Source organism: Natrix helvetica (genome assembly GCF_964273705.1).
Source record: "Natrix helvetica genome assembly, chromosome: 2".
In the NCBI taxonomy this organism is placed as follows: domain Eukaryota; kingdom Metazoa; phylum Chordata; class Lepidosauria; order Squamata; family Natricidae; genus Natrix; species Natrix helvetica.
Genome location: NC_138552.1, coordinates 56856244 through 56928332, shown reverse-complemented (window position 1 = coordinate 56928332; position 72089 = coordinate 56856244). Strand labels below are relative to the sequence as shown.

Sequence of the window (72089 nt, the reverse complement as noted above, 5' to 3'; positions counted from 1 at the left end):
TTAATATATAAATGGTGCATAAGTTGGGCATAAAAATGACAATACTAGAATACTAAAAATAAGTGTGTGGCACCAATCATCTTAATTTAATGTTTGCATAAACTTTAATACTAACTAAATTTAATTGAAAAGAAAGGATAAATTACATTTAAATATTATAATGGAGGCATTACTGGATAAAGATATCTAATGTGGAGTCCTTTTCCTTCTGTGTAAATATTAATTATCTGCATGTAAAAATACTGCAAAGATAACGGTTAACTTTATTTTTTATTATGAAAACACTAGCAAAAATCGGAATATAGCTTTTAAGCCTTACCAGTTGGCAGTCTTTGTGACCTTAGATCATAAAAGTGACATTCATTTTGAAGTGTGTTTGATTTCATTTTCTATTCAATATCTCAGTGTTCTCAAACCAGATGCTTTTTAAATACACCAGAACTAGTGAAAATTTCCAACCAGAGTAAGGAGAAAATATGTGGCCTGGGATTTCTAGATTTACAATTCCAAAATGCCTATGAGAAATCTGGTTAAGAGAATCTGAGATTTGGGCCATCACACCTGGGCTGCAAAAATCCAGGTGACAAAGGCCAGTAAAAATATATTGCTAACCAGGTTTTTTCAGCTTAATGTAATAGCCATAAACAACAATAACATAATTAATAGAAAATGGTGGACACACTTCCACCAGACTATTGTTGATCTATAAAATGACAATAGGACTGCAGAATGCAAACAAACAAGCAAGCTATCTGCATATATGCAGAACTAGAAGATGACTTAAGACCTTAATTTTAATTTATTTTGCATATTTCACTAAGTCCATTTAAAAAAAGTAAACATTTCATAAAGAGAAGGATCTTGACTTTATGAGAGTAACACAAATATTTTTTATCAGATACATTGTTAAAACCAGACTAATAGTGTATGAATCTACCTCCATATTTAACCCCTTACTTAATCTAATAGGAAATTTGGAAATTGCAGTTGCCTATTGTTTTGTTTTTAAGCAAACAACATATAACAACGTTCTTAAAAGCTATTTTTTATTATAATCATTGGAATTATAATATATAGACAGTATCACTGGGCTTCAGAGTATTTGCCTAATAGAACTGAATACTGCGATATTTAAAATTTGGGAAAATATGATTTTCCTTGTTGGCTTGTTGGCCCAAATTATTATTAAGATGTTGATTCCTGGTATAATAAGTTAAAGTAACTTTGACTATTAATTTACTAACAGACATTACCATAGCATGGATGAATTCAGTCATTATGACTTACTTGAAGCAAGCTCACACAGTAGAGTAGCTGAAGGACACAAAGCAAGCTTTTGTCTTGAAGACACATCTTGTGACTATGGATACTATAGGCGATTTGCGTGTACAGCCCATACACAGGTAATGTATAATCATTAATACTACAATTTTTTAGATATAATTTAGATTAGTATCAGGTATCAATTTCTACTCACTATGAAACTTCGCATTACAAAGAACTATATCATGGACAGTTTAATACCTTTTGAGTTAGTTTTAAAGTGCTTAATCTACCAGAAAATAGTTAAGAAATAGAATGAATGAAAACTGATGTTTCTTTTAGAAATGGTGAGTAACATCTTTCTAATCTATTGCCAGGTAGAATAGTGTAAAATAGAATAATCCTCACTTTGTGACTAGTACTTTTATGACTGAAATTATGGCAGCCAAGAAATTTGTGCTTGATGGGCTGTAAATCACCCCGGCCGTCATGAATGGTTGCGCTGTTGCCCCCAGGATCACATGAGTATATGTTGGGTGGGTCAGCTTTATGATTGGCCACAACATTCTGCAGTCACATAACTGGGATTCACAACATTATTTGCTGGTTTCTGACGGTTTCCAGCAAAAATCTCCTATTAAGATGAATGAGTTAACAATTGGCTACCAGGTACATTTGCTTTATGACCACTGTATTTGCTGAACAATGTCCACAAAAAAGGCTGGGAAACTATTTCTACTCATGAGTGCCCCAACGTATGACTACAATGATTTACGACCATCATTCCAGGCTTAATTATAGTAATACAGTAAGTCAGGGACTACCAGTATCCTTAATAGAATAGTACAAAGAATGCTATCCATGAAGAGTTGCTCTGGGAATCTTAGTGTAAGTTTTCTTAAAAATGAGCAACAGTTCCGGATAATCTTCCCTCAGAATAAAGAATGAAAATAAAAATCATAGGACTGCATAATTACTTAGCTGAGTGGTTTTCAACATCGGCAACTTAAGATGGGTGAACTTCAACTCCCAGAAGTCCCCAACCAGCATCAAAGTTCCTGAAATTCAGAAACACTGACTTAGCTGGTAGACAGAGATAGTTGATGATGGATGAAAGAAGTTCATTCAGAGGTGGGTTGCTCCCAGTTCAGCCGATCTCTTAGGCCGTTGACGGCATGTTTCTGCACACACGCAGAACAATATTTAGTCGACTGTGCATGCACCAGCAACGCACGGCCGGCACGCACGTACAGTGAACCAATACCGAGCGGTATGGGAACCCACCCCCGAGTGCATTGTACTCTGCACAAGAGCAGCTTTCTTTGTTTTTGCAATTTGTTTTAAGCAGCTCAATTTTTTGAAACTTCCACATAAGCCTGAAAAAAAGATGTGGATGTTAAGAATTGCTTTAATTTTAATGAGTAGAATTGCTAATATGAACTTCAAGTTTGTAATAGTTTGCTCACTTCCCTTGGTGCATTGACTTAAAGAAAATATCAACATTATCATCAGCTTAGGCTTGTATCCTTCTTCCCTTAGTATTATGAGTTATTTACTTACAGTATATACTCAATACTATCTTGCAATGTTTCATGAACAGTATTTTTATTAAGTATTAATTTAAATAATCAAATAATAATATATAACATACTACAAATATTATAGGACCAGTTTGGTGTAGAGATGAAAGCATTACGCTAGATACCAGGAGACAATGAATTCTCGTTCTGCCTTAGGCACAAAGCCAGTCATAAACTGATCTTGGGCCAGTCACTTAATCTCAGTCCTAGGAGGTAAGCAATGGCAAACCACTTCTAAAATCTTGCCAAGAAAACTGTTAAGGGGCTGAATGGAAGAAACAGCAAAGACCATCTTCTTATATCATTTACATAAAACCAGATCTATATTTGCAAAAATCTAACTTAAAAGTAACAACATTAATAGTGAAGGTAATAGACCATAGTTGAAATCTTGATTCAGATTTCTTATGTTAGGGTCCTTTTCAGGTGAAAATTACTTACATTCTCTCTTCTTTTATTTTGACTTGCTATAGACTTATCTTCCTGTTCCTACATACATTTTTCAGCAGCATTACTTCAGTGTTCTCATAGCTGATAGAACTGTATTGCATCATAATAAATTGCAACAATATCCTTGACTATCTTTTGATTGACACTGCTTACAAGCATATTACATCTGAATGCAACCAACAATATTTAGTCTCTACAGCATGTATCTCACAATTACAACTAAGTGAACCAATTGTATCAAGCCTTAAATATAGTACCATACTTGGAATTTTTAAAAAGAATTTATCTTCATCTTATTTTAAGATGATCATTTTAATAGCTTCATTTTATGAAGCATTTTCCTCAGCAATTCCTGAAGACTGCAGTCTGATTCCAAATCTAAAAAATATATTCAGCTGCCAGCATTCAATATACCCATGACCTTCCTTTCCGTAGCCAAGACTGTTCTTGCCAAGTGACACAAAGTCTGTGACTAAACATTATACTTTCCCTAGAACCAGTCAAGATATCACTTAGAATAATTTCATGGTAGAGAAAGGGATGGACCTTGTAAATTGGAAATTGTGAAGACCATATAGGTAGCTTAAACGGAGCTATCCATTCCGGGTATTCAAGCAGGATAGCAGTTAGAGGACAGCACATAAACATCTGTTTTACTAGCTTATTCCAATGGATGTCACTGTTTGCTTTTAGACCAGCTATGGGGAAGTATTAGACTTTAAATACTTCAAGAAGAAAAATCTGCCAGTATTTGAAGACTGTTAAAGGCTCCAGATATTGCAAAAATAGACCAATAATCTTTACAGATAAAAGTGACTATTTCTTTATGCTATGAGTAATATATGCTTATTATACTGTATTTTTAAATGGTTATCTCAATTTTTTAAAAAATCAGCATTACATTTCTAGGGGCTGAGTCCTGGTTGTTACGATACCTACAACGCTGATATAGACTGCCAGTGGATTGATATTACAGATGTTAAACCTGGAAATTACATTTTAAAGGTAATCACATTTCATTAATTAGAAAACCCAAACATATTTAGTATTATATGAAACCTGTAAAGTGTGTATTTCTTTTGTAGGTTAGCGTCAACCCTAGTTACTTGGTACCGGAATCAGACTATTCCAACAACATTGTACGTTGTGATATCCGTTACACAGGCAATCATGCATATGCCTCTGGGTGTTCAATTTCCCCGTAAGTTCCTTTTTGTTTCTCTCTAGTATTTTGCAGTAGTGCTAGCAAAATGTAGCATGACGTAGAAGTGCGTTGTAATGACAGGAAGTATGTAAAGTACTTTTTTAATGAAATTGTCAGATACAATGTTCAACTAAAGTTATGTGCTTTACTTCTATAACAGATTTATGTACTTTTTCCTTCCATTCTATGGCTACTCTTTTAAGTAGAATTCTACATTGAACTTAATATAAATTTTCACACAACCAGGAGCCTAATATTTTTGAGCTAGCTATGGTTCAAATTATCCTTCCTTAACAATTGCTTTAGAAAATACTTTGCAATAAAAAATTATTACTCGGAAAAAAATAGAAAATACTTTGCAAATTAAATTGTCATGTAGTTCTGGGGGATGCCAGGTTGGAAACAACAACTTTCTAGCCAAAGCCTCCCCTCGTCCACAAAAGTTCGTATGATTGGAAACTACACTCATTTTAAAAGTAAAATGTTTATTGTCCCCAATAAGGTAGAAGTTGTTTTAGGAAGGGGCTTAAAGGCATGGCGTATTGAGGTTATACAGCATTGTGAGATAACTTATGAAGGAAACGTATCTGCTTTAAGGGATATGACTTGGATTGAACCTGGTGAACTAGATGTTACTTTCTGGGCCCCTACATGTTTTGGAGTATTATGCGGTGTTATTGTGATTTCACACATCTGGAACTGGGCCTATGTCTGCCTGTATTTTATACTTGTTTTGGTTTCATGTTAGATCCATTCCATTATAAAAATGAAATTGCCAAACTTTCATTTGTTTTTTCATAAATTTGTCTTAATTGAGTGGCCTAGAATGAACCTAGAGTAATGCCAGACTCGATTTTGTTTGCCAAAGCATAATACTCAAATTGGATTGTTTGTGAAATGTAGAAATCCTGTTTTGAATCTTTAAAGGGATTGGTACTTTCCTACTGCTGCATGAATTTTACAAACAGCTGCTTTTATTTCTAGCTCCCACTGACAAATCCCTTAAGAGTAGCATATCTATTAAAAAATATAGATCATTGTCCCAATTATGACCTGCTTTAACTTCCCCACTCAAAATCATGTAATTATACATCTTATAGAACACCCATGTAGTTTAGTATTTTCCATTTTCCAATATGCCTACATCTAAAAACTTAGTATTGTTTCTGTGTGAATATTTAAGTAGCTGCCTAAGCATGGCATTTGCACTTCTCATATTTACTATTAATCTTTCAGTAACTAAGATGATTTATAATAATGTAACTTTTGCTTTAATATCTCCAGAGCTAATTTCTATATTGCTTCCCTTTAATCTTTAATTTGCATTCAATAATTTAGCATTTGGCACCTGTCAATATTGCTGCTACATGCTATTTATCAAATAACAAATTGAAAAAAAAATATCACTATTTGTTTGAAGGCAGTGGTTGGTTTACAGAACCAATGGAGGGACCATCCTTTTTTTGCAGCAGCCCCCGTTAATGCCTGTAAATGTCACCAGTTCTATTAGCATAACTGAGAATTTGACATTTTTGAAATCTCAAAATTTAAGTTTAAATGCTGTAAATTATTTTAAAAGAAGCTAAATTTCTTTTAGAATCAGATTTTTTTTAAAAATGGAAAGAGCAAATGACTTCTCAGACTACTTAGATTAGTTACCAAAGATTTACATAAATGGATATTAAATATGGGAAAAGCATTCAAAAGTGCTTGGTGAAGCACATTAGCACAAACTTAGAAGTGTTTAAATAGCTGCATTCTTTAGGTTTGTTTCAATTTCAAAGGCTGCCCGTCTGCTGTTGTTCCAAGCAGAATGTACAGGTAGCCCTCTTCAAAGTTACAACAGGTCTGAAAAAGTGACTTATGACCATTTTTCACACTTATGGCCATTGCAGCATCCTCACGGTGAAGCGATCAAAATTCTGATGCTTAGCAACTGACTCATAGCCAGATTCACTCAACAACTGTGATACTAATTTAACAAGTGCAGTCATTCACTTAACAACTGTGGCAAGCAAGGTTGTAAAATGGGGAAAAACTCATTTAATGTCTTACTTAGCAACAGAAATGTTGGGCTCAATTGTGATTGTAAGTTGAGGACTATCTGTATATGGATCCACAGATGAGCAAGGATAGCCTTTAAAGCAGCTCTGAAAGGCTCCTAAAAGATGCTACTACATTACTACTCCTTGCTTTTAGGAAGGACGTTTCATTTGTGCCAATGCAAATAGTGAACCATCTGTTTAGTGCTTCTGTCTGCAGTGTTCATAAAAACAATTTAAGCAAAAGACAATTATCTAACAAGGGTAGGCAAATTAACTGAAATCCAATTCAGATTAATAATCCAGTTTGAATTTTTGAGTTAACTCATCAGTTTTAATTGGAATAATGTGTACATAATCAGAATCATTTGAACCTTCAGATTGAATTGTCTTGATTAAAGAAATTCTGATGACTCAATCAAATCTCATTCAAATTGAATTTCTATACTGGAATTTACCACATTCCTAATAGCTAAAAATAGTTATTGCATTTTTAAAATTGTTATTTGTAATTTTCTGTGCAGCATTCTGTTCCTAATAATAAACTTTTTTTTCCCCCTGTAGATACTAGGATGAAAGAAAATTGGTTTACTGATACCCAAGGTTTGGAGATGCAATTATTTTATAAACAGAATAGGATGTAAACACTTTTGAAAAATGAGAAGAAGGACCAGAATATATACAAAGAATTTTAATCTGACTCTGAAGCATTGAGAACTTCTTCAAAATGAAACACTTGTTTGATTCAGCTATTCAGCTTTTGAAGCCAGTGAGACAATGGTACTCTATAGAAAGAATAATGAATTCTAAAGGAAGTTAACTTACTTCTATAAATATCTTTTCCATTGACTACTGGAAATCAGTATAATATTTGAAAGTGCTTTTTAGAAATATAAAGGGTGCTAGCATAGGCAGATATCCAAAGAGCTGCTTTCAATTCCATTGCATGGTTGAGGCACGTCTAATGAGAGTTTACAGTTTAAACTGTAGGCCCATTGCTTCCTAGTATCATGAAAGTCTTCTAACATCTTTTTGCAATATTTTTTGTTACCAACAGTCAATGATACTAGTGTCCAAATCCTCTGGGATTATAGAGTAATTTTATAGTTCTTTGATATGCAGTCGTGTAATACTGATTGTGAGGAGTATAGAAAAGAACTCTAGTTGTGGAACAAATTGGTAGGGAAGATGAAGTTTCCATAAATACCAAAGCTTCATTTTTTTGTCTAATAGATACAAAAGTAGTAGGCTTCATTAAAGGACAGATATATGCTTAAAATCCAATTGCATATAAAATGATTCTATTTTTAAAACATTCGCAGGCAAATAACTTTAAACCAAAAAGTATATCAGTATTTTAATACATTACTTAGAATATTAAAACACAGATTTCCCTATTTCCAGTGCTGCCTGCAGACTGCTTTGCATTTTCTCCCTTCCCCCCTTCCCTCAACTGGAAAGAGTTTCAATTACAGATGTTGGAAATATTTTGAATTACAGATGTTTAGAAACCACTTCCCATGAATTGGACGTGGATACAAGATTGAAAATGATATATGCTCACCAGAAAAAAAAAGGCTGAGCTCATAAGCTTGATGCTTTATGTTGTGTTCCATTATAAAATCTACTGTTTCTAGCTACATGGGGTGGAAAAAAATATTCAGGTGAAATCATAAAATGAGCCTTACCCAGATTTGTCTCTGTACCTCATGAACATACAAGAAAACATTCTTTTAAATGTTCATTTAGGAAATCAAAATGAATTATTTTATACATACACAAAAGCACAGATGTGCTCATATGAACATATACTCAATCACTTGCATCAGCAGGTATTATACAAACTTGGAAATAAAGTTGTAGTTCAAATTTCTACTTGGGATATTACATGGACCAAACCAAATTTGAACCAAAGTTAATTTTACTAAGGAATAGTAGTTCAACATACTGTTAAGATTGAATTTTTCCTCAAAATAGATATATAAATCCTCGTTCATTGAATCATCTTGACATAGAATTCTTAAATTATGATATACATGCTATTATTTGACATGTAACATTTGGAATATATGAAATAATTTTTTGTGGAAAGTTTTTATAGTCTGAATCTGAAATATTTGGGTGCTTTTTAAGTTTCATTTTCCAGTTGTCTGTGATGAGGTTCCCTTTCATTCTAGAGCAAATTTCCCAAAATCTGTTCTGGAACACCTATGACTGCATTGTAAAAAAAATAGCAATTTACTATCATCCAATGAGCACTATAATTTGTTCCATCCATTTAGATTAAACATTTATTCTATCATTCAAGCAATGTGCCCACAAATCTGTGGACAAAATCGCAGGACTGGACCCTTCCTATCCACTTGTCCAGGCCTCCTTATCTTTTTGATGGATGTTGAACTGCCAGTCCTGATCATATTCTCAATCATACATTAACATATGTTGCACTATTATGTCAACCACTTGAAATGTTTATACCTAAGCTCCAATTAAAAGAAAAACCCAGACTTTTGTAGCAAGGAACTGTAACTGGTATTGTGACACCAGTAACTACTTAGAGGACACTCCCTCAGGAAAGTTGCTGATCTTTTTTCTCTAGTAATGTAAGAGATAGTTGGCCTGACAATTGAGTAACTTTACAATATAGGATCACAATGTATAAGATGCATTTTTCTTATGATAAAACCATATTTTTGTGTCTAAACATAAGAATACCTATTTATTTTGTGAACAGAAGGTCTGTGTTGTATCCAGAAAAAGGCCTGAATAGAAAAGGATACTATTTTGTGAAGGATGCTGGGATTTAAGAATTTTTGTTCACCCTAAAATATGAAGTAGAATTCCTAAATCATAAGGAATATCTCTTTATCAACTTGGCCACTCAACTGGAAGAAACGTTGAATGTGGCAAAGCTCACAGGAGTGTTACACAATGTGAAGTTGACACATCTATGTGACTTTTACTTTTTTTAAAAAAAAACTTTGCTATGCCAAATACATCATGGTGCACTACATTAAAATATTTTTTAACAACGAGCTAATAATGGAAATTTCTATACATTCCTATCATTTCAAGCTGGATATAACTGAGGTAATATGCTCATTTCATCAAAAGTGGTCTATCCTGTGCTTTTCAACACCACAGATATTCACATTCTACAAATTACAAAGGTGCTTATATATTTAACTTGAACTGAACAAAGTAAAATTCCCAAGAATTTTAAAATCTAAACATCTTTCTATGTAGTAATTTATAATTAATCATACACTAACATTGTATTCTTCACAGAACTTCCATATTCTTGTACTGTTTGCAAATTTATGTGAAAATGACAAATAAAAATGTTTCAAATGCTCAGTCTCCTCTAGGTTCAACCAAAATGTAGTCTAGACCTTTAATAAATTAAATCTTTATGTCTTTGATCTGGCATTACTTTATGAAGAGTCATCTCAAATCTCATCCAGAAGTTTCATGTAGATATTACAGAATAGGGAAAGTATATTGAACTGTGAGGAATTCCACAAAGAAGAGTCTCTGGGATAAATTTTCCATTGCCATAAATTCTGGTTGGGACCATTCTTAATCACCTGATACCATAATACTGAAAGCCACTGAGAGGTCAAAAATAATATGGATGGACACAACTTCCCCATCCTTCTACCAGAGGTTATTTACAATTGTGAGCAATTCTGTCTCAGTCCTATACCTAAGCCTGCAACCTGTGATAGCGGTTCAGATAATTTGCAGCACAACTACCTTCTCAATAGGAGAGAGGATGAAGGTTACCCAATATAGTCAGGTCTAGCAAGGTTATTTTGGGGAGCGAGAGGACCACCTCATTTTTCAGTGCTTGTGGGACCACCCCCTAGATCCAACTACATGTCTATTAACCCATAATGATCTCTAGAGCCCAACTTGAGAGGCAGGATGCAGTGGAGACAGTGCCTCTGAAAGCCACCAGAGTATTCGAGATAACCATAGCTATTTTACTACCAATTCTAGAATTCTTCATTTATACCACACCAATTTAGTATTGTGTAGCAGCAGCAGCCGCCAAAATCCCAAGCCTCTAAAAACAAGGCTGGGAATTGGGGTAGAAAACAGGGCTCCAGAATGTGGAATAGAAAACAAAACCATGTTCCCCAAAATATATTCTGTAGCAGCATGTTCCATGTTCCCCAATCTGGTATTCTGTAGCAGCAGCTGCCACCAAAATCCAAAGCCTCTAATAATAAGTCTGAGAATTGGGTAGAATGCAGGGCTCTAGAATGCGGAATAGAAAACAAAACCATGTTCTCCAAAAGAACGCTTCATAACGGTGGTAAAATAGCTATAGCTCTAAATGGAGATTGCCTTGCAGAAACAAACTAAACCAGCAATATAGGCCCAGCTCACCTCAACTTCTAGGAAACCATAAGGGTTGGCTGTGAAAGCATCCAGCATCCCAAGGTGCCCTCAGGGATATCTGTTGCTACCTAATCTTCCATAGCCACCTCCACCAGCAAAGGCACATCATGGACTTCTCCAGTGGTGTAAACAACTTGTTGCATTACGCTGCCTGCTGCCAAGCAGCTCATTAGTACAAAATAAAGGCAGAGACCCAATTCTACAGCATTAGTCCCAATTTATAGCAGGAGGCCTACAACCAAGCATTTTCCGCTTCTGTTCACTAGTCGCTGAAAGGCCAACATAGGGCAATGCCTGTGTTTGCTCAATTGAGGCACAGTTCTCTTTCTGTTCTGTTCCTCAATCTGTTCCTGCTCACTGCAATCCTTTTTCAACATATTAAGGCCTTCAAAAATTTAGGCCCAGGCGACAAAACATGTTGAGCTATTAGGCACCTTAAAAAGCAACACCAACAAGTTTAATCACCAATTACATAAAAAGCGCAACACCTTAATAATCTGCAAATTATACATAGCATGCAGCATTTTCAAATTTGTTTCACATAAAAAATTAAAAAAATATATTCGGATAGCTGATTTCCATTTAAGTTTTTATTTAATATAAAAGTAAACTTAGTATAAAAGATAACTGAATGTATAATACCCAATTTAAGAAAATAAAAGAGAATAAAGGTTAGAATTATAGTAACCAGCTACTGGAAGCAAACTAGTTATTATATACAGGAAGACTTTCTAAATATATTTCAAATAATGTAAACCGGTGGCCTAACATTTAGGATTACTTCCTTACTCCCTTAATAGTTGTGTAATAAGTATTCTTTTATACCTGTTTCCCTAAAAACAAAATCTATTCTGAAAATTAGCCCTAGCATATTTTTACGCATGTGGCTAATATAAGCCCTACCCACAAAAGAAGCCATACTTAAGAGTCTGTGCAGCCGTCCAGTCGGCTATTTCATCTGGCTGCTTGCGGTGCCATGGACACAAAGCGAGGGGGGGTTGAGCTACCCCACGTGCCCCACACCGGTTTCCTCAGGACTCCCACATCCAGACCATCCATGCCCTGACACCTGCCTCATGGCCGCAGCACCAGCAGCCATGTGCAGCAAGAGCCCATGTGGCCGCTGGCCACAACAGATCAGGAGGCCAAGCGGTTTGTTGGTGCTGTGGTCATAAGGTGAGGCAAGTGTCATAGTGTGAATGGCTTGGCTGCGGGAGCCCTGAGGTAAGCCGGTGTGGGATGTTTGTGGCAGCTCCTCTGCCACCTCACCTTGTGGCTGCGGCACCAGTGTGGTATTTGGCCTCCTGCTTAGTTGCAGCCACAAGCAAGCAGAAGTAGTGAGCCAGCAGCCACGCATGGTCCTGCTGGATGGGCTGCTGGAGCCACTGCTGCAAGGCAAGGCAGATGTCAGGGTGTGACTTCAGAGGCCCTGAGGTAAACTATGTGGGGCACGTGGGACAGCTCCACTCTCCCTGCCTTGTGACAGTGGCACTAGTGCGCCACGCAGCCTCCTACCCTGCCGCGAGCAAGCAGAAGTGGGTCTTTCATATATGAAAAAAAGAGCCCCCCCCCCCAAAAAAAAATAAGCCCTAGTGCTTCTTTTGAGGTCCAAAAGAAAATAAGACTCAGACTTATTTTGGGGGAAATATGGGTAGTTGCAAAAAATGTAAGGAACAACTAAAATCTACAATTCCGTAATCAACGTTAGAAAAGTAGAGGTAATATGGGAGGCGGAGCCAACGTCATGACGATACGAACATGCGGTATCGATGCTCTGAGACTGCAGCCGATACTTTTGCTGCTGGGTGGTCCAATCGGACCTAAACCGTCCCGCAGAGACAGTGAACAGGAAGAATACGCCTTGCTGATCTCAGGGACATTGCAAAGTCCCTGATCGATCCAAGAGTAGTTCTTAAAGCCGGCGACAAAAAATCCAGCCATTAGGCTGATGAAGTCGGGGCGGCTCCAAAACGGAAGGATACGGAAAGAGAAAGTGTTTCCAGCTGGTGAGGAATTTTTGCCGTTTTAAAAGAGACTGCCTATAAAAAACTTAAAATTAATTTAAATTGGAGAACAGAAGAAATAAACAGCAGAATTAAGTTTGGAATGGTTTTGGACAGGGGGTTATCTTACTTTTTAAATGCTATCTTCATGGATGGAATTTATGCAAGCCTTTTAAAATGAATGGATTAAGTTTTCTATTTTTTTTTTTTTATTATTCTTTGTAACCTATGGACTAAAATTCTCTTTCATTACTGTGGGTGTTCTTCTAACACATACATCCCTGCGGTCAATCCGCTCTCACAGGGAGGGCCTTCTCCAAGTACCGTCCACTAGACAATGCCAGCGGGCGGCGCCAAGGAGTAGAGCCTTCTCTGTGATGGGCCCAACCCTCTGGAATGACCTCCCCCCCGACATTAGAACCACCTCGGACTTCTGCTCCTTCCGACAAAAATTGAAGACTCACCTGTTCCGATTAGCTGGCCTGGCATGATTATAAATGTTACATCTATGAACTCCTGGTAGTATATTCTCATCTGGTTATTTTAAGGGTAATGTTTTAGTTTTAATTGTTTTTAGGGCTTTTAGCCTCATATTTATTCTTTTGTACAGTACTCTTAATTTTAACCTCCTCCACATACATACATATATTTATAGTTCTATTTATATTTGTATTTTATCTGTTATTTATTGTGGACTGTACACCGCCCCTAGTCCCTTTTTGGGAGAGGGGGCGGTTTAGAAATGTGAATAAATAATAATAAAATAATAAATAATACAGTTAAGTCTTGATTATTAGGGGGAAAATGTTATGATACGGGATATAGTTAAATAAAGGAAGTATAATGATAACAATGCATATATAGGTATGGATACTACATAAGGAAATGAGATGTAAATTGTAAACTGATTTGGAAAGGAGGATTAAAAAATTTTGTTATTAAATATTATGAACGTTTAGCTAGAATAGGATATAAGGATTCAATGTTATTGGAGGATTTTAGAAACAGTAAATGAAATGCTAGTATGTGGTTATGTATTAAATCTTGGTATATTTTATGATGAAGGATGTTTAAACAATTATCAAATGAAAATGTAGGTATGATGATGGTAACATGTATAAATATCTGAGTTAAAATACTTGAGTTAATATGAATTATGTTTGTTGACTGTGAAAGATGTATGAAAGCCTTTTTGTAACCAACTGATACAGTATGTAAAGAAGGATGTGTTTGTTTTGAAAATAAAAAATAAAAATATATAAAAAAGAAAAAGAAAAGTAGAGGTAATATTTTAAAATGCAAATACTTTTATATTCTCAAAATATTGAAAGGCCAAATAAAAGCACTTAGCCATTGTCATGTTCCATTTCAATTTTTATTTGGAATTCTACCACCATCATGGTTTTATATCAACTATATTTGTTTAGACAAATCCTTTTCTGAATATTCCACAAATATTCGTTCAAGCACACTCTAGTTTTAATGTTTATGGTGCTTAATCAGGCTATCACATTTATTCTTTCAGCTTGTTCAGGAAATAGAAAGTAAACAGAAAGGCTACATTTCATGCCATAAATAAAGCAATGTGGTATTTTAAATTATAGATTTATTATAACATAATCTTTCAAAGGCACTAGTATACTTTCATTAGATTCATCAGAGTTATTCTGCAGACTGCATTCATGTTTCTGTTTCATATTCATAATCACAGGAAAGAAGCAGTTGAGTAGGGGCTAAATGGCAAAAGCAAACAAACAAATAACCATAAAATCAATGTTGCAATCAAAATCAACCTTCAATATTCAAAATATTGTCCATGAAGGATTTCTACACGTGTCGACAGACCAGAATCAATCCATTGACCTTTTTATGCAAGATCTCTATAAAGTAATCAAAAAAATATGATTGACAAAATGTACCAATGTCAAAATAAAACGTCGTGCAGTGAAAAATTATTTTTCCTCAATGTAAATTTTTTAGCTTATACCGCTTCACACACTTTCTGCAGGACTGTCAATGTGTAACACTGCAAAAAATAATAAAAAATAAAAAAAATCAGCGATTCTATCTTAAAAAAAAAATCTAATCTTCAAATTTAATTTTCTTTCCTTGGAATGCTGTAATTTGAGATATTTGCTCTCGCATTTTTCTGCTTGCTTCCCATGATGGATGAAGGGGTTGCTGTGGTGGCTTCCTCTCAATAGTACGTTTCACTGCCGAACTTTTAGACATCCGCTTCTGTGGGAGATTTTTTTCAAAAACTGTCCAAAAATTAACAAACAATAAAGTGTAAGAAACTCAATCAGTTATTTAATCAATCAGTTATGCACTCAACCTTAGTTGCGTAACAATTTCAAAATTTAGAAGGGTTTTACCCTTGGAGAAATTCAATGTCGTTTCCAACAGGCTTTATTGAAGGGAGATTCTGAAAGTTCTCCTTTGAATAGAGACTGTCAATGTGGTGGAGAAATAATTGAGACAATGAAATACATTATTTTAGACTGTTCTACCTGTACAGATACCCCTCAACTATTATCATCTCCATTCTTTACTTAATACCCTGGCTGTTCAGATTTCTTTTATCTTAATTTGTTATTGTCAGACAAATCAGATTTTATTTCCTTGATTATGGCTAACTACCATTACACAGTTTGCACAGTAAGCCATATTTTTCTGAGTCTTCTTAGATACTTCAGAACTTTTTTTGTTTTTACCCTAATTGTTATATTCTTGTTTCATTTGCTGTCTATGAACAAATAAAAATGGATTGACTGAAAGTATAACTTTTCACATACTATAGATCAGTGGTTCTTAACCTTTTTGAAAGAATCGCTCCCTTGAGCCATTGAGGAAGTTATCATTGACCCCTCCCCCAACATAACCACTCAATCACAACACAGGGAAATAATTCTTCAAATTATGCAAACACATTTTTTATTTTCTTTAAAATTGTCATCAGGACATATTGAAGCAAATAATTTATTTCAAATCTTTTTCCCATATCTCAACTGCGTGAAAAATTCTGATGCCACCCATCACTTTACAGCTTTACGTTCACTTCATTCAGCTTGTTAAAAACATCAGCGAGATAAGCTACATCCAGACGTCAAAGTTTAAGAGAACTGCTTAGACTTGGATCAATGGATTCAAGAATTTTGACAACTGTGTCAAAAAGTTCATGGAATCGCCGTAAACACTTTCCTTTTGAAAGTCACTTTACTTCGGTGTGCAAAAGGAGACGTTCAAACTCGTCATTTTCTTCACAAAGCTTGTGAAAAAGTTGGTTGTTCAAGGCATTCGACTTAATTTTATTCAGTGTTAATGACGTAACGTATAGACTCATGCAAACAGCCACTCAAATTTTTTGAGACAAGGTGCTATCTATGAACGACGCAATGGACAGTCATAACTCCAGGTACAACTGATTTTAAATGAGCTTGAAATCCACGATATCGTCCAACCATGGATGCAGCTCCATCGGTTGTAAATGCCACGATGTTTGTCAAAGGGATGTTTTTCTCATTAAAAAAACTCTTCAACCTTTTTAAATATTGAAGAACCTTTTGTGTCAGTGGCTAAATTTGAACAAATAACCGTTCTTTCTCGATCTCTTCATTTCTTCATTGATGAAATGGACATAAGCCGTTAATAAGACACAAGGCTTCATTTTCACAAATTGTTGACTCATCAATCTGCATCACGAATTCTGTACGTTTCAAGGTGTCAATAAGCTTTTCTTCCACTTCAGCAGCCATTTCATCAATTCTTTTTGATACGGTGTCATTGCTCAAAGGAATTGATTGCGTGAAAGTGCTTGCGCTGGGCCCCAACATGGTGGCAACAATCTGTTTCACTGCTGGTAAAATCAGCGTTAGTGAGAGGTTTGCCACATTTTGCTATCAACAAAGATACTTCATAGGAACAAATGAGCCCCTTGTCGGCGTTGAGTGATGATTTTCCAAATAACTTCTCAACAGTGCTGCGACCCTCAAACTTGGCCTTTAAGGATTGGAAAAATGATACCGGTTTGTCAGCTTTATCCAAATGAATTCTTACCAAATGGTCTTTCAGTCAGGAAGGCTTCATCATTTCATTTGAAAATGTTTTCTCACAAAGAAGAAAAAACGGAAGCTGTACGTTGGAAGGAGATAGAATGAATCCAAATTTTAGGTATTCCGTCGAATATTGGCGACACTTCCTCTTCTTGGCCATGTTGAGAGGTCTTCAAAATGAAAGGCACTAACTGCAAATTAAATTTTCGACTGCACTGGAACACTATAAAACACACGTGGACGTCGATAAACCTAGTTTCAACAGTTATGTTGACATTACAGCTGACATCACAGGGGACAGTCACTCAGCATGCGATGTTTCGAAAGAAGCGTTCACCCCTCCATCACTGCCCATTCTGGCCAATGGTGCGCCACTGTATGGGTAGAGTGATAAGAGGCTGCTGCGCAACGTGCATGAAGATGAGCAATGCGTATTCACATATGTACGGCGTTCTGTACTGAAGCTAGCTGGAGGAACATTTTAAAACACAGTTCAATCTACTAATAACGAGAGATCTGATGTTTTTGTACGACAGATATACAGCGGTTCACTGTATGAAAAAAGTCTCAGTGTCCCCAAAACTTCTCGCTCCATCGCCCCCATATCGCCCCACTTCCGTTCCTTTGCCCCCGCGTTGCCCCTTTTCGTTCCATCGCTCCCCTGAAAAATAAAATCACCCCCTGGGGGGGCGATATCACCCAGGTTAAGAACCACTACTATAGATAATGCTATATTATAAACTGATGGTAAACCACATAAATTCATATTAAGCAGAAACAACCTTAATATTGTTAAACACATCCCAGGTTTTAGACTGTTAAACATAGCAATACTAAAAAAATCAAAGCCCATGATGAATAAAAACATTAACTACATAGTTAAGGCAAAGCTAGATTTCATTGTCCGCGAATCCAAACAAATGTCAAAAATATTACTTTAGTATTCTCACTTACTTGTCCTGTCTCTGATAAAATGGCCTCTAATATTCCTAAAATTAAAAAAAATACAAAAGTTAGTGAAAAAAGACAATTTCAAGCAAAGAATACACTATTAGTAAATAAAAAATGAATCTAATGTACATACATAAATGCATAAATTATTTACATAAGTGTGTTTACATGGCCAAGCTAAATCAAATATGACTTAATTTCTATAATGTTTCCTACAATTAATCTAGATTCTTCTTAATCTGTTAATGGGTGCTAATAAGATCCAGTTTCTCTGAATAACCTTCAATATGAAAACTGACTCAATAACTAGGAAGGGCTCATGTAAGGCAGACAGTAGGGGAAACACATAGCCTGGCTTAGAGTAGATACAGTTTTACTTTGTTATGGGGGAAAAACATAGAACACCAAAACACAACTCCAGGCAGAGCTATTTTACATTGAAATATGCAGCACATAAATTACAGGCATGCATTTAATGACATGTTTCTTTGATAGTAGCTCCTTAATGCTATGTTTATTGGGCCTAACTAGAATCTGTCTTCCCCACTATAACCCTTCTGTTTCCTCTCCAGAGACTCAGTACACAAATTCAGCCCCAACGAAAATAAAGGAATTCTACTTTTGTCCCAAGGGCACAATTCGTTTTTGCTACATGCTACATTGAAGAGATGGGGGAAACCTCTAGGTTCTGTGTTTGATTCTTAAGATTGAGGAGGATACTATTCTCTTCCATTTCATTATCAGAAAAATCTAAGTTGTTTTTAAACTATTGTTTGAACATTTTTGAACACAGTTTCAAGAAATCATTGATCAGATTTTCAGTGCAAAACCTACCTTCTCGCAATTCTAGGTTCTTGGTTGTTGGACAATGAATGATAAAACACAGATTCTAGCTTCCTTGCTTTTGAACTCTGGTTGCTGTCTTTTGAATTTTGGTCTAATACCCTGTCACATTGTGGATCCTTTGGTTTTTTTAGTGGCACAGCTTTAATTTTTTGTTCTGTAGGTTGTGAAGCATTAGCTGGTCTCCTTTTTTTCATTCTCTTTACTTTGCCAATGAAGAAATCATCATTGTTGTTACTTTCATCAGTGCCGGAAGACTGATTATAGAACCTCTCTTCTGTACTGTCATCAAAACGTTCCTCCTTTCTAATGTCCTCACTTTTATCCACATCTTCATCAGAGTCACCTACTGTCTTGTTCACAATGTCATTCAAATGTACTTTTTCTTGTGAATATTTGGAGTCTCCAATTTGATCCTGATGAATTAATTTGTCATTTTCTGTGTCAGGCACAGCAGAAGTGTATGAGGGACACTTTTTCATATTATCTGCTATTTTTCGTATTCCACTCTCAAAAATACGTTTTCCCCCCTTATCAATTTGTGCTTTTTCAATCGCCTTTGTTTTATCTTGAGATTCAGCTTGTTTAAGTGTTTCGCTACTAACAGAATGCTGGGTCTCCCCAGGATGCTTATTAAGCTGCTCTTCCAGTTGTTGTTCCGTTGAAGAAACAGCTCTAGCTGGCTTCTGTCTTGCATTTTTAAAGTCTTCCACCGCAGCTAGGAAAAAGAAACCCAGGTTTAATTTTTTTAAAAGCAACAACTTGTATATGAGCACAGCAATGGTAAAGAAGTTATTAAAACAACCCTGTTATCTACAAGCTTAAGTAGTTTACAGCTCTCCAAAATCTTTATTTAATGAACTATATGTCTTTTGTACTAATTGTGTTACTTTCACAGTATTATTAGGGATTTCAGAATCCTTGATTCTTTTCATTAGTTTTTAGTTTCACAGGGAAGAATAAGAATATTAATTAAAAGTTTTGTAGTTCATTAATTTTCTACTAGAAGATATACATGCAACATTATGCATGACTTAAAGCAGCTTTATTTTTACACAAAACACTGCAACTATTTGGATTATGTGAAGTTGGGGCATCAGCTAATTTTCTTGGTGATTCTGGAGTTCCGCCTTTCCTACAGGTGAACAGAATGAAAAAAATATTTAAACTGCATGGCAACTATAAATGTTCTTTGGAGGTTGACGACATATAGACATAATGCTATATGGTTTAAGATATATTCAAGTAAGAGACTGCAAATTTAGAAAACAATCTTGTACAAAATAAGTTGGAGTGAATTCTGCTTACCTTTAATATTAGCTATTTTGGTCTTCAATAATGGATGAGATGCCAATCTAGCAATTGCTCTGTCTCTTGCTGTTGAACTGGACTATATTGGGAAAATGAAAAATTATGTTGAATGAGAATTTAGTAACAAAACAGAAAAATATACAGAGGTAGTTCATTCTGCAAGAATATTCCTTGAAACAAGGGTGTATTGCAAAGCTCAACATTAGGATGAGCGGATTTTCTGAAGTATCATCTGAGTCTCTTTCCCTCCACTGAAGCCACCTTGCAAAAGGGCTTTGCAACCAGCACCAGCAGGATTCTAACCATCCACATGAAGCACCAGCTCCTCTCCCCACTGACATGGTACCTATTTATCTGCTCACATGTAACATGCTTTCTAACTGCTAGGTAGGCAGAAACTGAGAAGAGTGACAGGAGCTCACACTGCCGTGCAGTGCTAGGACTCAAACCACTGGAGGAAACACCATCTCCAGCATCATTAAGCCACTAAGCCACCATCTTTATTCTGGCATTGTCAGCTGTCAACTAAGTGTTTTGGTTCTATGTCCCTCCCTGAAACTCAACTGAAAAGAATCCTGACATCTATTCAAGAACATTACCACAACAGACAAAAGCTCCTTGAAATAATTTCTTTGTATTTGTATTAGCTATTCTTACTGGGGTCACAAAGATATTGTGCTGCATGGATTTTGTCCATGTCTGGGGTTAAAGAAATATTTTCTAACACACTGCATGCATCAAAGAATAATAATTGCTCACTATCCAAGCATTGTCTAATAAGCTCTTGGGTTTCAGATTATTCTTATAGGCTACAGTAACAGAATCTTGAAAGGCTAATTATGTTTTCCCTTCCCTTTCCCTCCTGTACCCCAGGAAATTAAGGTGCAATCAATTTAATTTTCTTTCTAGTGCTTTCATTTTCTTGGCTTAAAACGTATTCTTGTAACTATCACTGCAGTGTTTCTTCAAGGCCATCAGCGGCTGTCCATAGTGCCTGAGCAGGATATATAAAATGGGGAAATTTCTCCTACTTGGGCAAGTTGACATGGACATCTTACAGGTTATGGCAAGAGAAATATTCATGCAGCTTCATCAAAAGGTTTATATGCAGATAGATGATCATCAACAGAATTGACACACTCAGGGAATCTGAGCTTATGATTATAGTGAAACTATAGTCTATAAATAAAACATTCAAGTTAAGTATTCTTCCATTTAAATAGAAATCCAAGACAGGAATATTTATAACTAACTTTTTCTTGAACTAGTTTTGCTAAAAGATATATTCTTTGGCCTGAGAGGAGATACTAATTAGGCAAAAAAAATTCTACTGCTCTGAAAATATTTTTAAGAGCACAATTCAAATATACACATTTTCTGAGGTTCAGAAGATGTATTCATGTACCTTACTGGAACAGAATTAGTCATAGCAGGCAAATTTTACACTTCCATGTAACATTCTCTCATCACCAATGTTCCCAAAGTAATCACAGCTATTTCTGTTTAAAGTTCACATCTGTTTGCCATGGAAATTTATCAGGAAACTGTGGTTTTATACATCCACAGTCGTTTCCACTTCAGCCAAGATCAAAGAGTTCTTTTAAATCTGTAAAACTTATATCTAAAATACTAATCTTGTTGTATTTGTGGAAAAAGAATATTTAGATATTATTACTTTGACATCCAAGGAACTGAGTAGCATTGGGAGCTGGCTGGGAGTCGAAGTCCACACATCTTAAAGTTGACAAGTTTGAAAAACACTAAGTAATGGTATTGCTCTAAAAGTGTGTAGAATTAAAGTACAAGCAACAAAACAAAACAAAACAAAATCCCCCCAGTGAAAGCTCTATCTTCATACTGCAAGTATTTTAGATGCAAACATACAAGTAAAAACCAAAACCCACACCTGTGATAGAATTCCATGTTCATACAATATAAAGTGTATGTACAATATCAAAGATTACATTAACTCAGTAAGAGCTGCTAAGCCACAAAGACTTGACTATTTATTCATTCATTCATTCATTCATTTAATGGCTTCAGGACTATATATACATTTCTCTTAAAGAAAAGAATGTAAAGAGTTTATTTCAGTAATCATGTGTTTGGTTATTAATGCATTAAAAATGCCAACATTTTTCAAAGCATTTGAAAAATAACAAGTTAAGAATCTTAATCCATAAAAACAATACTGGTTTGTGAGACTGCATTCCTACATTTCTGAAATCACTTGACAAACAGTTAGCTTTAATGCTCATTGAAAAAGTGCATTGAGATTGAATGTACTGTGATACATTGCTCTGTTTTTAAACAAATGTCCTGATATAATTGAATCTCATAATTTAATATAAATGCCTATCTTACTTACATACAGGTATTAAAGCAAGATCTTTAATATGACTGAGTCATAAATAACTGCAACAATCAATCAATCTCTAAGAACAAGATTAGGAACATTTTTAATTTTACATCAACCCAACTGTAATCTTGATGGTGGAAAGGTGACCAAAGACAGTCTTGATAGATGTTCAATATAAAAAAATGTACCTTCATGTTAATATGCACAACTAATTTTCTCTTTTTATACTAAATGCATTCCCAAACCACTCTCAAGAGTTAAAAATAATTTATACTTTCCTTTTAATTGTTTGGATAATTAAAGTGAAATATTTATATATGAAGAGAAACCAGAGTATAAATGTATTGACCAAATATGGAGTTATTGATCTGATCATGACCTTACAAATATGTTCAAAAACAATCATGCAACTTCTACAATTTTATATTAATAACAAAACTTGTTTGCTATTATGAAGTTATTTGTTATTATAAATGAAAACTATTCAATATATCCAAGCTCCCATATTGTCCAATGAAATATATACTGTTGCTCTGCTGAAACTAGGGATTATGCCATTGGCTGATACATAGTGCTACAGTTACCCTTACCTTTCTTTTAGACTCACTCATTACATGTAACTGGCTTTGTTTTTGTTTGAATAAAGGAAAAAAGGAGGAAAAAAAGAAAGATGGAATAAACAGAAATTTGGAAATTTCAGGATCTCTGATCAAAGACTGAGCTGTGCGTTGATAACCCAAACATAATGAAACAACATAATTGTTGTTCCACTCTTGAGAATATGTGGATTTTTCAAAAACGTTATTTCAACACTTATAGTCCTCGCTTACTAATTGCCTCATTTGCCAACCATTCAAAATTGATAGTGAAAACAAAAACCTTGTGACCAATCCTCACATTTGTGACCACATCTTGTCATAAGCATCTTGAGGTGATGTGATACACATTTGAATTTTGAATTTTATTGAATTTATAGACCGCCCCCTCTCCCCGAAGGGACTCGGGGCGGTGTACAGACAGCAGTTAAAAAACCATATACAAAATAGAAAATCTTAAATACCCCTAAAAACAAATTAAATGTAAAGCTGTACAATAATAATAAAAATTAAAAAGCAACCTAAGGAGCCTACCCCCAAAAATTTAAAATACAGGCCAGAAAGATTAAAGATTAAAGCTACGGTTAGGCCAGGCAGCTAAGTGGAACAGGTGGGTCTTAAGTTTCTTGCGGAAGGAGCGGAGATCGGTGGTTGTTCTGATGTTGGGGGAGTGTCATTCCAGAGGGTCGGGCCCATCACAGAGAAGGCCCTACTCCTGGGCGCCGCCTGCTGGCATTGCCTAGTGGACGGCACCCGGAGGAGTCCCTCTCTGTGAGAGCGAATCGGCCGCAGAGATGTGTGGGGTAGGATGCGATCCCGCAGATACTTCCCAACTAGCTTGCAACAAAGTTAATGAAGAACACAGAAGTATAATCACAAGTTGCGGTCTCATGTTTTGTTTAGCGTGTAAATGGAAAGTGACATAAGCCTGTTGCAACCATGTGATTTTCTGCTTAGTGATCACGGGACTTAGCAACACAGTTACCAATCCCAACTGTGGTTGCTGTACATGCATTCATATGTTTTCTGAGCTTTTAATTTAAGTTCAAGACAATTAATTGTTTTTTCCCATTTATCAGAATGCAACATCTAAAATAAAAGTAAGGTTGAGGAAAAGTTTTTTAAAACATTGATATTGATTTTTGAAGCAAAATGCATAATTATTCCCAATTCTATAGCTCCTAGTTTTCCGCATGTTCATCAAATGCTGGAAGCATTGACAACCACTTTGTCAACTGTTATATAAAGAGCTACTCTTTGAAACACTCTTTTTTATATTTTGCAGAGTGCTAAAAAAAAGTAAGACATTTTTAATTATGATTAGAAACCCCGACACAGATTCTATCATACCAAAACTTGCATTTGGAACTAGAAAGCCAGATCATTCAAGAACAACAGTGCTAAGAATAATGTGTACTGACATCTGCACATACAATATAACATGTTGCCAAGGGTTGGTCAATACCAACAAAATGCAATTTAGATGATCAAAACCTTGCTTTTTAAAAAAGAAGTGCATTGCATGATCTCTCTTATACACACACAAGGCACCAAGGTTTTGATCATCAGACAATTCCTACCATTTTGACACTGCTATATGCTCCTGCAGATGTTCCATATGATGCATTGACATGCCACTGGGAAGCTTCATCTATGACTTATGTTAAGAGGGATGTAAACGTTTCTGCTTGTGTTAATATATTGTTGGTAGAAAGACACTTTCCAAACAAAAATACAACTTTTAAAAAAAGTTGAAAGCACCATACCTTTTTACAGATAGCAGCAAAATCAATTTCTCTCTCAAGTGCTGATTTGGTAACCTGGTCAACTTTTACTTCCTAGAAAATACAACAGAAGTGGTTATTTCCTCCATGCATTTCTGTGAGTAGTTTCAGTGCAAGAAACAAGCAACACAAATATCACCTTTTTTTCTGTTTTTTGTTCAGGGGGAGCAGTCAATAGAGTAATTAGTTAAACATAAGTACAGACACAAAAAATGAAGTTAAAATTATTAAAGCAAAAGAAAAACCACAAAAAAACCCCCAAATATAATTATTTGTTACAATTATTTGCTACTTTTCAAACTAACAACTCGCAGAAATTCAAGCAGTACAATTTATTCCAAATAAAATACATACTACATTTGAAAAAAATCAGGTCCTTTCTTGTAGAATGATAATGGAGAAGTAAATAGAATTGGCTCAGATGAAACAGGATTCAAGAATAGACCCTGCCTAGTTTAGTGCAACTAGTGAAAGAAAACATAATTGTGCTTGTTTACAAAGTAAAGCTTACATTTAGACCAGGTGCTGATATGGAATCTTCAACAATGCTCTATCAATGGCTCCAACTCTTAAAAATATTAAAATGATATGAACAGATTTGCGATTAAAGTTGATTTATCATTTTTTAAAATATGAATTTATTGGATCCCTAAATAATGAATTTAAAAGGAAGGACATCGATGTTTCCTGTTAGAGGTGTAAAAATGTGATATTCACCAATACAATATGGTTCTTTGATCATTTGTTAATTTTTTGGAATGGTATTTTAATGCATGTAAGCAGACATATGGGTGGGGCATGGTAACCTAGCAGTTGGCTTATCAACCAGAGGGTTGGCAATTCAAGACCCAAGCACCATGTGATGGGGTGAGCTCCTGTCCTTGTTCCAGCTTCTGCCAAGCTAGCAGTTTGAAAGTGTGGAAAAGCAACTAGTTAAAGAGGTACCACTTCAGTGGGAAGATAACAGCATTCCCTGTGCCTCGGCATACAGTTATGTTGCCATAAAAGCAACTTCAGGCAATGCTAGCTCCCTTAGCATCAACCCTTAGAGGCGGACACAACTAGACAGGAGAAACCTTTATCTGTTTTCTTTTTTTAAAACTTTATGCAATCACCTTTAAATGTTAAAGATGTCAACGTAGCATTAAATTATATACCAAATATTTTGGAACTTGTTTATCAAGAATTATGATTCTATCATGCACGAGGAGTGGTTAAAAGAATAATGTTGAAAAATTGGAAAAGTGGCATTATTCCAGACACTGAAGAATAGCTTTTTGAAATAATTTCTTATCTGGCCTGGAAAAGGCAGCATTCTCAACTAATCAAAGGTAAATAATAATAAAGGATGAGGCAATATATTCTACTTTGACAAACCTGTTATGATAGATTGCAATAATATTTCTCAATATGTTCAATATTAAATATATCTTCCAAGTCGTTCACATACTACTAGGTAGGTTAAAATGTCACTTCTTTATAAGGTAATGAATTGCTAAACAGGGAAAAACAGCTATATTAACACAATTTTCAGTTTTTAAAACTCTGCTATACTTTTAATTTTAATGCATTGCAACAAAAAAAACTAAACTTTTTAAAAAAACAGGTACTTACTGCAGTAAGATATTAAAATCCAATAGCAATAAGAATATAATTGCAGCTGGTGAATCACAGCAGTTTTTCAAATCTTTTCCAAAAGCAGCACAGACTAGATTCTGAATGGTTTTTTACTGAATCCATGTGCTGCTTGAATACCTGCCATTTTGCCCAGCATGCCATTCTGCAGCCAGTAATACCAGAGACACGATCCATCTCCAGTGCTATATCAGCAGGCTAGAAAATTTAAAAATAAACCAATAACCACTTGGAGGCAATGTCCAACATTCACTGAATCTCAGAATTCTCTGGCAACTCCATAAAATTACAGCATACAGCTGTAAAATGTTTCCAACCTTGAAAAGTTTTTAAATCACGTCCTGATCTTGAAGCATCTGAAATGGTTGTTTCAAAATGAAACTATTTTGAGATAAGTTTGTATGCAATGCATATACTAAATGCAGTTTTCATTATCCATCTAAGAAATCTGAAAACAGGAATCATGTTCATCTGATCACATTTTACAACTTTTATTCAGACCTCTTTACCAGCACAAATTGAAAAAGGAGATGGTTTCATGAATATTCTTGTGTCCCTCTACATCTCCTAATTAATAATCTCTTAATAGGTGTTGGTAGAGCTTTGAAACTTTTTTCAGTTCAATGACTACAGTTAGCCCGTGAGTGACATGATGGAGTATACTCCAAAAGTAGTATACCAGTGCAGATTTTAACAATAATTTAATGTATCTTTAAAGTTAATTTAAAATTGCACTGATTAAACAAAATTCATAATCACTTAAAAAAATTGAAGTTTGATTTTGAAAGAGTTCTAAGGACTGCAAACCTGTTTTTTCAAGAGCCTCTGGATGCAACTCCTCCCTGCTTTGAAGATTATGAGACGTACTGTAAGTTATTGTCGCACCAATAGGGTCAGAAACCCTATATAGGTTTTCTCATTCTTAACGTGATGTCCAGGTATAGTGTTACTGTAATAACAATGTTATTTTATTTTATTTATAAAATTTATTGGCTGCCCATCTTACCATAGGGAAATTTGGGTGGCTTAGAGTTACATCTTAGTTTTTTTAAAAAAATGCTAAAATGAAACCTTAAAACCAAAGACAGATGGGGAGGTGGGGGCAGAGTGAAGTGGGAAGTGGGATCTGTTATTACTCAATCAACCATCTCCATTGTGCTGATCTTCCACTAGGGCCCCAGCTGACTGGCATAGCCACTTCTTTAGGCCCTTACAAAAAGATAGGAGGGTTGAGACCAACCTCAAATTGGGGGGCAAGATGTTTCAGAGGGTAGAAGCAACAGCAGAAAAGGCCATCCTTCTCAACCCTGCCATATGGAATACTGATGGGACCCACAGTGTGCCTCCTCTGCTAGCATCAAGTGGCCTGGACCTATGCCATTAAGGGCTTTAAAGATGGTCACCAACACAGTGAATTGTACCCAGAAGCAGACTGGTAATCAGTGTAGCTCGAGGAACAGTGGTGTCACAGGGGCCATTCTTAGGGCCCCGAAAACTACCCATACTGCCACATTCTGCACCAACTATAGCTTCTGAATATTCTTCAAGAGTAACCCCATGTAGAGCGCATTGCAATAGTCCAGTTATGAGATGACTAGGGACTGAAAGACTAAGCGCAGAGAATCCTGGTCCAGGAAAGGCTGCAACTGACCCACAACATAAAGTTATGCAACTCCTACCCGCAACTGCCACCTATCCTTGAACAGAAATTATGAGTCCAGGAGAACCCTCAAGTTGCAGAACAGATTTTTCTGGGGCAGTGTCACCCCATCAAGAGTCAAAGGTGACAAAGCCCCGGATGCCCGTGTACCCAAAACCATTTCATCTTACCAGGGTTCAGTCGAAGCCTGTTATCTCCCATCCAGGCCCCCAAACCTCCAGACACCAAAAAAAAGGTGGCAACAGTATCACTTGGATCCACAAGAAGGGAAATAGAGAGTTGGGTGTCATCAGCCTACAATACGTATCTCAATCCATAGTGACGGATGATGTCATCCAGTGGTTTCATATAGATGTTGAAAAGGAATGGAGAATGTATCAAGCCCTGCAGTACACCACAGAATAGCAGTCAAGGGCTAGACCTCCCTATCAATACCCATTGGGAACTTTCACAGAGAAAGAGCTGAACCAGCGAATAATAGTACACAACCACCACCATCTAAAAACAGAACCTTAAGGTGCAATGGCTCAGCAGGTTGGGAGCACAATGGTTCAGTAGTTAAAGATGCTGAACTTGTCAGCTGCAAAGCTGACAGCCCATGTTCAAGACCCAAGTGCTGTGCAATGGGGTGAATTCCATTACTCGCCCCAGTTCCTGATCACCTAGCAGTTTGAAAGCATGCAAATGTAACCAAATAGGTACCACTTTGGTGGGAAGGTAATAGCATTCCATGCACCTCAACATATATTCATGTTGGCCACAGACCATGCAAATGTCTTCGCACAACAATGGCTCCTTCAGCTAAGAAACAGAAATGAGCACCAACTCCTACAAGCAGACATGACTGGAGAAATCTTTACTTTTCTTTAAAACGGAAGAGAGTCTCTGCTCATATCTGGCACTACAACAAATGAAAAATAAACTATATATTGAACTTTCAATTTAGTCTTAGGAGTAAACTCCACCAAACAGTGGAAACTACACCTAGGATCATAGTTCATTAATACTGCAAACGTGCATTAAGGATTTTATATTGTATACTTACTTAGCATTTAATAAGTCACCAGGAGAAAATGATGTAATGACTTCAGACTAAACTATAAACTGGAAATTATGACCTAAACTTTTTAGTCGAAATCACTAAAGGAACTATTTCAAATAGAAGAATCATAATTTAATGTCTTCCCTTTAAGATGCAACCATCAATGCACAAGATAGTAATTTTGTGGTAATGTTAAAAACAGTAGTTCTTCAAAATGCTCTTTGCTAGCTACTGCAGGGAAGTAATTTGGCTATCAACTTTAGAAAACTAAATTATGCAAAAGGAAAAAGCTAGATCATAACATTATCCAGTAGGGCAACCAGAGAAGCCAAAATTATAATGTTTAAATGTTCTATTTCCTAAAATACTCCAATTTTGAAAGTCAGCATTTACTTGGAATGGTATCTTCTCTTTTTCATTTGAAGTGCTGTCTTTATCATCTCTTTCAAAATCGCAGTTAGGATTCATTTATACCCAATTCTGGGTTAGCTTTCCCCCAATTGCTATTTTCCCATTTTGGCATTTTTCACAGCACCTCATTTCTTTTTCAATTTTTTTGGCGGGGGGAGTATAAGGATCATTTTCATCCTAAATGTTTCCTCCCAAATAATTTTTCTTTCAATCCCTCAAAGGTGTCATCTCTTCACTTGCTTTATCTCAAACTAATTCATTAGACACAAAATAATTTATGACAGAGGTCAATTATATGTATATATACCCAATGAAGTGAGTAGAGTAGTGTGTGTATCTGTGTTGTGTGTATATATACAAAAAAATATCCCTCAACAACCTTGGTTGATCTACTTATTGGTGGATTTAAACACTGATTCAATAAAGTGAAAATTATAGGGACCATATAATAGAACACAATGTAAAGAAAATCAAAATGCAATATTATTTACATATAATATATATATATATAAAAACACATAAGTGCTGGAAGAAAAAAAAGAAAAAAAAAGTCATACAGCAGGTCAGATGCTCCATACACAATACTTGAAGAAGAAGAAAATCCTCAGATCTCTAAAGGCAGGCATGAGTTAGAGCAGTGTTCTCAACCTTTCCAATGCTGCGACCCTTTAATACAGTTCCTCATGTTGGGGTGACCCTCCAACCATAAAATTGGTGTCTCGGTTCCTAAGACCATTGAAAATATGTGTTTTCCGATGGTCTTAGGCGACCCCTGTGAAAGGGTCGTTCGACCCCCAAAGGGGTCCCGACCCACAGGTTGACAACCACTGCGTTAAGAGTATCTTCCTCCAGAAGAAAGGAAGATTTGATAAACTGTATTTACTACCTTTAATTTCAACACCTGACAGCCTAGATATGGTTGACTTCTGGAAACGTAAAGCTAACCAATGTTCAGGAGATAAAATCTTATAAAACAAGTAAGGAGAGAAAAAGTAGCTGCTACAGCTAAATACATTCAGGGATAAAAGAAAAAAAAAATCTGAAACCTGCGTGAGGTAAAGCTAAAATTAGTACGTAGATAACTTTAAAATAAATATCAAGCCTTGATAAGACATACATATTGGGGCCAGATCCATGTTATAATGCAGAAGTGTCTTAAAAATGAATATAAAACTGAAACCTGAAGTTTTTCTTTTGGTATTATTGGGTGAGGGACTGGAAAAAAGATTTGGAGCTTTGTTATTGTATATGTTAAGCACAGAAATGGAAAGATACGTCAATCCCCACTACAGAAGAATGGATGGAAAAAGTGATGGAAGTAGCAGAGATGGCAAAATTGACTATTTTAATTAGTAAAAGAATATATCCAGCTTTGTTTCTACCTGGAAACTTTGTCTGGAGTTTGTGATTGAGATAGAAAAAGATGATATCTTGACTTTGGGTTTTGCTGATTAGTTTACTGTTATAGAAAAAGCTAGTAATTATTAAGTTGGTAAAGTTGAAACTGTAATTTTATTTTGTACTTTACTGAGCTGAAAAAAAATTAGGACAAAAAAAATGGAACAATGCATTTTTGTCTTCCTTCACTTTTATTTTCTCTGTGTCTCTAACATTTTCTGATTACATTCATTTTCATTTGTATTTTCTACATGCTAATTTCTAGGAAAAAAGAAAATAACCAGGTTTTTTGGTTAAAAGTGTTGCTGACAAATATATAGAGGAATACAGATCTCCAGGGGAATATATACAGTGCTTCCCAATTATATTTGCACTCTGGTTCCACAGTCTTCCTGGCTCATTCTTGGAATTCCCTAAAGTGTGGAGGCTTCTGGCATTATCATTTTCCTTATAGAGGTAATCTCGAGTTACAAAAGTTATAGAGCCTCTCAATTACATTCATAATCCAAAGATTTGTAGGCATGAATCACGTAACTTGAACGTGATCACTCCTTGCTGATGTACAAAGTATCTCAGGGTGGGGGAGGTCATGGGGGGGGGGGTAGTGCTTCCGATCACAAATATTTTTATCAGTGCAAGTCTGTATTTGCAAATCACAGATCATGCACCCTTAAATATAAACCATTGTTTCCAAAATTAGAAATTAATTTGCTCAGAGTTATTCACCCTCCCAAATTGCTAGAATATTCATTATTTGGGGTGGGCTGGTAGTGGAACTGAACTGTTTGCAGGGCTTTTGCTTAGCTTGACAATTCCAATCTAAATACTGTAAATAACCAGAAGAAAGTAAAGTCAGATGCTGATTGGTTGTTATTGTTGATGTGTGTATGTGTGCATGTATATCTATATCTATATATTAAAAGATCTTTATAGATTTCATCATGTAGTTACTAGAGGTCGAACTTGATTAATTGATTTTATTTTTTAAAAAAAATGAATCTGCAATCTGTAGTATTTACTTAATCGTTTCAAATTCTAACTGAAGACAGTGATTATAAATGTCACTTTTTAACTTTAAGTATCATTAATATTAATAGTGTAAAATTCCTTAACCTCAGTTAAAATAATGACAGTATTCATTTCCAGGGGCCATGTTCGAAGAAAAAAGGATTAGTTTTCATTTTCTTAATAGTGCTTAAGAGACAAACAAATACGTTTTGTTTTTTTAGGAGTATCATACTCTAGTGTTAAATGTTATATTTTATCTCATGAATATTCTGTGAAATAGTTTAAATGATTATCTATAAGTCTGAGAACATTTAACAGCAAATTCTATTAAAACTATTTTCTAACAAGGTTCATAATGTTCTTTGTTCCTGGTATTTTAATATAAATGTGTCATACAGTTCTGATGAAATAAAGTCTGAAGAAACTATAAACATTTTTCTGTTCCAATAGCTTAAAAAACTCCTGCAAACAATTAACCCAATTTTTCTCATCCACTTAGCTCATATTATACCATATTGTTTCTTCACAAAAGGGCATTTCAAGGTTTTAAATAAGTAATGCTGAATATTTTATTTAAAAGTCTTACTAATAGTAGTTATTCTTCTTTAATAAACACATAAAGGGGAAGGGAGCTCTCATACCAACTTACTTTGTTGCTATGCATTTTAAAGAGTAAATGTGATATAGTTAAATATAAACTATATCTTTCGGATGGCAAACTGAGGGCAACATAAATATTCAAGAGTCTAGGCATTTATTGCTGCACTTTAAATAGTGCACTTTAAGTAGTGACTATTCAATAGCTCTTCATATTACATGCTACTTGCAACTAACATCATCTTCTCTCTATATCCTCCTTTTAGTATTTGTACTTCAAATTTCACTTGTGTCCAATGGTCTAAGACAGCGATGGTGAATCTTTTTTGGCTCGCATGCCATAAGGGGGGGAGCGCAGGGGGATAGTGCGCGGGCGTGCCGCATCCATAATGCAACACACGACCCCCCCCCAGTGTACATGGGCACATGAGAGGCATTCGCCCCCATTTTTTCATGCTTTTTTCACCCTCCCCAGTGCAAAAATACGGCCATATGGGCAAACCGGAAGTTTGGGAATGGACTTCCGGTTTGCTCGCAGGGTGGTTTTTAGTCCTCCAGGGGCTTCAGGGAAGCCTCCTGAAGGTCCCTGAAGCCTCCGGAGGGCTTAAACCGACCCTCCGGGCAAACTGGAAGTTGCTCGTAGGGTGGTTTTTAGTCTTCCGGAGGCTTCAGGGAAGCCTCTTGAAGGTCCCTGAAGCCTCCAGAGGGCTTAAATCAACCTGGTTTTTTGCACTCCGGAGGCTTCAGGAGCCTGGGGAGGGTGAAAAATGGCTGCAAAAAAGGCTGAACTCAGCTGGCCAGCTGACAGGGCAATGCCTCGCATGCCCTGACAAATGGCTCCACGTGTCACGTTCTCCATCCCGGGTCTAAGATGATCAAGGACTTCCTCTTTAAAGAATTGTGTTTGCATATATCAGAGAGTTAGAATTCATCAAAATTTCATCATGTAGCAATGAACAGAATGCTGATGGATGTTCTAACAGTCCAGCTGGCTTTCCTAACAAGTGGAAACACTCACAAATGACTGTCAGCTGATCTGCAATTTATCACACTAAACTTGTTTTTTTCCCGACCAACTTGAGCCAAATACATTTAATATAATTTGCAATTCTGGCTCTGATAGTTTTACACTATCTTCCGATGAAAATGACAATTCAAAAATGTTTGAGGAACACATGCTTCTTAAGCCGATATCCACTTCTATAAGTTAGCTTACTAGGCACAGGGATGGAAAGAAAAACTAGAGTTGAACAGATGCTTAATTTGTATATGCTATCATAAAACACATTTCAGCTTATGAAGTCCAACTTTATCTAACTCTGGCTTTTTTAAAAGGAACTTGTCCATTTGAAAGAACTATTTCTGTTCAATAAAATAGCTTCTTGTGCATGATAAGGCTTCATTCCTTACTCTATTGCATATGTATATATGTATGTGCACACAACAAACACACACATACACATTAACACACTATATGTATACACACACACATATACATACAAAATAAAGTATACATAAAATAAAAGTAGGATTAAAATTTAGGGTACTCATTTACTTTCAGAACAACCCATCCCACAAAAATTTTATTGGAAAAATAGGAGGAAGAACAGGTTTCTGCCTTGAGTTATTTATAAAAGTAATAAAATCAGGCCATAAATAAATACTTGCCCAATGAGTAACAATAGTAGAAATATATCTTAAAATTCTCCAGATAACAAACCATTTTTCCAGCAGTCTTTGTGTAATGAGTATTCATTCAATGACCTTGAAATTACGACATTGCTGAAGTAATGACACACCTGATCCTCAAAGCTATGACTGTTGCAGTGTCTCTGCAACAGTGGTCATATAATCAAAACCTGGGCACTTGGCAGCATGCCCAAATTTACAACCACTGGATATGTTTTAACTCTTCCCACCTATCTTCTTCCCATTTTTGACCCTTTGTATGCCTGGCATTCTGCCACCTCTGCTGTCCTCAGCGCCTTGCATTCTGCCCTAGACCCCTGTGCTCTACTTCCCTGATGCCCTGCACCACCATTGCCATTTTCTACTCTGCCCCTGTCATCCTACAGTCTACCTTCCCCCCAGCCCTATTTTCTTGCCTCCACCAACTGACCTCTGCCATCTTCTTCCTCCTGTTGCTGACCAGGTCTGCCTAGCTTAGTCTCCCACAAGACAGCTGCTAGCTATATGAGGAATGCTGCATGCCATTTTGAGATGGCCACGTGTAGCTAGCAGATGCTTTGCAAAGAGCTGGCTGAATCTCAATAGTGGGAGGAAAAAGAGACCAAAGGTCAGTTGGTGCAAGTACAGTGGCATGGATGAAAGATGGGAGTGCAAGGTGACGTGCAGTGGAGCGCAGGACAGCAGGAGTGGTGGCTAAAAGAGCAGAGATTGGGTGAATTAGATGGGGCGGGGTGGGTGGGGAAACAGAGGCAAGCACGACAAGGCAAGAGAAGTGTGAGGACCTAACAATGGCACGACTGGCACATTCCTGGCTATTGACCACAACTGAGACAAGTGAAGCTGCTGTTGCTAAACAATGTGATGGTACACCTACTGACCATATTGTTTAGCAATAGAAATTCCAGTCCCAATTGGCTTCCTTAAGCAAGGACTATCTGCATTTACTTGTAATAGGTTGAATTTGGGAAAGGGCATCTAAAAGGGAAAGACTTGAAGGTCCACTCTATTGCTTTTGCTTCAATGGGATGGCATTATGTAAAATTATATAAAAAGGAGATTTCAAGCATGATAAGTATAAGAAGTCCTCAATATGTATTGTTTTGAAAGCTGTTCCACACCATTTAAATAATTATATAGGCTACAAACTTGAAGAGACTACTTTAATCTATTATTAATTAATCCAGTTAAAATTTCTCTGTTTGAAATATTTGCAAGGATTAGTATGAAAAGCTAAATTAACATTGCTGATCTAATTATGACACAAAATTAAGCATTCATTAATAAGGAGAAAGAACATTCCTGCAGTTTAATCGTAAGGGTAAACCTCAAAGATTATTCTTGTATTTTGATGTATGATACAAATACATCGTATAATTAACAGTTCACTGCTATAAAAATGTTTGCTGAGAGCTTGCCAGACTCTTAATGGCCCATCATGTCTGTGTAAGAGAAATAAAATACTTGCAGAAACTAATGAATGCCTTAGCTTAGGAGGAAAAAAATGCTATAGTTTCAATCCACTTTGTCAGTTGCTGCTTTGTGCGTTAGAGCAGTGACACCACCACACAAAAATGTAAGGAGTTGGCAAGAGACAGACTAAGAACTATGATGTCACCCACTGTAATGGCCATCCATGCTTTTAAGCAGCCGCCGCACTTAATGAACCCGTTTACCTCAAGAACGGAGTCTGAGGTAATCATAGTAATGTTGGAAAAATGTAATTTTGGAACACTTAAAATAAACGTGACTATCACCTTGACAATTATACCAATAAACAATACATACAAATTTACAGTATTGTCTCATAAAATTTACAGTCTAGTCCTTTCTCAGACATAAATAGATAAACCTGGCATACACAAGAGCTAAAACCACAAACTTACTTAAATGAAAAAGCTTTGAAAACCAAACGTTTCAAAACTATATGTAGAATTTAAATTGCATGCAATTTGAGCAGTTTACAATAGGCATGGCACTACCTTCATGGCATGAATTTCTTCTAGTAATCTCTGCGCACGTCTGCGGTTTTTCAACACTGCATCTTCAGTACCCCTAAAAAAGAAAGACATGTACTTCATACTGTATTAATGTGTGTACCTACATATGTGATCACAAACATTTATCCTCTATGCCCCCATTTTCTTAAATGATTTAGGGAAATGCTTTGCTCACAGCATTACATTTGAAGATCTGAGAAAGCTACCACCTTTGTCATGTGGGGTGCTCTGAAAAGCCATCTAATTGGTTTCCAAAACTCTATCATCTATTAATTAGCATATCATTATTTTACAGGCAATAAAATAAGTTATGTTTAAAATTGTAAGAATGCTTGATGTTATACACTGTGCACAACAATACAGATAGTTCTTGACTTACTATAACAATTGAGTCCAGAATTTGGGTCATTAAAAGTCACTGAGATTAATAAACCGGTCACTATGTGATATGACTCGATTTTACATTTTTACATGGTTGTAAATCAAGCCATTGCAGGCATTAAGCAAATCCAGCACATTCAATAAGCATTTTCTACTATTTTCAGAATGCTTCAACTGATCATAAATGTGAGCTGGTTGCCAGGAGCCTGAAATGTAATCGGGTGACTGAACAGAAGGGTAGTCTTAACTTCAAGGATGGTTCGTAAATACTTTTAAGTGTATTGTAACTTGAACTAGTCATTAAGCAACTCATAAGACAAGGATCATCTGTATATCATTCACTGATTATATGTGATCAAATTGTTGTCAACTGTTAGCAGCCACATAGATTTTCCTCCATAGTGATCTGTTCCTAACCTGGTCCTTCAGGTCTTTTTGTGGTGACTGACTAACTTCAAAAAGACCTAGCATTTTGAAGTAAAATACTTTATACTTGATCATTTGTGTTTTGAGTAAAAACTCTGGCTGATTGGTTGAACAATCTATTTGATTGTTTTCTTGGCCGTCTATGGCATTCTCAGGAGTCTTCTTCAAAGCTGGTCATAACGCAGCGATGGCGAACCTTTTTTGGCTCGCGTGCCATAAGTGGGGGGAGCGCAGGGGGGTCGTATGCTGGCGTGCCGCACCCATAATGCAATGTGCGACCCCCAGTGCACATGCGCGCACTACAGGTACTCCCCCCCATTTTTACGTGCTTTTTTCACCCTCCCCAGGCTCCTATAAAGCCTCTGGAGCCTGGGGAGGGCGAAAAATGGCTTTAAAAAAGGGTGAACTCAGCTGGCCAGCGTGCGCTGGTCAGCTGACAGGGCAGCGCCTCCCGTGCCCTGACAAATGGCTCCACGTGCCACCTGTGGCATGTGTGCCATAGGTTCGCCATCACTGTTATAACGTCTTGTGTTTCTTGTTTTATCCAAAGCTGTTTTGAAAACCTAGCATTTCTTTTTCCACGCAGGACTTTAATTTGTATTGGATAATCTGGTGCTTTTTTTACTAGCATGCAAATGACAATGTTTGTCAGGTCTGCCCAACTCAGAGGGGAAATGGCCAGATTGATATCTTAAAAAATAATTGCGAGCCACAAAGAATAACTGGCATGCCAGTCAGCTGTTTTGCAGCAGCAGAAATAGAGCTGGCAATATCTGTGAGGCCTGGAGTGCTCTACAGGGTAGAAGTGATACAAAAGCCAAGGTGGTGGTGATGTTGGGATGTAATGAATTAGTTACTTTTCAAAGAACACTGGTGGGCTGCACAGGGCTGGTTGATGTGTGGCATGTGTCTCATGGGCCATATATTCAGACCTAGCATGCATATGTATATGTGTGTATTATTCCATGATTATGTTTGGGTTCTTTTTAAAGTTATGTAATTGTTTACATGTACTTTCTTTGCTAAGTAGACACTTCTATGACTTTAAGGACCAATCAATAGTTTTATTTATTTATTTACAATTATTATCAAAAGTATCTACAAATTTAATTGCAACATTTTATATTCATGGTTCTAATTTAGAACTCACCTGCTTGAATAGAGTGTTATTTTTACTGGAAACTTATTAATCTTTTTAACCATGACATTAATTAACTGCTAGAGATGTGCGTCTGAAAAGACAACTATATTCATATGATGTGGTGTTCTGCTATAATATCTCTCTTTGAAGAATAAATTATTTCATGTATTAAATTTATTGTGATTCTTACTAGGCACATTCTTTTGAATTACATTCCTAGTGTTTGGAAACTATGAGTTCTACTAAAGTAATAGCCTACTATTCTTTAAAGATTTTCGCACTGTACAATGTTTAAAATCAAGAGGTAAGAAGTCTTTTTTAAAATAAATTTTAAAAAAATACATGATTTCATGTAATGTCATTTATGGTCATTATAAATTTTTTACATGTTATGCTTTCATATAGACCACCCACCCACTCTTTGTTAGAACAAAATCCATAAAACCAACCCCCCCCCAAAAGAGAAAAAACAAGTAATTCACAGAAACACTGTATTACATATACAAAAAGCCATGTAGTCCAATTTTAAAACACATCATTAATCTTTGACCACATAAAGTAATGCTGTATCCTTCCGTTATACCATGAGAGCCAAATCAGAGACTGAAAGTGAATACATTTCACTGATCCAAGATTAAAATCCTAAACTGCCTTTTCAAAAATATCTTTTCTTTGCTGTACTCCATATTTGGTAAATTGATAATTCTTCATACAATGAAATTTTTGGTATGTAGTTCAAAATTACACTCATGTTTTTTAAATAATTCTGCTCTTTGAAATGCCATATCAATTTATAGATATTAAACCAGTACAGAGCAAATGTGGGATATGTCCATATCATTAGTGCCTCTGTTCATTTCTTACTTCCAGCATATTGAGGCTGACTGATAGCCAATTCTTTTCAACAACAAAAAATCAAAGTACCACAATATTTGAGAACTGCTACATTTAATCTAAATTTCATTAAAGATAAACCCATCCACATTGGAAGGAGAAAAATATGACTACCAAACTACCATAAAATAGGGTTTCAGGTACTATAATTTAAAATTTAAAAGCATACAAAACACATGTTTACAAAACACACCAATGCAGCAGCTTACATGGTCAGAAATCAGACACAATTATATTTGGCACATTTATTCTATACAAAAACCACAGAAGTATAAAAGAAGAGTTAAACTTACTTTTTTCCCTTCAGTTTAGCAATATGCCTAGTTAGTTTCCGAATTGTTAAAACTCTGATTTTCTTCACTTCTTTTCTCATCTTGACAACCTGTGAATGAGAAGGGGAGGAAGGGAAGTATTATCATCAATATACTTTACACTAAAATACTAGTTTTCGACTCCCTAACTTACCAAAAGATTCAGATAATGTTCTCATTGAAGTAAAAAAGTTTCTCCAAAATTCTCAGACAATTAGGAATACAGGTAGGTTTAACATAACAATGATAACAGGAAGCGAAATTTTCATTACTAAGTGATGCAGTTGTAAAGCAATGTTACATGACTGCGTCACTTAAACAATGGCAATCCCAACAGAATTTGGCATGGAAAAATGGGTCATTTTTTTAAAAAAATTACACATTACATTTCATAATTTTATAATGGATGTAATTTTTTTCCAAAAGTACTAGTGTTTCAGTAGGTAGATCTTGTCCATTCAACAAAAGTTACTACATACATATATTGCCCAAATCAGTACTTAATACTTGATAATAGGTAAGAATGACAATATAATTCCAGATATGAAAAACCAAAATCATCCCACATTAATTGTTAATTATATTTTCTATAAAGATATTATTGGAATCAAAGGGTATCACAGAAATTTTCTAAACAAAGGATATATTTTCTGAAAATATTTTCCATGTATATACATTTGAATTTCCTCAGAACATAAAATTAATTTCTTATTTTGAGAGCATTCATCTTTTCCCAAATTTTAATGAGTGTGATGACTCCCATCTATCAATATCTGAAGAAATCTTTTTATTAATTGTTACTGAATTATATCCTTTGGTACAGACATACCTAATACATACCTAGATATGTAATAGATCCAGTACAAATACAAATTGATATTCCTTAAATCAGTGGTTCTCAACCTTCTCAATGCCCTTTAATGTTGTGGTGACCCCCAATCATAAAATTGGTGTCTCGGTTCCTAAGACCATCGAAAATATGTGTTTTCCGATGGTCTTAGGCGACCCCTGTGAAAGGGTCATTTGACCCCCAAACGGGTCCCGACCCACTGCCTTAAATGAATGGGTAACCCAATTTTTACCTATTGGTATCAATTTTGATTTGGACCAACTAAGAAAATATCCTGCTATTTTGCTAAACCATCTATCTTTTTCTGAAACACAGGTCTCAATAGAAGCTCTATTCCTACGTGACTAATTAGTAAATCCCTGAGTGACAAAAAGAATTAAATATATGGTTCCCATCTTCCCCCACCCACAAAAAAAAAGAGGGCAAGGAAATCACTTTATAAAATCATGATCTGGAAACTATGAGCAAGCCAGTAAAGGCACTGTGCCAAACATCTGTGAAATATCACTCCAAAAATAAGAATTCTTAGCCATGCTCATAGAAACTTCACAATTATACAATTGCAGCAATTGAAAAAAGGCACTAAATTGAGAGGACTCCTATATTTCAGGTACTAGCCTGGAAATGCTGTATTTTAGGGGCATGAGTTGCATTCCTCATGTTGTTCAGTTTTCAAAAGGTGAATTAAATATAGAGCAGTGGCACCACATGTAAAATTTGATTTTAAAGAGGAAATAAAAATTATAAAAACTCTTAAGAAGTTAACTATCTGGTAGAAAGGTAGCTTACATTTTTAAAACCATAAGCCATAAATAAGAAATCTGTCCAAGATGACTATTTCACATTAACCAATACTTTCTTCATATAAACAAGGAAGCACTCTTTTTTAAGAAATCCTCTTACAGAGTGCACATTTAAATAAATTACCCTTGCAATAGTAAATACTTGTCTTTAAATATTGTTCCTCATTATGTTTAAGGAAATAAGTTCAAACCACATAACTTCAATAAATAATCATGTATAAAAAGGAAAAATATTTTATTTAGAAGCTTACTTGGCTATTTTAAGTATGGATATGAAAATGGAGTTTATTTATAAAAAAGTATCTACAGTAAATTAAATTGGGGTTCTCATTACAAGTTTTTGGCCAGGCTTTAAAAGCTTTCCATAAAGTATTCCGGTCAACAAGGTTCGCCTCCTACGAGGTTTTCTATCATATTTTGGCCACTCATCCATGTTTCTCATCATACATTAAAACAACCTGGTGCTTCAACTTTTTTTAAAGCCAGACTTAGCCAAATGCCTCCTGACATTGAATTTTGGCATGCAATCAACAGTTAAACAAGTACAGCTTTTATACTCACAGAATGTCCATGGCATGAAAAGCTGTACCAACTGAATTTCTGCCTAGCATGTAACTTTTTAAAGACTCAAAGTCACCGTGAATAAAATGTCAAAAGCTTTCACAGAAGTTTTAGCTGATGTCAATGAAAAGCTCACAAACTATAATAAGTAAAAGTAACAACAACCTGGCATATACAAAAACCTACAATTTAAAGAATAACAGCAGATCATTATGCACTAAAACATATATATTTAACTTTCTATCCAATATTTACTCCTTTCTAGAACACTATGTGGAGGAAGAGTATATTTTTAGTAACTAATTCAACCAAAAGCAAATTCTAACTGTTGATCACTAACATAAAAAATGCAAACCTAGAGGAATCCAAAGGGCTATTTAGTCTCACACTCTCTTCCTGCTTTGATCAAGCAAGTCACTAAGGCAACAGAAACTTCTTGGTCATGTTCTACACTATCTAATATTCAGAGACATTCTCTCTAATTACAAAGAGAAGAAGAGAACAATCACCAGCATGTTGGGTAGATTCAATTACAGTGACAAAGGTTGCAAAACTATAAGATCTGAAGGACCAGGTTGGGGACAGACGACACACCTGTGTGGTTTGCAACAGTTTACACAGACTTGATGACACATAATCAATCAATTATAGGGCATAGCAGCAGGGGAATTGTCACTATGACATAGCCATAAATCACCTTTTACTCTGTCTATTTTTCGAATTCTGTTTTCTAATTCAGTCTGGTGATTTCCACACATTACATGTAACCACTAAGTTTGTGATGTTACACTGCCACTACAACTTAGATTTCAAATTCAAATTCCTCTTATAAAATTTTCTTACTCAGCCAAAAATACATTTTATAAAACTTAAAACACTCCGTTTCGTGAGAATCAGATAAACTTTCCAGTTTCCTCTTGTACACACACTAGAACAACAACTATTCAATGATTACACTCAGAGCAACCCTACTACATTTTTAAAAATAAAAAGTGCCTAGGACAATCAACTCAATCTAATAACCTGCAAGAAAAGTTAAGGCAAAATAAAAAGGACAGTGGAATGTTAGGATATATTAAAAATATTTTTTAAAATTCTAAAAAATATATTAAAATTATATTAAAACACTCTCTCTGAATCACATCCAAATTTTATACATTGCAAAGACCTTGTAAGGGGTGGCAAATATTGGAAAGAAATATTGCATTAGAATAAAATGTTATGCTTGGCTGCATTGGGGGCTTGTTTTTAAGTTGAACAGAGAAAAGACATCCAATTTAAGCTAACTCACAGCCAAAAATGCAAGATACTATTTGGAAAGTTTGACCAAATGGGGAAAAGATCTTAATAAAGGTATAAATAGAATAAGCCACCATGGAATAAAAATATTACAAGTGTTATCAAGTTATGCCATCTTTCCCAGATCAGAATTTTTGTCTTGAATACCCAGCTAAAATTCCCAAAATCTAAGAAAAGTTCACAGTAATATTAATCTAATAGGTATACAATAACACTGAATGTTAGTGGGTCATGCTATAAAACAAAATGCCAGCCTTAAGTGTGATCCTAAGCATCCAATATACATTTGGAAGTCAGTATGTCAATCTTATTGCAATCCTGAGAATAGGCAGAAAGTAATTCGTTCAAAATCCCTAGCTGCTGATATTTTGTGTGTGGCATCCAGGTGCTGGTTCAAATTGCCCAAATTACACTTCCAAGAACACTTATCAACATTATGCAACATCATCACAAACCTTTAACACATGGCAGCACCTACATAGTATTAACTACTTGCAGTCAAAAAGCCAGCACATTTTTAAAGAATTTACCCTGCATATATAGGTCATGTGAATTGCATAAAGTGAGATAAAGTAGCAAGAATTAATGGGATACAAATAACACAATTCTGTTGTTCACACATATTGCTTCAATTTTTTTTCTAATATCAAAATCTTGGTATACATGTCAAAACACTTCCAATACAATAAAAAGAAAAAGATGTGATAAGGTTGGGACTAGTACACCTAGGACTGTGATGGTGAACCTATGGCACGTGTGCCAGATGTGGCATGCAGAACCCTCTCTGTGGGCACATGTGCCACCTCCAGCTGGTCTTCTGGTTTCCAGTATATGCATGCACGCCGGCCAGGTGATCTTTGCATGTGCCGGAGTCCCGGAAACCTGAAGACCAGCTGGCATGTGCATGCCGGTCACCTGGTCTTTGGTTTTCCAGTGCTCCGGCGCATGAAGATAAACTGGCCGGCATGAATTTGCACACCAGAAACCAAAGGACCAGATGGCCAACGCATGCATGTGTTATCGGCCAGCGGGTCTTTAGAGTTTCTGGGGCTCCGGCGCATGCACACACGCATGATCCGGTTTGGGCACTTGGTGCTGAAAAGGTTCGCCATCACTGACCTAGGGTATTAATAATATTCCAAAGATGGCTTTCCTAACCCTTTGGAAAAAAACAGGTCTTCTGAGCCTGTTCAAAGAATGATACTATTGTGGCAGTTCAAAATTCCCCAGGAGAGCTATTCCAGATGGCAGGCACCCTGGCCTGAGAAGTCATCCACAGTGGTACACATTCCACTTTAAGTTTAAAATAGGCTTAATTATAATTTTCAAAACAATTCAAAAATTTGTTCAAAAAATAAGATCCTACTGTCCCCCAAATACAATCAAATATTTCCATGAGCAGCTTGTCAAACTCTTAAGTGAAAATGATTCAGGTCACCAAAGTATTAGGGTTAGGGACTTGTGGTGGTATAGGTCATATCTTTGAAATACAAAACTTGAGGTTACACAATTGAATTGAAAACTCTTATTCCAATACACACAATTAGAATCTTCCAAATATGTATATAAATAAAGATGCCTTTTGAGTTGATTTTGACACCTAATGGCTACTTTCTTCAGCCAGAGTATGGAAGATGTTTGCAATTTCCTTCCTTCCTCTCTCTCCCCTCTGCCTGCCTTCAATCCCAGTATGTATACCTTGTGTTTTTTTATTCAAGTACCAACCTGGGCTTGATCCTGTTTAAATTTCAAAATCAAATGGCTGTTTCCATACACTGAACTAAATGCCCAGGCACTGGAAGAATGTTAAGTGGGAAGATTACATGAATCCCAATAATATTGTTTACATTTAGGAAAAGATTTGGGGCTGAAATATAAAAGTTTATTTATTCCAATTAGAAAACCATGAATTAAGTGTATTTTGAATACTAAACTAATTAATAGTCCAGAGGCCAAAATTAAAGCAAATCAGAACAATCTTTTGGTGGCAAAGAGCCAAATGTAAAGGGAGAGGGAGGTTGTAGTAGAAGGAATAATTACACACAGGAGTTCAGGATTGGTTACACTGAATTAGAGGGATATCTGTGGTGAGAGAACTGAATAATAATTACAGAACGACTGTGCCAGATGCCTTTTAAATTCATACTTCAGACACCTGTAGATAAATCAGCATAGAATAAGCATCATTTTCATCACAGCTATGCTAAAAACATTTTAAATATAGTCTGCAGCAAGTTCCCATGACCTAGCTTGCATATTTTGATTCTGCACCGGCCAAGTAAGAAGCCACATGTTTTATTTTTGTCAACTTCTAGCTAGCCTACGTGGCCCAGCCACAAGCTGCTCAGAGTAGAAAATTGGAGAGGGATAATATTCTGTGACACACACACACACTCATTTAACAATTTTAACATATAGCAAATATGTCTACTGTGCTTGCATTTTAAACTTTACATTAATTTGCTTTTGTTGAAAGCAAATATGATCACAATTTGACTTTAATGTTCTGATGCTGATGATGTGGCAATCTGAACTTGAAGGAGAGCTGCTGGAAAGGTTCCTAGGACAAAATGCTGTTTGCCTGGATTCCATCTGAGATTCTGTACTTGGAAATTTCAAAATCTTTTAAAGAAAAGATTGCTTACAACATTTGACATTATTTCACAGAAAAAAAAAATCATGGTTCAGTTCATTACAGAAAATTCTTACCAATGAACTGACATTCATAATTATGAACTTATTACTTATATTACCAAAGAATCAAAAAAGGACTGAAACAACAGAATAGTTTCTTTCTAATATTTCACACTTTTAAGCTATGCATAAGAGCCACTATATTGTTAATGGTTAGGAGTGGAGACCCAATTTCTAATTCCCACTCCAGCAGAGAAACTCTCTGAATGACTCTGGGCCAACCACTCATTCTCTGCCCTAGATTGGGAAATTGAAAAACATCTATCAGCCTACATTACACTTATACACCTTTACAATATGATAACTTCATCCTGCAATAAACTGATTTGGAATGACAAGAACACATCAAAAAGGTATGTTTGTTTCTCTTAATCTTCAAAAAAATAGTCCGATTAGTTTCTGTGCCATACTCACTCAGTAATCAGAAAACTGCAAGCCACCATGTTCAAGATACTGTTTATGAAAAGATTTCTGGTTTTTTTTTAAAAAAAGAGTGTGCAATCTTATAGTGCCTGAAATCCTTCCCTTCACCCAATCTTTGATAATACGTTTTTCTGGTTTAACATTTTATTGAATTACAAGATAAAATAAGATACGAAATACAAAAGTAAATAAGAGAACGGTGGGGAGGAAGAGAAGTGAGAAAGGGTAGGAAAAAAAGAAAAAGAAACATTGACTTCTGTCTCTGTTGCAGTAAAATGAGACATTGACGTCATATCACAACTTTGTTTTTTTAATAATAATATAAACAAGCCATTTCTATAGAGATCTATCAGTCTAATCAGTAAAACCCAAAACCAAAAGTTTTTCTTTTCCACTGCATGCATACAGTTCAGAAGCAGTCTCCATAGGGAAACAAAAGTACTTATACTATTTTCTTTAATCACAATAGTCCATTTTGCCATTTCAGCCAACTCCCAATCTTTGATAATACTAAAGAAAGCATAATAATGATTAGGCAGAAGATCCACTGAATTCCAGGTCTCTTTGGCTTTCCATTGCTTCCCAAAGACTGAGTTACTTAGATGGCTGTGTGAGCTGACTCTGGAGTATATAACGGATCTGTACTGATTCCATTTAGCAAGTCTCCATTCACATTTTATTCAGATAAGATGGAGCATGGCAACCAATATTTAGGATTATTCCAAATATTCCAACATATTATGAGTATAGTTTACATTACTTTTATTAATAACACCACCTATTAATTCCATAGAATTACCCGGCAATCTATTGAAGTGTCAAAGTTTGCTAATCCCATGAAAAACAGGGAGAAAGAGAAAGAAGGCTGTTTATTTATAAATTTATAAATCCATTTGGCTTTCAAGTTCTATAATGTATTTAAGTTAATAATGAATGTAGACCTGTCTTTGGAAATGGTGAAAAAATGAGCCATTTTTTTAAAAAAAGGCAGGGGGGGGGAAACAACTTAAAAAAAACTTGGTTGTGAGAAAGAAAGAAAAAATGTAAGGAGAGAAACTCAAAAAACCTTGAATCTGCTTGGTATAAGATGGGGCAGACAGAAAATCAAGATTCTGCTGTTCTAACCCTCCATCCATCCATCTATCTATGAATTAGGTAAGTAACATTCCATTTTTTAAAAAAGTTTCTTCTGCCAGGTTTAAAGCCAGTAAGAGAGAAGGCACATCCGTAGCAATCAGCAAGAACTGAAAAGCAAATGCTGTGATAGCCATAAATTATGGATAATATCTACAATTGTGAGGTTTTTTGCTTTTAGTTTCTATTTACTTCAATTGTAAAAAGTATACACAAACCATGTAGACCAAAAATGAGCAACGTCCATATTTTATAAAATCACTAAAATTGTAGGGTCACAAAACAAGCAGTTAATTTCACTCCCCTATTGATTAGCAAAGTTTATTTATCTTGTACATATGCTGTAGGCATAAAAACAGGAGCAATAAGAAGGAATAAGACATCCTTACAAATAAATTTAACCACAGGGGTACACAGATGCCTAGACTCAAATCATTGAGCTGAATACCTTCATCCTGTTGGATAAAAGGAAGAATTATGAATATTGGCTAGAGAACCTGTGTACTCAGGATTGTGTTTTTTTAAACTTCAAGTCATATAAGAACTTTCAAACTGTCTCTTTGTAGTTACAAATTTCCTTAGGAGCTACAGCAGAACTCTAAAAATATACACCTCAAAATATTGGTCTTTGTTATAATTGCTTGCTCTATCCTTTTCTTCTGTAGATTTTGATTTACTCTTGGCAATAGGAAAATAGACTATGAAAATACAGTGACATCACATGGATGTAATTTAATTTGTTTTTTTTAAATATATTTACTTAACAAGTTATAGAAATAAGAGACTGCTTCTGAATAAAGATCCTGTGATTAGATGGGTAAGGAAGTGATGGTGTACCAAAGAGAGGAACAAGGAAATTAAATCTTATCAGGACTTGGAAATAACAAGAAGTAAAAACAAATAACATGAACTATGAAGTTTCAGAGTCCAATTCATACTGAAGCTAGCGAGATAGGAATCAGGACTTCTCAAAATACAACATGCTGTTCTATAACCACTAAGTACACTCCAATCTTATGACTGCAGAATAAAAAAACAAAGAGTCTGTTAACCTCAATGAACTGTAAGAAAAAGAGATTTAAACCCCAGAAATGGCCTACAGATATTTCTTGAGTTATAACCATTCCTTGAGACCTTTTGAAATTACAGTGGCATTGAGCAAAGGGACTTCTCACTGGTCCCCAAAATCACAGCCATTGCAGTGTACCCAACCTCACATGATAAAAATTCTGGGTCGCTTTGAGCTCTCCGAAGGCTTCAGGGACTGTCCGGAGGCTTCCCTGAAGCCTTCGGAACACTTAAAACGACCCTCTGAGCAAACCGGAAGTGACTTCGTTTGCTTGGAGGGTCGTTTTGAGTGCTCCAAAGGGGTCTGGGAAGCCTCTGGAAGGTCCCTGAAGCCTTCGGAGCACTCAAAATGACCCTGCGAGCAAACAGGAAGTGACTTCCGGTTTCCTCGGAGGGTCGTTTTGACTGCTCCGATGGCTTCAGGGAAGCCTCCTGAAAGTCCTTGAAGCCTCTGGAGGATGTTGGGCGGCGGGGGAGGGGCTGTTTTCGCCTCCCCAGGCTCCTATAAAACCTCTGGAGCCTGGGGAGAATGAAAAAAGCATGTAAAAATGGGGGGAGCACCTGTAGTGTGTGCATGCACACTGGGGGGTCATGCATTGCATTATGGGTGCGGCACGCCCACACACGACCCCTTGCGCTCCCTCCACTTATGGCACACGAGCCAAAAAAGGTTCGCCATTGTTGGTTTAGACAACTGAACAATATATACCAACTAACAATTCTGATAAAATTATAGAAAAGCATCTATAAAAGAAACAAAGCTAAAGTATTTATTCCATGCCTAATAATTTCTCAAAGCTATATTTAAGATATTTAACTACCGTATTTTTGGAGTATAAGACGCACCAAGATTTTGAAGAGGCAAAGTTTTTAAAAATGTTTTTGCACTCTGCAGACCTCCCGAAAACGGGCCCATTTTTTATATAAAAAAGGGCATGCATAGCCTTTAGGAGACTTAAAGAGTGCTCCTGGGAGCTGGGAGGAAAATGAGCAGAAAACCTCGCCAGCCGCACTCTGGAAGCCTCCTAAAGGCTATGCACAGCCATTTTTTGCAAAGGGGCCGGGTTTCAGGAGGCCAAAAAACACTGTATTCAGTGTATAAAACGCACTCAGATTTTCACCCTCTTTTTTGAGGGGAAAAAGGTGTGTCTTATACTCCGAAAAATACAGTATATCTCTGTTATTTACAGGAAATAAGAATGAAGTTATTTTATTTCAAACAAACCTATAAACCCAGTGGAGTCAAATATATACTTTAATATGTATAAAAAGCCACATATTAAAACAGGCATCATAATTTTGCTGAGAAAACTGTTCAAATTTATACATTTACATTGATACATTTACATCAGAAAATTAAACTTATTTGTAAGAAATCTTATACAAGTAATAACAAGAGTAGAAATCCATTACTTATTTTGTGCTGCCACCTAGCAATGTTTTCAAGAAATATTTGCACACGAGTTCATATAGGCAACACTTCTTAAAATGTGTCCATTTGTACCCACTAGCTTCCTTCTTACATATGTAAATTCAAAAGGATACCTTATTTAAGTAAAAAAAATCTTCATGGTTCTATTAATTTTAACTTTAAAACTGAAGCAAGAACACCTCCAGAATAACCCTTTATTTAAAGTTTATAGTGTATTTTTTTTAAAAAAGCATCAAATTCAATATTGAAAACATACCCATACAGAAAATAGAAATTGCAACCAGGTTTGAGTTACCCTATTCTTATTTGCAAATAATTCAAAGCTCATTGTTATTGCATTTATTTTGCAGCCAAAGAATTTCCCCAAACTTCCAAATTTACTCATGGTTAAAAAAAAAGAATGAGGAATTGTTAAGGTGTGAAAGACCAGATCCACGCATGAAGTTTCGAATATTAAGTGATTTATTGCTAAAAGCCTATGTAATCTTCTCAACTCATGGTGGGCACTTGCTTAGACTTAAATAAGGATCAACCGCACTCAAGGAGGGTTAGACTTGTACTGTATGCATGATTTTTAGGCAAGCTGTATTTTGAAGGATTAGTTTTATTATTGAACAACTACAGTGCTCTTGGTCGATCCAAAATGTTAATAAACCTCAAACCTGAATTTTAAGAAAGTAAAAGTGAGGTTTTAGCTTTCTTAGGAGAATGGATGCACAATTATTAGGCAACTATTAGTGTGCAGAATTATTATGTAATTAAATGAAAAATGAAAATTTGCCCATCTCACTCATTTATTTGCATGTGGAACAATAAACAAACGACTTAAAATATACAAATAAACATTTCTGACATTTAAAAAAAAATCAGTGACCAATATAGCCACCCTTCTTTTCAATAACAGTCATAAGTCTTCCATTCATAGAGTTCTTGATCTGTTGATGATCAACTTTTTCTGCTGCAGCAGCCACAGCCTCCCAGACACTGTTCAGAAAGGTGTACTGTTTTCCTTCACTGTAAATCTCCCATTTAAGAAGGGCCCACAATTTCTCAATAGGGTGTAGATCAGGTGAGGAAGGAGGCCATGTCATTTATTCTTTCATCTTTAAGGCCTTTACTGGCTAGTAGTGGAGTACTTTGATGCATGCAATGGAGCATTGTCCTGCATAAAAATCATGGTCTTCTTGAGAGATGCAGACTTTTTCCTGTACCACTGCTTGAAGAAAGTATCTTCTAAAAACTGGAAGTAGGTTTGGGAGTTGATTTTGAGTCTATCTTCAACCCAAAAATGTCCAACTAGCTCATTTTTCATAATACCAGCCCATACCAATACCCCACCTCCACCTTGCTGGTATCTTGAGTCGAATTGAAGCTCTGTGTCCATTACTTATCCAGACATGGGCCCATCCAACTGGTCCATCAAGAGTCACTCTCCTTTCATCAGTCCATAAAATCTTTGAAAAATTTGTCTTCAGGTATTTCTTGGCCCGGTCTTGCCATTTCAATTTATATCTTGTTCAGTGGTGGTTGGGTTTCAGCCTTCCTTACCTTTGCCATGTCTCTGAGCACTGAACACCTTGTACTTCTGGGCACTTCAGGTAGGTTGCAGTTCTGGAATATGACAGCACTGGAGGAAAATGGGTTCCTGGTAGATTCATGTTTGATTCTTCTCAAATCTTTGGCAGTTAATGTGCCTCTTTTTTTGTCAACATGTTTCTTGTGACCCTGTTGACTATTTGCAACAAAACATTTGATGGCTCTGTGATCATGTCAGGGGAAGATTTCACCCTGAACTAATGAGGCTTAGACCGACGGCTTTTCATAACAGGCATATCTTCAAGAAGCGAAATTTAAAATAAAACCCGATAACTTGTTCTAATGAAAATAAACTTTAATACAAAAATAACAAAATAGAAATAAAACAAATCTATCTAATTGTTACATTTTGGCAAGAACAAATGTTGTTTGCCTTCTTGAAGACGAACAAAGATCAAAAGGAAAGAAGTCTCTGGAATGTGTGATGAGCAGGCGCAGTACATCATTGCTGATAAGACCTATGACCTGCGCAGTAACTCTTTCAGTTCAGCTAGCAAACAATTAACGCAGTGACAGATCACACCCCACTATCTTAGCAATTTCAAGAGTGTTGCATCCTCTGAAAAGACTTTTTACAATTTTTGACTTTTCAGTTAAATCTTTTTTTTGGCATGCCATGAGGACAAGAGGCTGCCGAATAATTATGCACACCTTGATATACGGCGTTGATCTCCTTAGGCCACACCCTCCGTTATTACAAAAATATATATGATATGCTTATGTACACTAAGCATTCAAGTTTTATACAGCTTGGAGGTGGAATATGCAAAAAAATAATATGGTCAAAATACTTACTTGCCTAATAATTGTGCACACAGTGTAGTTCTCTTCCAACTACACAGGGATTCTCGGTTGAGCCCCCTTTTAATTCAGGCCCCAGATTACCCCTCTTCCTACAGCAATCAATGTCTGCTGAATGAAAATGTATCAATACAAAAGTGAATGACCAATACAAAATTAGTATATCCAGGTGGTCTGTGCATTTAGTGTGAATGAATAAAGAACCAACCGGAAAACAAATAAAGGCTTCCCTTGCCTTATGCGAACTGACTTTATGAGAATAATTTTATTTTTCATATGAGAATAACAATTTTCCTTTTTCATTTTGGATACAAAATTCACTACCATGTTTCCCCGAAAATACGCCAGGGGCTTATATTTTTTTGACCCACGAAATATGGCCTTGGGCTTATTAAAGGGGAGGGCTTATTATTTTTGGGTTGCCGGGCGGCTGCTTCCTTGTGACTGGGTTCCCGAAGAGCCGGGCACAGCCTCAGGGTCGAATGGCTGTGTTGCGCTGTTGCAGCAGCAACGCAGCAGCCATGAGGTGACCAAGCTTATGAGCAGCCGCCCGGCAACCCCCCTTTCCAGCCGGGTACAGCGCCGCTGACCAACCTAGCAGTACCTGGAAGGCACCAAGCAACGCGAGCGCCTGTTCGCCGCCCTCCGCCTCCCGTGGCTCGGTGCCTTCGGAATGCCCCTAGGTGAGTGAATGGGGCTCTGCATGGCTGGAGGGGAGTTCGCAGCGGCTTTTCCTCTCCCCGCTCGCGCGAAGGGCATCTGCGCTGCTGGCGCCGTCCGCCGCTTGGTTTTTTTTTCAAAGCACGGAGGATGGATGCCGCTCTGGAAGTACACTCTATGGTTGTGGGCTGCAGATTGTACAACCATAGAGCGTACTTCCAGAGCGGCATCCATCCTCCGTGCTTTGAAAAAAAAAAAACAAGCGGCGGACGGCGCCAGCAGCGCAGATGCCCTTCGCGCGAGCGGGGAGAGGAAAAGCCGCTGCGAACTCCCCTCCAGCCATGCAGAGCCCCATTCACTCACCTAGGGGCATTCCGAAGGCACCGAGCCACGGGAGGCGGAGGGCGGCGAACAGGCGCTCGCGTTGCTTGGTGCCTTCCAGGTACTGCTAGGTCGGTCAGCGGCGCTGTACCCGGCTGAAAAGGGGGGTTGCCGGGCGGCTGCTCATAAGCTTGGTCACCTCATGGCTGCTGCGTTGCTGCTGCAACAGCGCAACACAGCCATTCGACCCTGAGGCTGTGCCCGGCTCTTCGGGAGCCCGCTCGCAAGAGAGCAGCTGCCCAGCAACCCCCCCCTCTTCAGCTGGGTACAGCGCCGCTGACTGACCTAGCAGTACCCCGAAAGCACCAAGCAACGCAAGCGCCTTTGCCACCACCTCATTCCCGTGGCTTGGTGCCTTCGGGATACCGTTAGGTCAGCGAGCGGTGCTCTGCCTGGTCGGAGGGGGGGGATTGTCCAGAGGGTTTATTTTCGAGGGTGGGCTTATATTTTTGCGCACGCGAAAAATGTCGCAAGGGTTTAGTTTCAGGACAGGGTGTATTTTCGGGGAAACATGGTACATGAAAAAAATACCACCCACCTCTTATGCTATATGTGCTAGCCTAGTAAATCTTCACCAAAGAAACTTGACCTTTGAGACTGCTGTTCATGAGACTGCTGTTCTGTTACAGAGATGCTATGAAATTCAAAGATTGTCTTGAGTTTGGAACTGCTCTGTTTTAAGCAATTAGCAATAGCGCTTAAACTTACATACCACTTCACAGTGCTTTACAGCCCTCTCTCAAGAGGTTTACAGAGTCAGCAGGCTGTGTCAACTTTGAGCCTGGTGAGATTCGAACTGCCAAATTGCAGTCAGCTGGCAGTCAGCAGAAGAAGCCTGCAGTACTGCATTCTAACCATTGCCCAACCACAGCTCTCTTCTAGAATGTATTATACTCTTCTAGAATGCATTAAAGAGAACATTTCACATATAAAGCATCAGTTTTACAATGGAAGCATAATTTTCTGCAAGATTTTACTAGGTTGAAGGCCACATTTTACCACAAAATTCCTTGGATGATTTGGGAGCAGTCTCTGCAAGCTCATCCTATTTCTCAGTGTTGTCCCTAGAGAAGGATAAAATAAGGAGAAACTCCACCTTCCTCCTACCCTGCAAATCATATTTTTCAGGGGGAAAAAGACAGGATATTGATGCAAAATATTAAACAGGGCAGTAAAAAGCACCTGTTTTGTTATCTGCAATCTAATAAAGTGGACTCCAAGAAACTCACATGGGAACCAATTCTCTGAAAAGTATCATAAAAATGTAAGTTGTGTATCATTGCCCACATGTGGCCATCTGCACAGTACAGCGATTATTTACTCCAGTAATGTTCAGGGTTTTTTTCTTCAAATGAGCATTCTGGACCTGATGCTGCCTAGTGCATTCATCAAAACCAAGGCCAGAATCCAGTTCCAGCCATTGAAGGCTAATTATTACACAGTGACCAGCATCCTCACTAAACCCAAAAGTGCTTTTTCAAGAGGCTTCAGCTTCTTGGATGAAAAGAGAAATGTCTTCAAAGAAAAACCAGAAAGTCCAGTGGCCTCTTGGGGGGTGGGGGAAGCACTTTTGGGACAATCATGACTTGGGTGACTCAGAATCTCCATAGACATCCTAACTGACCGTATCTAAAAACGCTTGGAAGGGCTACACTTAGGAATTTCCGCATTCCCTTTCTTGCATTACTACCTTCTAAGAACCAGCTCTCCTTTCCACCCTTCTGGGACTTATCCTCCACCACCCCAAGCCAGCGTGTCCATTATTCTTAGAAGGAAGTTGAAGGGCGTACAATGCAAGTCACCCACCGCCTAACGACCCAACGGAGAAGCACACGCCTTTACCCTCTTTCCCCCTTTCCACCCACGTTTCGTATCCGAAGTTTCCTTCCAACTCGAAGGGCCCCGGAGGCTACCTCCCAGCAATATGGCAACGCTCCCAGTCAGACGCTCACCTCATTGTTCAGGTTCAAAACCTGCGCCATAATAGCCGCTCCAAAGGTCTTCAGCTGCAAGAACTCACCGGTTCCCACGGGGTCGGCTTCTTATCTCTGCACGCTTCCTCCCAGCACCACAAACGAAACAGCGCGCCTGCGCAGTTTTAACCCGCTCGGCTTCCGGGCGACGTTCTAGCTTTATCTTTATGGTTATACAAAGAAAGTAACGTGCCTCTAGTTTCTCGACCTGGCCAACTTGAAGGTGTGTGGACTTCAACTCCCAGAATTCCCCAACCAGCTATGCTGGCTGAGGAATTCTAGGAGTTGAGGTCCACACACCTTCATGTTAGTTATATCGGGGTTATATCGGGGTTAACCCGGAACGTTGTTCAGAAGGCGCATTTGAAATAATTTAGCCCGGAACGTTGTACAGAAGGCGCGTTTGAAATATTTTTTATATGAAAAATCATAATTTAAGGGTATTGGAACCAAACTATTATAAGTTGAACTACGATTTATTAGGTATCTGAGATAAGCGCATCCTATCCCATGTTAGTGTGTTATGGGAATGCAGCTTGAGCTATTAGACTGAGAAAGACACTCTGAGAAATAAAAATACTTTTTCTTAAGAAAAAAAAGAAAAGAAAAGCGAAGGCTACTGTGGTTTTATTTCTGATTCTAATATGCAAAAGTTTGGGCTGATTTTCTCATTATTTAAAAATTATTCAGAATATGGAATTTATGACCTTGTTGGCAGTCACAAAAACCTGACTTTTTGCTTTGCCTCGCAAAATAATTCATCATTCTCTGAGGGGGAACTGTTGCAGCTGGGATTGGGTTGACCAAGAGTTTTTGCCCAGTTTTTAAATGAAATCAATTGTATGCCCCCCTGTTATAGTGTGTTTTTGACTTGCATATGAAAGCTGGAAATTCAGCTTTTATTCTATATGCTCACTTTATCATTTCATTAATACTCATTTTCTTCATTTTTTTTAAACCAAACTAATCACATGTTACTGATGAAAGAATATAATAGAAATAGAATATTCTTTGGACACACAAAGAATTTGTCTTTGGTGCAAAAGCTCCCAAATGTACATACAAACCACGAAGTATAATCATAAGCTACTGTAGGAAGTTAAAACCCACCCCCTACTAGAAAATGGAATATTTTAGGAAATATTAAAAGGACAGAATATTTCCTCTAAATGGAGGACAAAAACTCAGCTCCCCCCCCCCCCACCTTTGTCAATGAGCCATTAAGGCCTGAACGGGTCTATTCTACATAACAAAGATAGGATTAACCCTATACAGAAACTCACCATAAGGCACCTGGGAAAATTACATCAGTCAGCAAGGCAACCAAACATGGACTCAAAGCACAGCCTATAGAGTTGCCTCTGAGTCTGACAACCAATCAGAATACAAAGCCCCGAGAGGGCATAAAACCAGGGACTTTCAGCATCTCTGCTCTTTTTCTTCTTCACCCAACACCTTGAAGCATGTGATCCCCCTTTTCTGTTCTGGAGCTCAAGCCATGTGATCCTGTTCACCATTAAACCATCTTTCCAAGCAGCCTCCATGTTTCCAGTGTGTTTTTCCCCCATTTGGAACTGAACCCAGAAGGACATTTCTTGCAACAATACCAATAGGAAAAGATATAGGAAAGATGAGAAGGATAAGTATCAACCTATAATTTTTGCAATTATAAAAAGTAAATAGAATGTTGGTCTTGCTTTGTCATTAAAAACAGGGAGAGAAAACTAAGAGTAACATGGGAGATGAAAGAAATTTACTAAAATAAATTTTAGAAGTATGTGATAGGCATGGAGTTTTTAAGAAAATGTAAAATAACTCCCTACATCGTAGTATATAATCCTTTAAAATAAAAGGGATAAAGAAAGGCTTAATTTGATGTAAAGTTAATTTCTCATATTTATCTTACCTAAAGGTCCTTAAAACAGAGTACAAATTGTTTTATTTTTAACCCAAATAGCAGATGTGTCTAAAACATATAATTAACAAAGACCTAATTTAGGCCTTTTAAGTGGAATTTAATGGTATTTCAAATTGGGCTGTTTGTTTTCATTCAAATTATTTTAGCTATTATACAGGTCTTATCCATGACCACAATCAGGTAACAATATACTAGTAATTCTTTTCTTAGCTTAATTTTAGTTTTCCTGTCAGTGCTAAAACTGAACTTCAATAAATTACAGTAGAAGAGAGATTTTAGTGACCCACACAAGATATGACTTGCATTAAGTTTGCTCAGTCTGTATTTTTGAAAGTAATGCACTAACATGTTACTCTCTGAAACATGTTACTTTCTGAATCTTTTTCCATTTTGTGTATTGGTACTATAGTGATAGCAACATATTGTACTTTATCTTCTGTAATCTTTACTTAGTATCTAGAAATGCTGCAATTTTCTATCTTCGTTTTCATGCAATGCCTTTTCTGTACTATATTATATTTTAAGTATATCTCTGTTAAACCAAAATTAGAATCCTCTCGTCCTCAAGACATTGAGAAACTATTGTGTTCGGACTACCTTACTAAGTCAGGCTAATTGATAAAATTAAGAGGCCTTGGTTTCCCACTCTTGCAGTGCTGCTATGACTGCAACTTTTTAAAAAAATAATAATCCTAGGAGTCGCCAGGATCCATTCACACATTATTCTACCTTCTCTCTTTTTAAAATCCCATTCAGGTATGATGCTATCTTCAGAAACTGGTTTTTGATCTGATCCATAATAATTTATATCACTTTAAATTCTTCACTTTTACAGCATTTGGTGGCATGGTATGCTATCCTTTACATTTTAATGTACTATTTTATACATCAGTTCTGAAAATGTATGCATGAACTTTTCCATTGTAACGACTTTGGTATCAACAGAACTATGGAATATGTAAGCATGGTGCATTAATGAATTTATAATCCCTGCAATTTACTTTTTAAAATAATCAGGTTATCTCATGACCATCTGTGTACTAATCAATAGTAGTCCCTAGGTGGCATGGTTTAGGATAATTAGTCAAATATTTCTGTGTTGGATTGTAGATTAATGACTTACAAACCTTTGGGTGGCACTGTTGCTTAGGAATTGCATTATTTTGAATTATGCATCTTGCTTTTCTCTTTTTAGAATGTATGTTTAACACTTGAATATGTATCTTTTTTTGGAAACAAGGCTTGAGTGACTTGCCACATCATAACAATTGTCTAACGTAAATCCTCTGCATTGATAGATGGATGTCTCAGACAGATTCACTGCAGAAAATTATGATAATTACCATCTCTTATTGGTAGTTTCTGGTATCTGGCATTAAGAAACATACTGTTGCTGTTATCTTTACAGTACTGCATTGGTATATTCCAGGTTTCACTATAGTGGTGAATATTCCAGGTTTCATCTATAGTGGTGAATATTCATGTATAAAAGCCACAATTGCAACATCCCATTTTTGCTTTTTTAGCAGTGATCATAGTTACTTCGCAAATTTATAGAGCTTAAATACTGTAATTGCAATAATATTGCATAATTGGTGTGTGATATGTTGAGGCTACCCAGTGATTTTTTTCAAAACAAAAGTGGGTAGATTAAATTCATGATCTGTATTACCTGTTTTCCCCAAAATAAAATTTCCCTGGATAATAAGCCCAATCGGGCTTTTGAGCGCATGTGCTAAAATAAGCCCTCCCCCGAAACTAAGCCGTCCCTGAAAATATTGCAACACAGCAGCAGCCATGAGGTGACCATGTTTGCCATCTCCTGCACTTCAAAAATAATAAGACCTTCCCAAAAATAAGGCCAAGCACTTATTCCAGGGGTCAAAAGAAAATAAGACCCTGTCTTATTTTCGGGGAAACATAGTAAGAGTTTAGCTAACAAATCATATGTGCCTTCCTCCACTGGGTTTGTCATAAGAATTGACAGTGTTTAATCTTTCAATTTGTGTTTTTTAAAAGAACTTTATAGATAAAATTCCTACTGCAAAAAAAGGGCAGATATTGTGAAAGCAATATTGACGATACTGTTTTCTCATTTCTTTACAGCCATACCCTGAGTTAAGTTTATGGCTAGAATGGGAAAAAAGTTATTGGTGAAATGCATTTTACTGTTTCTATAGTAATGCAGTATTACAGCACATAATGTTAATTAAGAGAAGCTTGAGATGAAGATGAAAATATACATCCATTTTCTTTGGCAATGTAATCTAAGCTTTTGTATACTATTTCCTTACATATGTTGTTAGTCGAAATTCCTCAATTCCTCAAATAATTCAAATCTTTCTGATGCATTTTGTTTTTGGTTAATCCTGATTGAAACTTTTTAACCTATTTTTTTATGCATTTTTTAAAAAACCAACAAAAGGCATAATTATATTATTGTTACAACATAATTAGATTAGTAGATCTGCTGTCACAACACTTTATGGAAAAATTCATAAAGGAAATACAACGAGAGTCTGAAATCCAGGGTGATTTATATGCTATAATCAAATGTTAATAATGTTAAGTTTCAGTGATTGTTTTTATGCTAGATCGTATTTAGCTATTCCACTTATATGGTAAAGAATAAAAATTTTTATTATTTGCACATGAAAATAAAATGAAAATCAGATATATGGGTTGTGATCAATAAGTTCATCATATGTCATAACTGTGAAATATTGTAATATATGACCATCTTACTTCCTATTTGTATGCAATTTACATGGACATCCAGCAAAATTCATCGTGACTTTCTTCCAATAAAGTTGGCATAAGATCATCACCTAGCTGCTAACTTCTGATTTTTTTTTTTTAAAGCAACATGTTTGTGGTCCTCAACGAAAGTTTTGAAATATGGCATCATTTGCAGGGCAACGAGGAGAGAAAGTGTCAAATATTATTCAGCAAGCAAACTATTTTTAATAACTCCTGGATGCTATTTAGTGATAATGGACTTCTTGCCACTTGTTTCTCGGTCTTGGAAATAGAAGACTTTGAAAGTAGAGCTGATATCATTTGCAAAATGTGCATTATTTCAGTTACCTGGTTTTTATAGGACAGTCTGCTGAAAAGCGACAAGAGTCTTGTAGATAATAATAGCTCCCACATGAGAACTAAAACTCTTGGTCCTCCTGTTGTCTTAAGCCTGATGTCTTAACCACTCCACCATACATTGGTTAATGCAAAAGTTGGATGGATAGATTTGGTGTGAACAATACAAAAAAAAAACTATGATCACATATAGATCATATATATAAGCCAATTTATTCATATCTAATTCCTAAGAACTTAAACCTGGTTTCTCTTTTGTTTGTGCTAGGACCATGATGGCAAACCTATGGCACGTGTACCATAGGTGGCATGCGGAGACCTCTCTGCTGTAACCCATCTCAGCTCCACTACACATGCATGCATTCTTCCTGCCAGCCAGCTGATTTTTGGGTCTCTGCCGCTAATGCATTTTTGCTTTCTGGAGGCTTCAGGGAGGCCTGATAAGCCCCAAAAAGGCAGCGGGGGGGGGAGTTGGTCCCTCCCCGTGCCCCGTTTTTCATCCCAGCAGGTTTCAGGAAGGCCTGCTAGACCCAAAATGGGGAGCAGGGGGGGGCGTGTGCATGAGTGGGGAAGCGCCAGGGAGCATGTGCATGTGCGGGGGGGGACACATTGCATTATGTGTGTAGGATTATGGATTTCGGCTCACGAGGACAAAAAGTTTAGCCTTCACTGGTCTAGGACACATTTAAGGTTTGAATATTGTATAGTTCCCATAAGCAACATGGTTTGCTTAAACAAAAGATTGCCAAGTCTTAAAGTCTGCCCAGAAAATGTCAATTATTGAGTTTGTGCTTTTTCATCATATGAGAATGAGAACCTTGCAGAGTCGTGATGACATTTTTATGAGTGGTTAACTTTTAAGAAGGTTGTTTTTGTCCTACTTGATGTATATGTTGCACATCATGAAAAGCAGCCTGAGTTGATAGGCTACATTATCAATACATAAAACATGCTGAAATTAAATAGAGAATAATGAAACATAGAAAATAATACAATCAGTGGCTATGAATAGTACCCTTCTATGAAATGAGAGAATATATATAATAATAAAGCCTACCAACAAATATTTATTCTGGAATGGTTTAGGAATGGGATAGAAGCTAAAACATTTTGTCTCTTTAGAACAAGTAATACATCAAACTTATATAAAAACATTATTATTCAAAACTACTTTCTCAGAACTACAGATTATGGTTTGAGACAAAATATTGCAAGTAATTCTCAGGTTTTGACCATACATTCAGCATTAGGGTGAGGGTTCTATCAGGTGCAGATAACCAGGAGCAGAAGTTGAGTTCAAAGCACTAAGAATGTATTCTTGCCTTATAAATTACAAGAATCAGAACAACTAATGGCACAAGTTAATTGGTGCTACATAAGAGTCAGCAGAATTCATGGGAGTTTAGATGTGGGTCTCTTGTGGCTGTACAATTACTCCAAATTGATGACACATTTAATCCCACCTTCCAGCTGAGCCTGTTTAGTTCCTAGAGGTTCCAAGTTACAATGGTGCTGATAAAATGGAATTACAACCTGTGCCTAAAATTATAATTGTTTCAACACCCCTGCAGTCATGTGACACATATGTCAGTCCACTCCAATTACAACCACAATGTTGTTTTAGCTTCCCCCAGCATCTATGTCCCTCTGGCCTCATACCACCCTATTTTGCAGTTTTATTGGCTTGAAATCCAGACTTGGTTTTATTCTTGAAACATCTTAGTTAATTCTAAGTATCAAAAGCATTGGAAGCATTAATCAGATATAATGGTTATTCAAGGCATTTACTGTTTTCTTTTGCTCTTGTTAAGCACTAGAAGATGCCCATATGACATCTTTGTTGTGGGGTAATTCTTGGGTGAGTCCTGAGAAAAGTTATTATATGCAAAAGAGAGATTGCAGGGTGACGAATTTCATAATTTTTTTTTCAAAAAATTTTATTGGTTTTTTAAACATTTATAGGGAAAAGGGTAAATGGAAGGGTGTACAAATTTTGGCAGTTGCAAGTGTGGCAGGCGCCCCCTCCCTCCAAACTCATAAAATACATCTAAGTATAAAACATTAGTACATAATCATATAAAATCAGCATATTAATTCTAAAAAAAATTTCAATCAGTTTATATATTATAATATATAATCTACATATAATTTCATTACTACTTTCAGTCTGTTTATAACAATGTGGTTTTCTTATTCATTTTTGTGATCTGAGCTTTCTTGGTATTGCCCCTTCTCCCCCCGCTGGCAGAGCTCCGGCCCCTCCCGTGTCCTGCATAACCGTTGTAGAGTCTTCTGTTTTTTCTAGGTTTGCTTTGTTTTTTTCCATAAAGGCCTGTGCCTCTATGGGTGTATTAATTCTAATTCTTGTCTCCTCCCAGAATATCAGCATACCTTCAGGCATCAACCATCTAAACCACACCCCCTTCTGGTATAATTTATTCGCCAATTGCGAATAATTTTTCCTTTTTTCCCTAATTTTTTGGGGGATCTGCTTCAAGATGGTTATCTCCCTGTCGTGATATGTCAATGCTTGTCCCCTTTGTACACCCAGAATTTCGTCTCTTGTGCTTTTTCTAAGAAACTTGATATGGACCTCCTTAGGTACATTGTGTGTTCTGGCATAAGCTGAATTCACTCTATAGACCAGATCTATCTCCCATTCCATCTGTTGTTTTTCTTTATGTATGTATTCAGCTAGAATGTTAGTCATAATGTCCCTTATATTTTCCCCATCTACTTCTATAACATTTTGAAATCTAAGATAAAAGGACATTCTCTCAAATTCTATTTTCATTTGCTGGATATCAAGTTCTTTGTTTCCCTTCTGCACTGCTTCTACCCCCCCTCTCACCTCCGCCACCCCACCCTCCACAAGGTCCAGTCTCTGTGAGTTCTTATAAATTTGGACTTGATTCTCTTTAATTTCTTCCTTCATTTCCTTTAATTGTTTCTTAATTTCTTCCTGGCCCTGTATGAGTTGCTGAAGCATTTGTTGCAAATCCATCTCTGTACTCTTAGGTTGCATCAGTTCTGTGATCTTTGACTGTGTGGCAGGACTGGATGTTGCAGATGTCGGGGCAGAGGTAGCAAAGCCAGGTTTTCCAGGGGGTGGTCTTTTTGGAGACATAGTTTATAAAGTAGAGAAATCAGTCAGTATAGAGAATGGACAGCTGGAGAAGTAGGGCAGACAGATGAGTCCAGGAGGCAGAAAATCCAAGCAGAGGGGAGATTCTTTAGTTAGTCTGACAATAGAGAGGAATTTTCCCCCCAGGGAGTTCAAGAAAATAACAATCCACAAGAGATTCTTCTGGGTGACACGGAGACAAAGACCGGAAGCCTGAATTTTAAAGGTGGAGTCAGGTTTCACAGTTCATGAAGACAACGGAAGTGTGCCATCTTGCCCTGCCAGCTTAGGGCTCAGAGGCATATTAAAATTTTAAAAGTTGACAAAGTTCTCAGGTCATCAATAAGCTATGGGGCTAAGTCCAGTGAAAATCACTTTTACAGGGGTGAGGCATCATTGGTTGGCTCTCCCCCCTCCTCCTTCCCCTGAGGGCGAAAGCAGAATTTTTCCAAGCTGCTTGTCCAAGGGGGGGGGGAAATCCCCCTCCCTTCAGCCGCACCTCCAAAGAAATATGAGAGTTTAACGATTTAAATTGCTGAAAAGTCCATCAAGTCAAAAGAAAGGGAATGAAGAGAGGAAGTGCCTCACCACACTGCCGCTGCTTCCTTCAATTTTGCATCGTCCGATCAGCCTTAAGCGAGACGCACGTGCGCCCTCTGAGACTGCTCCTCGATGCCTGGAGCGAAGCGGAGAGACCCCCACCAGCCGCCGCCGATGCTAGGGTCCTCCGCGAAGCCGCTCCCTCGGCAGGACGCCTCTCCGGGGCGTCCTGTGCCCCCCCCAGAAGCGGGGAAGCCCACCGGGGAGCGGGAGCGGGCAAAGGACTTGCCCGTCGCCGTCAGCCGCCGGAACCGGAAGTCCACGAATTTCATAATTGTTGAAGAAATTAAAAGAGAGTTAAGGGCACAAAAGAGGAGTTAGTACCTCTTGGATTACCAACATTAATTCAGATTGGAGAAGTTTTCATGAAAGTGCACAAACTTGCAGCTTCAAACAGTAAAGGACCAGTAAAAGTATCAATCAATATGAACAAACAGAGGAAAATAACAAGAAAAGAAAACTTCCAAAGAAAATGAAAGTACTCACAGGAAAATTTATAACTAAAGCAGGAATACTTAAGCATATCCACAGAAGAGATTTAACAAAGGAAATGAGGCTTAAGAAAAGTGAAAAGTTTACCTTAAAACCTCTTACAAATGAGGTTATAGAGGGACAAAAATGTTTTCCTGTAGAAGATATGATCAGGAAGATTTGCCAATAAAAAGTGAGGGCCAATGAACAGTACCTCAAGTGCCCTTACAAAGAATACAGTCATAAGCAGAAGGAAAATGCTAATTGCTAGTTTCATAAGAGACAAAGAGGCATGATACTAACAGCTAACATGAAATGGACTATGGAGAAAAGAAGAGTATATAGCAATAAGGTATATTTTTCTTCTATTGACCATAGCAAAATTCCTGCTTGCATCTATCATGCCAATAGACTGAATCTATTAAATTTATTGTGTATATCAGAACCCATTATTATTCCTCTGAAGAATCTTTTCAATGAACTGTAAAACTGAGCTTGAAGAAACAGATGGTTCGTAATACCAAAAGGTATGAGTCAAGTCTATTTGTATAGTAAATAAAAGAATTTCAGGACTAGTAGAGATGACAACTGAATTAAAATAAAAAGCTAGGACCTTATCCGGTTGAGTTAGGAAGACAGCACTGCTTTGTTAGCTGAAAATAAAAAAGATTTAGAAGTGCTCATTATGAAAGGGAAAATAGAAAGTGAAGAATCTCTAGAATAACATTAAATTATAAATAAAAAGCAATGCTGACCAAGTACATTTACAGTTTAGAGAAAAAAATGAAGGTGATGGATAGTGTTGTTTTGTGAACTAAAAATAAAAGATAAATGTGACTTAAGTGGTAGATCTTTATTGCTTCCTAGCAACCTTCTAATCTAAAAAATGTACTAATCGGCAACAGACTATGCAGCAATTTGACAGGTACATGAGCAAATCCTGTACAAGTTTCTCTGGCAACATTACTTAAAAACCTAATAATATGATCTCTCAGATTCAAGGGAACATAAAGGTGGCTTGAGCCCCCAGGGTAGTATGTGCCATCATTTGTCAGCAGTCTGTCACTATAATTTGTATTAGCCAATCAGTCAATTTGTATGTGCAGAAGAAATGGACAAAAATATGAAATCAGAAATGGCAAAACCCAACAGCTTTTGGAGAAACATCAAAATTCCAAGATGACCTGTGTTTTCTAAAAGTGAAAAGGAATTATGAAGATTGATTAGACTGTGAAAAACAGGAGATAAGATCCATTAGAAAAGTCAACATCATTTCACACAGATTAAATATAGACCTCAAGCTGCTTATCAAATTACGTATGGCTATTCAGTACAAGAGTATTTGTGTGTTACACCTCATTGCCACTTTATGCAATATTGTCCCTCAGTTTTCATTAACCTTTTCCCACTTCTTTTCGATCTCCTCTCTCTTTTCAACAATAATCTACTTTCTCAGAATGTCTAATTAATTCATTGGTCTTAGACATGCCACAGAAATGGTGGCTTTTTAAAATCACAATAGGCTTACATGGCTACTCACCAGAAGCACAAAGACCTGCATATTTATAGCATTATCGATTTAATTCTATCTTGCACTTCCAAGATAATTTTTCTAACTGATTCTGATCTGTTCTTATCATTCCATCTTTCATCTATGGAGATTCTCAGTCATCCAGGTCATGGTTGTCCCAAATGTGCTTTTTCAAGAGACAACTGAACTTTCTTTGTTTTTCCTTGAAATGTTCTGAAAAAGTTTCTTGGATGACAGGCAAAATATCTTCTAGAAAAAACAAATAAAATCCAGTTGCCTCTTGAAAAGGCATATTTGGTACATTCCACCTTTCCTTTTTTCCCATTGCAACAACTGTTTGTATATAAATGTTCCTCTGTTAATACAGCATACATTTGTCCTTTCTGTTAGGTTTAGAGTCACAATTACTCTAGTATAGAAATAAGGGTCTGCAGGCATATTGCTTATATTTACGATGAAAAATATGTTTCATTATACAAACAATGCATTTAACTGCAGATGTTTCAATACATGATCAATGCCAAGTTAATGCCAATTCTTACAAGTCAAAGACTATAAAGAATTAGTCAAACTGAAGCAAACTAATACCAAATACATACTTCAATTTGAAGAAATGGATTGTATCCTCAAGTGGTTGATAGTGAGATGGACTGCAGCTATCAGGGTTGGCGGTAGATAAAAGTGAGATAAACAAGGATGAAAAAGCAGTCACAAACTTTGAGCAGCATTGTCAGCAGGATGTGGTGAACTGTTGGGTCAGAAATCAATTCTACATAATGCCACAGTAATCCAAAAATGGCACTGGGACAGGATGAGCAGAGGCTACCTTAAAATCCAGCCCATTTTGCTGACTGTTGGCAATGGTGCAGTCATAGCACCAACAGGGAATACTCTGCATGAACCTATTGCCAGATTGTCACAGGTAAAAATTCCTGCATTCCAACAAAGGACTAGCAATCAATTTTTTCACATCTGCCAAGAAAATTCATTGAAAAAAACTCAAGAAAAAAAATATGTCGTTGAAGAACGAGACCACTATATCTGGAAGTGACTATTTGGCTACTGGAAAACAGCAAGAGCTTTATCAAATATGTATTGGCATTACAACATAATTGGATTGAAACCTTCAGCAAATTCAGTTGCTGAAATATCCAGAACCAAAATAAACATTTTGTGTTCATTGAAAACAGAGTGGGAACATGGAATATCTGCAGTAGGAACCAAGGAAAGCAGGATATTGAATAATTCAATAATTCAATTATTAAATTGAATTAATAAATAAATTATTAAAGCAGAAATGCTACAGACAAGAATAATATTCTAACAGCAAGTGAATAAAAGCTAAAGAAGTAGTTGAGAGATTCTGTGAAGGGTTACAACAAGCAATAAATCAAAAAAGTATGTTATAATAATTGTTGGTGACATTAATGGAAACGTTGGACATGAGTCTGTATTGGAAATGGGAAATTAGGATTAGGAACTCACAGTGAAGCAGGGCAATGATTGATAGACTACAGCATAGGAAATGGACTGTGCACTGCTAATGGTTCAGAACAAAACTCAGTTCCATAGCTGGATTCAAATGAGAAACATTGTATTCAAATAGATTACATCTTATGTAGGAACAGATTGAAAAGCTTTATGTTGAATTGCAAAATGCTGCCAGGTGCTGACTGCAGATCAGACCTTCACCTACTAATCATAGAAATACACATCCACCTGAAAAAGAGTAGAAAATATACAAACCCAGCAACCTGAAATCCTTCCCAAAAGAGTATAATAATATTGAGGTTGAAAACACATTCATAGACCTGGACCAGAGAAGAAAGAAGATAAATGATTGTAGAAAACAAAGATAGAAAGCACATATAGTAATAAGAAGCAGAAGGAAATGAAGAACATGCTGGGTGTCAAATAAATCCATAGAAATAACAAAGGAAAGAAGGCTGATAAAAGCTAGAAGAGATTTAGGAAAAATTAGAAAAACAGACACATATTGTTCAAAAGAAGAAAGAATAGATTAAATAGATCTATCTGAACTCAGAGTATAAATAAACAGGATAAAATAAGGAAATTATTTTTAAAAATCAGAGAGAAATCAGAAACTTTCCAATCTCATGCGAATATCATACGGGACAAACATGGAAATGAATTAATGATGGAACATAATGTGAAAAAAGAGAAAAGGAATGCACAGGAAATATGTACAAGAAGATGTGGTCAGACAGCATTTAAGAGAACCAGTAATGTTTGAGGAGGAAGTTAGAGGAGTTATAAAACAACTAGCAATCCATATATTATTCTTAAAGGCAACTGGCATGGAAATCACAAAGATCATCAGGCTACAAACAAACCCAACAGCCTAACCAAAAGACTAGAAAAGATTGGTCTCTATCCCAATCCCTAACCAGGGAAATTTAAAAGAATATTGTGATTCCAGGACAATTGCCCAATTCCACACATCATCAGGATATTGCTGAACATTCTGCAGAAGAAATTAGAGCTTTGTATAGACGGAAATGTATCAATGGAACAATCAGGCTTCAGAAAGAACTGGAAAATACAAAACAATATAATATTATGTGGAGAGAATATATATGCATGCATGTATGTATGTATATGTATATGTATATGTATATGTATATGTATATGTATATGTATATGTATATATGTGTGTGTGTGTGTCTGTGTGTGTATATGTGTATGTATGTATGTATGTATGTATGTATGAATGTACGCATGCATGAATGCATACATGCATGTATGTGTATAAGCTACTTCATAGACTGTTCCAAAGACCTCAATATATTGACCATTCAAAATTTTGGAAGCATTTCTTAAGGAATGAGCATATCCCAGCACCTGATTCTTCTGGTAATAAATCTCTACAAAGCAACTGAGCAAATGAGAATGAGAAAAGAATTTGGTAAGAGTGAATGGTCACTATCAGGAAAAAAAACAATCAGGACTGCATTCTATCACTATATCTTCTCAGTTTAAACACTGAATACATCATATGGCTCATAGGTCTGGAACTAATAAAGGCTGGCATCAAAATCAGTGGAAGGAACCTGAGATACGAAGACAATGCTACCATGGTTGCAGAAACTGAAGAAAACCTAAGAATTCTAGAAGTAAGACAGGGCTTCAGTTTTTATGTGTCCTTGAACATAAAAAAAGATGTCAAATGGAATAGCAGAAGAATTTAAAACAATGAAATGATAGAATTAATTAACAGGTAAAATTTTCTAGACTGCAGAATTGATAAAGAACTGTACAAAAGAGAGTCAGAAAGGAACAGAAAGTACAAAAAGACATTGAAGGATTTAGAAAAACTCGTTCCAGTAGCTGACAACAGTAAAATAGCTGAGACACAATGTCAGCGTTCCAAATATCATGCAGAATTAAATCATTTTCCAAGGCAAAGTTATCCTTAAAGCTCCAATTTAATAAGACAGACATGTTGGCATTATGCTATGAAATTTCAACTCTATTTTACATCCTGTGGGTTCACCCAGTTGAAAGTTACAATACAATACAATAGTAGAGTTGGACGGGACCTTGGAGGTCTTCTAGTCCAACCCCCTGCCTAGGCAGGAAACCCTATACCGTTTCAGACAAATAGCTATCCAACATCTTCTTAAAGACTTCCAGTGTTGGGGCATTCACAACTTCTGGAGGCAAGCTGTTCCACTGATTAATTGTTCTCACTGTCAGGAAATTCCTCCTCAGTTCTAAATTGCTTCTCTCCTTGATTAGTTTCCACCCATTGCTTCTTGTTCTACCCTCAGGTGCTTTGGAGAATAGTTTGACTCCCTCTTCTTTGTGGCAACCTCTGAGATATTGGAATAATGCTATCATGTCTCCCCTAGTCCTTCTTTCTCTTAAGCTAAACATACCCAGTTCCTGCAACCGTTCTTCATATGTTTTAGTCTCCAGTCCCCTAATCATCTTTGTTGCTCTTCTCTGCACTCTTTCTAGAGTCTCCACATCTTTTTTACATCGTGGCGACCAGAACTGAATGCAGTATTCCAAGTGTGGCCTTACCAAGGCATTATAAAGTGGTATTAACACTTCACGTGATCTTGATTCTATCCCTCTGTTGATGCAGCCTAGAACTGTGTTGGCTTTTTTGGCAGCTGCTGCACACTGCTGGCTCATATTTAAATGGTTGTCCACTAGGACTCCAAGATCCCTTTCACAGTTACTACTACTGAGTATGGTATCACCTATACTGTACCTGTGCATTCCGTTTTTGTTGCCTAAATGTAGAACCTTACTCTTTTCACCATTGAATTTCATTTTATTAGATAGTGCCCAATGTTCAAGTTTGTCAAGATCCTTCTGTATCTTAAGCCTATCTTCTGGAGTGTTGGCTATTCCTGCCAGCTTGGTATCATCTGCAAATTTGATGAGTTCCCCATTTATTCCCTCATCCAAATCATTGATGAAGATGTTGAAGAGTACTGGGCCTAAAACAGAGCCTTGGGGTACTCCACTGCATACTTCCCTCCATGTAGATGCAGTTCCATTGAGAACTACACGTTGAGTGCGGTTGGTCAGCCAGTTACCAATCCATCTGGTGGTGATGCTGTCTAACCCACATTCTTCTACTTTATCTAGTAGTAGGTTATGGTCTACCTTATCAAAAGCCTTACTGAAGTCCAAGTAAACTATATCAACGGCATTCCTCTGGTCCACTAATTTTGTCACATTATCAAAGAATGCAATAAGATTAGTCTGGCATGATCTGTTTTTGACAAATCCATGTTGGCTTTTGGCTATTACTTTGTTTGCTTCTAGGTGTTCGCAAATTCGTTGCTTGATTATTTTTTCCAGAATCTTTCCTGGTATTGAGGTTAGGCTGATAGGTCTGTAGTTTCCTGGATCTAATTTTTTCCCTTTTTTGAAGATGGGAACCACATCAGCTCTTTTCCAGTCCTCTGGTAGTTCCCCGGTGTTCCAGGATCTCTGAAAGATATAATTCAGTGGTTCTGAGATCTCGTCTGCTAGTTCCTTCAGAACTCTGGGGTGTAATCCATCCGGTCCTGGTGATTTGAACTCATCTAGGGTAGACAGGTGCTCACTTACCATTTTCTTCCCTATTTCAATTTGTGTTCCTAATTTTGTGGTGCTGCTTTTGATAGGTTGGACTGTTTTATCCCTTTGTGTAAAGACAGATGCAAAACATGAGTTAAATAGTTCTGCTTTCTCCCTGTTGCTTGTCACCTTCTTGCCACTTTCTCCTAGCAATGGACCAATTGTTTCCTTAACTTTTTTCTTGTTTTTAACATGTTGGAAGAAGCTTTTTTTGTTAATTTTTACTTTTGTGGCAAGCCTTTCTTCATTGTGAGCCTTAGCTTTCCTCACTTCATCTTTACAGGCTCGGGCTATTTGCTGATATTCTGCCTTAGTTATGTCCCCCTCCTTCCACTTTTTATACTTACTTTTTTTGTCTTTCAGTTTGTCAGATAGTTGTTTATGCAGCCATGCTGGTTTCTTTTGGGAGCTGTTGTTTTTCTTCTTCATTGGTATTGTGTTAGACTGGGCTTTTCTAATCTCATTTTTCAAAATTTCCCAAGCTTCTTGAGTTGTTTTCCCCTCGAGGATTCTCATCCATGGAATTTTTCCCAAGCTCTCTCTAAGTTTATTGAAATTAGCTTTCTTAAAGTCCAAGACTCTAGTTTGACTTTGTTCTACTACTTGTGTTTGGATAATGTTGAATTCCAATATTGCATGGTCACTTGCCCCCAGGGTTCCTATGGCTTCAACACCTTCTATCATTTCCTCTCTGTTAGTGAGAATTAAGTCCAGTATGGCTGATCCCCTTGTTTCCTTCTCTACTTTTTGGAAAACAAAGTTGTCTGCTAGGTTTGTTAGGAACCTGTTGGATCTTCCACTTGGTGCAGAGTTTGTTTCCCAGTTGATGTCAGGGTAGTTAAAATCTCCCATTACTATTGTGGTGTGCTTCCTACATACCTTAGTTAGCTGACTAGCAAAAAGTTCATCTTCTTCCTCTGCTTGGTTGGGTGGCCTGTAGTATAGACCTATGGCAATGTCATTTCCCCCACAACCTTTAATATTGACCCAAATGCATTCAAGATAGTTCTCATTATTGTTGTGCTCTATTTCTGTAGAGACATAGTTATTTCTTATATATAGTGCAACTCCACCTCCTCTTTTATTTGGTCTATTTCTTTTAAATAATTTAAATCCTTCTAGCTGTATGTTCCATTTGT

The 72089-nt window shown here is 36.7% G+C and overlaps 2 protein-coding genes across 4 annotated transcripts in view; one reads left to right on the top strand and one right to left on the bottom strand.

Moving 5' to 3' along the window:
- Positions 1-9896, top strand: part of LOX (lysyl oxidase) — a gene marked incomplete at its 3' end in the record, with an annotated part of 15808 nt that extends 5912 nt beyond the window's left edge. Inside the window, exons 4-7 of one of the 2 annotated variants that reach the window (XM_081943365.1) lie at positions 1247-1403; positions 4203-4298; positions 4379-4494; positions 7104-9896. In XM_081943365.1, coding sequence (XP_081799491.1) covers positions 1247-1403; positions 4203-4298; positions 4379-4494; positions 7104-7110 — 376 coding nt within the window. Of the gene's footprint in view, positions 1-1246; positions 1404-4202; positions 4299-4378; positions 4499-7103 lie in introns of those variants that run through there. The other variant, XM_081943366.1, reaches the window with a different exon arrangement.
- Positions 9897-14302: 4406 nt separating this feature from the next.
- SRFBP1 (serum response factor binding protein 1) lies at positions 14303-56417 on the bottom strand. 2 transcript variants are annotated; one of them, XM_081942311.1, is made up of 8 exons: positions 56394-56417; positions 39418-39506; positions 36265-36337; positions 24828-24899; positions 20104-20185; positions 18787-19513; positions 17956-17990; positions 14303-15210 (listed from the first exon to the last, which is right to left on the bottom strand). In XM_081942311.1, exons 1-8 carry the CDS (start codon positions 56394-56396, stop codon positions 15032-15034), a joined length of 1260 nt encoding a protein of 419 aa, XP_081798437.1. In that variant the 5' UTR covers positions 56397-56417; the 3' UTR covers positions 14303-15031. The 2 variants fall into 2 exon arrangements, with proteins under 2 accessions (XP_081798437.1, XP_081798436.1); XM_081942310.1 differs by lacking the exon at positions 56394-56417 and adding an exon at positions 55090-55252.
- Positions 56418-72089: the final 15672 nt, after the last annotated feature.

Coding starts and splice junctions, on each gene's coding strand:
- SRFBP1 (XM_081942310.1), bottom strand. CDS start 55,119: ATGGCGCAGGTTTTGAACCTGAACAATGAG. Junction 20,186..24,827: donor TTGCTGCTATCTGTAAAAAG/GTATGGTGCTTT, acceptor TTCCCAATATAG/TCCAGTTCAACAGCAAGAGA. Junction 15,211..17,955: donor TTTTATCAGAGACAGGACAA/GTAAGTGAGAAT, acceptor ATTTTTGGACAG/TTTTTGAAAAAAATCTCCCA.